The 62,614-nt window shown below is 44.0% G+C and overlaps 1 protein-coding gene and 1 non-coding gene across 3 annotated transcripts; one reads left to right on the top strand and one right to left on the bottom strand.

Moving 5' to 3' along the window:
- Positions 1 to 16,281: 16,281 nt before the first annotated feature.
- Positions 16,282 to 16,388, bottom strand: LOC136396449 (U6 spliceosomal RNA). Its single transcript, XR_010749736.1, has one exon. It is a non-coding gene; the product is annotated as a U6 spliceosomal RNA (small nuclear RNA).
- Positions 16,389 to 21,200: 4,812 nt separating this feature from the next.
- Positions 21,201 to 48,298, top strand: SCIMP (SLP adaptor and CSK interacting membrane protein). 2 transcript variants are annotated; one of them, XM_066366243.1, is made up of 5 exons: positions 21,201 to 21,284; positions 37,419 to 37,542; positions 40,102 to 40,165; positions 44,714 to 44,787; positions 46,582 to 48,298. In XM_066366243.1, the coding sequence occupies exons 1-5, from the start codon at positions 21,270 to 21,272 to the stop codon at positions 46,788 to 46,790; spliced, it is 486 nt and encodes a 161-aa protein (XP_066222340.1). In that variant the 5' UTR covers positions 21,201 to 21,269; the 3' UTR covers positions 46,791 to 48,298. The 2 variants fall into 2 exon arrangements, with proteins under 2 accessions (XP_066222340.1, XP_066222339.1); XM_066366242.1 differs by lacking the exon at positions 21,201 to 21,284 and having other exon boundaries at positions 37,374 to 37,542.
- Positions 48,299 to 62,614: the final 14,316 nt, after the last annotated feature.

The raw sequence follows: 62,614 nt of genomic DNA, 5'->3' as shown, positions 1-62,614 counted from the left end.
AATATTGATACAGATGATGTGTTTATTTATCTTATTTATTTATTTTGACAGAGACAGAGAGAAAGTCATAGAGAGGGACAGACAGACAGGAAGGAAGAGAGATGAGAAGCATCAATTCATTGTGGCACCTTAGTTGTTCATTGATTGCTTTCTCATATGTGCCTTGACCAGGGGGCTACAGCAGAGCAAGTGACCCCTTGCTCAAAGCCAGGAACCATGAGGTCATGTCTATGATCCCACGCTTAAACCAGCAGCCCCACACTCAAGCTGGTTAGCCCGCATTCAAGTTGGATGAGCCTGCACTCAAGCCACTGACCTCAGGGTTTCAAACCTGGGTCCTCCGTGTCCCAGTCCAAGACTCTATCCACTGCACCACTGCCTGGTCAGCCTCTAATTTATTTTTTTAGCCAAGTGTAACTCCTGTTTTTTGGCCCATAAGAATTCAAACATAAAACTAGGTGCATGCTATATCTTTTCCTCTTCCCTCACTTATTGAGTGCTTACTATGAGCCAAGTCTCAGCTCACTAATTTATAATGTATATCTCTTATATTCCTTACTCTGGTGATGATTATTATTTTTATTAATTTCACAGATGAGGAAACAAAGAATCAGACAGGTTGTGTGACTTGTTCAAGATCACACAACTAATATATGATAGAGTTGGGTCTCCACCACCAAAGCATATATTTGCAACCATTCTGCTATATTGTGGAATTTCTCTTTCAAAGTTTCCAACCATTTTGGGGGGAGGCTTCTGGATGGATCCTTTAAATGTTTACAGAGAGTCCTTAACTGTCTTAGGGCATCCACTGATTTCTTTCTTTTTGTGATGACCTTTGTGCCAAAAACCCAGATGCCCTGGTGCTGCTGACTCTCCATGGAGGGATGAAGCTGCCGTGATGAAGCCATCCTCACTGATGATGCAGAATTTGTACCACCAATTGCTCTGGTTGCTCCTCAGGGATTTTTTTGTTGTTACTGTTTTCAAGAGTGAGAATGAGAGAAAAGAAGGGAGAGAGATGAGAAGTATCAACCTAAAGTTGTGGTACCTTAGTTGTTCATTGATTGTTTTCTCATATCTGACTTGACATGGGGTGGGGGTTCCAGCTGAGCCAGTGACCCCTTGCTCAAGGCAGCAACCTTGGTCTCAGGCCAGCGACCATGGGGTCATGTCTGTGATCCCACGTTCAAGCCAGTGACCCTGTTCTCAAGCTGGTGAGCCTGTGGTCAAGCCGGATGAGCTCATGCTCAATCAGCAACCTCAGAGTTTTGATCCTGGGACCTCAGCGTCCCAGGTCGATGCTCTGTCCACTGAGCCACCACTGATCAAACAGGAGTCAAGTGATTTGTTCAGTGACTGGCCTGATTTAGGACCTTTTAAATCTCTCTCATTTGAGAAACAGAAAGGTCTTTGTTAGTGCATAAAAGGTTGAGGATAGAGATGAGGCCAGCTGGATGTGTATCATGAGTGGAAGGAATTGACTCAGAGGAATTTGGTTATCTTGTGTATTAGGAAAAATACATTTTTTTTAACATTTCAAAAGATGAGTCTCTTTTGGGGTTCTCTCATTCAAATAGGAAGATAACTCTGAAAGGAAACATATCCAAGCCTCCTGTATGATAGTGGCAGCATTCAAACTTGACCCTGAGCAATCTCTGCAACACTGATTGCTGGGGGGCATTATGGTGAAGCCATTTGTGGTGAAGCAAGTATAATTTTTATGGCTGAGCCCATCTGAGTTTGGTATATTTTATTCTTCTCTCATTCATTCATTCTTTCATTCATTTTATTCTGACTTTCAACAAATGCTTGTTGAACACATTGACAAAAGGTAAGCATTGGTGAGGTGATGAGAATATAAAGGTAGACAAGGTGGACGCAGTCCCCACACTCCTGGTCATTCCAGCAGAGAGTGAGGGTGCCTCGAGGAGGGACAGGCAGGATGGGGGAGCACAGGGCAGGGAGTTTGGGGCAAGGCTGGGAGAAAGTCACTTCTACAGTGAGGCCTCAAACATAATTTAAGACCAATAGTGTAGAGGAGTGTGGCCCTAACAAATGAAAAGCTTAATTTATTAATATGTAGGGCTCATTGAATAGAGTATATTAGTAGCCTCCCCTTACTGTATGCCATCCAGCGAAGGAAGTCTGAAATAGCCTTGATTCTGAAAGAAAAAAAAATCACTTGAGCCTGACCTGTGGTGGCGCAGTGGATAAAGCGTCAACCTGGAAATGCTGAGGTCGCCGGTTCGAAATCCTGGGCTTGCCTGGTCAAGGCACATATGGGAGTTGATGCTTCCAGCTCCTCCCCCCTTCTCTCTCTCTCCTCTCTCTCCCTCTCTGTCTCTCTCTCTCTCCCTCTCTCTGTCCTCTTGAAAAATGAATAAATAAAATAATAAAAATTAAAAAAAATCACTTGAGCTCAGGGTGGCCCTGTTATTACAGGAAAGTGTGAAGCCTCCCATGTGAGCCCTGTGTTGTCCCACTGATGTCATCAGCAGTGGCCCTGCTTTCCCCAGCCTGCCTGGTCATGTGCTGATGCTTTCACTGGGGCATTTGGGAATCAAAGAAGTAAATCTCATCTCTTTACTGATGTCTTCTTTCTTTAAAAAATCAGTTTTTATTATGAAAAATGAAATATATTAAAAAATATATGCAGAAAACGTGGTTGAGTATAGGTACAGGATGTGGATGTGTGTGTGCAGTTTATGCAGGAAGCATTAAAATGAGCTCGTGTGCTGTTATTCTAGCTTTGGAAATTGAACATAAGTTACCCTCACTGGGTGTCTTTTCATCCTGCCACTTCCACTTTGTCTCAGTCGTAACCACTGGTCTGAATTTTGTGTTCAGTGTTCTCTCTAGTTCACTCTCTTAGTATGATTTAAAAGGTCATATTTATGCTTGTGCTTGGAGATACTGCAATTTCAGACTATCACTGTGTACCAACAGCAAGCAGATAGGCCAGAAAGCTGTTTTTAAATAAATTGCTTGATTGTATTCTTTTAAGCAAGAGAATATGCTGGTGATATCAAAATGCTTCCAAAAATTTTCAAAACAAAAACATTCTTTTAATTTCAAGGAGAACCTTAACACGGTATGTTAAAAGGATGAGGTTTTCACAAACCAGGGTACTACAATGGACCCAGCAGTAACACAACTAGGAATTGCTTCTATAATAACAGTTACTTTTTCTTTCTTTCTTTCTTTCTTTCTTTCTTTCTTTCTTTCTTTCTTTCTTTCTTTCTTTCTTTCTTTTTTTTTTTTTAGTGAGAGAGAGGGACTGATGAGGACAGACAGACAGGAAGGGAGAGAGATGAGAAGCATCAACTCATAGTTGTGGCACCTTAGTTGTGCATTGATTGCTTTCTCATATGTACCCTGACTGGGGAGCTCCAGCCGAGCCACTGACCTTTTGCTCATGCCAGTGACCTTGGGCTTCAAGCCAGTGACCTTTGGCTCAAGCCATTGACCATGGAGTCATGTTTATGATCCCACACTCAAGCTAGTGACCCCATGCTTAAGGCAGATGAGCCTGTGCTCAAGCCAGCAACCTCAACGTTTCAAACCTGGGTCCTCAGTATCCCAGGCCAATGCACTATCCACTGCACCACCATCTGGTCAGGCATCTACCATGATAACAGTTTCTAGGCCCCTATGTAGGTCATGAGAGTGTTTATTTGCTCTAATAGTGCTACTGATATGTATTTCAAATGACTTTATGGTATAAGAGTTTGAGTTCACTTGGAGTACATGAGTACATCTTCTTAACATGTTCATTAGGAGGCATGACTTACATTATTGCAATAACTTCAAGTCACTTATCTATCCTAACACAGTTATAAAATCATAATCTAGAACATAAAAACACAACTAAACCACAGAAAAAGGAAAAGGACATAAATATGCTGTACTGTAGTAACAGAAAAAATGACCAAAAAATGTGTGTAAAAAAATTCCATACCTTGGCCCTGGCCAGTTGGCTCAGTGGTAGAGCGTCAGCCTGGCGTGCAGGAGTCCCGGGTTCGATTCCTGGCCTGGGCACACAGGAGAAGTGCCCATCTGCTTCTTCAACCCTCCCCCTCTCCTTCCTCTCTGTCTCTCTCTTCCCCTCCTGCAGCCAAGGCTCCACTGGAGCAAAGTTGGCCCAGGCACTGAGGATGGCTCTGTGGCCTCTGCCTCAGGTGCTAGAGTGGCTCTGGTCACAACAGAGTAACGCCCTGGATGGGCAGAGCATTGCCCCCTGGTGGGCGTGCTGGGTGGATCCTGGTCGGGCGCATGCGGGAGTCTGTCTGACTGCCTCCCCGTTTCTGGCTTCGGAAAAATACAAAAAAATTTAAAAAAAAATCTAAAAAAATTTCTTACCTTTATTCCTGTGATTGGCTTGCACACTGGAAGGGGCATTGCAAGGTGGGAGAGAGTGACCTACTGGGAGGAGGAAGCTGGAGAGGCAGGAGAACCTGCAGAAGAAGCCATGATAAGGGCCAAAAAGTCACCAAACAAAGCAACACAAACGGAACACTTGCGCTTTTAACAATCCAAAATGGCATAGGTAAGCATACTGGGGGATGCCAACTCCCTCACTCATATACTTTGTTACTGAGTATTCTTCCACCACACACAACCAAAACTAGTCTGCCCATGTAGTCCATAGGTACATTGCTAACAGCATAAGCCAAAACATTCATGTCTCAATTTTTAAAAATTTTATGGGAGTGAGCATCATGAACTTGAAGCATCATATATTGAAACTATCATAACCCGAGGACCCCTGTAGTTGCTTCTTGTATGTGCTTTCACTAGGCAAGCCTGGAGTTTCAAACTAGCAACCGCAGCATTCCAGGTTTACACTCTATCCACTGCACCACCATAGGTCAGGCTATGTATTTTTAGAGAGAGAGGAAGGGAGAGAGACAATCAGACAGACAGACAACCTATTTGCCACTTCACTTACTTATGCATTCATTGGTTGATTTCCTGCATGTGCCCTGACCAGGTATTGAACCCACAACCTTGGTGTATTGGGGTGATGCTCTAACCAACTGTTTCTTCCTGGCCAAGGAAGAAACCTTACTTATTAACTTTAAAGACGGGCTTCCCTTGCAGTGCTCATCACTGTGGAGAAAACTAGTTGGAATCACACAGAGTAAATAAGGGTTTCCAACCATAGCTGCTTCCTGGAGTAAGGGGATCAAATTGTCCAGACTTGTGCTCAGTCCTTCATTTTGAACTCAAGTGCCCTGGGGCTGCTTTTCTGCCTTCCCACAATAGCAAGAAACTCCTTTTGCTTGCTTCTTCTGTGAAAGAAAGGCTTGTTTTGAAGTTTGGACCACAAACAATAATCCATTGTTGCCTATAATAATAATCTACCCTCTTTAGCAGAAAAAAAAATCTGCTTGATGCAGTGTGGCTATCAGTTCATTTAAAAGAATAGCCAAAAGTGCCCACTGTGTCCTGAGAATAAACATTTGGAAGATTGTTGGTAGCGTTGGGGAAGCCCTCTTTGGCCTAAAAAGTCAGAGTTAAGACTTCAGGATGGAAAAATTCTGAATATGGCCCACAGTCCTGGGTGATAATACCCTTCTTTATTCTGCTCATCTGTGACATTCTAAGAATAACGGGGACACTGTAGATATAGATTCTCTCAAATGATTTCTTTTTTAAAATGTTCTATTTTGAAGACAGGTGTTTTTAATCTTTTCTGTATTTGCTCTCATTGTTTCCAAATTTAAGCCAAGTAAGTTTTTTTCTAACTTTCATTGTGTCTATGAAAGTATTGAAATGTAGAAAATAAAGGCTCTTAGCATGAGTAACTTATGGCAGAACTTACTTTCTAAAAACAAAGAGACTTTCAGCAGAACTTACTTTTTTTTTTTTCTAAAAGACTCCCTACCCCTGGCCTTGAGGCTGGGTTCTCAGGCTGTGGCCTTGGATAGTTCCGCATGGTTGCAGATGTTCCCAGAATGTTTCTCCCTGAATTAATCTTACAGATAAACATTGTAGGAGAGCTGTTTCACTGCTTTGTTTTACTGCTAGGTCTCCTCTCCTCCCCATTCCCCAATCAGTGTGTAATTTTGTCTTTAAAAGCTGACTTCAAACTGTGTTCAGGGTCGCATGATTTGAATGACTTAGGTCTCCGTGTGGTCGTCGGCTTTGAATAAAGACTCCTTAATTTGGCTACTTAATTGTGTGGCAAAACATCTGTTTCTCTCTGTTTCGATACATCAGTCTCTTTTTGAGTGAAAGTATTTTATTTTAGCAGCAATACTTAATAATTCCTGAAGTTGCCCCTGATTATAGATCTTGGGAAATAGAAGAGCTATTTTTATATTTCAAGTGGTAAACATTTTAAATACTACAGTGTGTCCGTAAAGTCATGGTGCACTTTTGACCGGTCACAGGAAAGCAACAAAAGACGATAGAAATGTGAAATCTGCACCAAATAAAAGGAAAACTCTCCTAGTTTCATACCTATTCAGTGCAGTTCAATATGGGCTCCATTTGTTGCCCTACACACATCCAAATGATAGTGAAGTTCTTGCCACACACGGGTAAGGACGTCTGGTGTAACAGAGTGAATAATGTCTGTGATTCTCTGTTTTAAGTGATTGATGTCGTGGCGCTTCGTTATAAACGCGCCGATATTCATGTTGCACTTTGGTCACAGATTTGAATTTAGCAAGCCACAGAACACACTGAACTTTCCTCTGTACTGTCCACATCTCGACTGGCATGGCCGTGGGCTGTTCCTCTGTATAAATGGTGTTATGTCATCATCTGCGCATGTGCACATGCTGGCACATCATCCTACAGAAACTGGGAGGGTTTTCCTTTTATTTGGTGCAGATTTCACATTTCTATCATCTTTTGTTGCTTTCCTGTGACCGGTCAAAAGTGCACCATGACTTTACGGACACACTGTATTTCCTGGGCTTAGGCTAACTGAAAAAAATCCAACAAGTGAATGAAAATGTGACCCATTGTGGTCAACTCTTTCTTGAGTATGCACGTATCTAGCACACTGGAATCTGATGTCAGTAAGATTTCACTAATGAAAGAAGAATATATTATGCAATTTTTGTTTTCCTTAAATCTTTTATAGGAAAAGGGTCAACTGAATAAGTATGGTTTTATTTATTTATTTATTTATTTATTTATTTATTTATTTGGTGACAGAGACAGAGAGAGAGACAGAGAGAGGGACAGAGAGGGACAGACAGACAGGAAGGAAGAGATGAGAAGCATCAATTCTTTGTTGCAGCTCCTTAGTTGTTCATTGATTGCTTTCTCATGTGTGCCTTGTCAGGAGGGCTATAGCAGAGGGAGTGACCCCTTGCTCAAGCCAGCAACCTTGGGCTCAAACCAGAGACCTTGGGGTCATGTCTATGATCCCACGCTCAAGCCAGCAATCCTGCAATCAAGCTGGTGAGCCTGCACTCAAGCGGAATAAGCTTGTGCTCAAGCTGAAATATAGAAAAGAAAGGCCCTTAGCATGAATAACTATTAGCAGAACTTACTTTCTCTAAAACAAAGAGACTTTTTGGCAGGACTCACTTTTCTAAAAAGACTCCCTATTCCTGGCCTTGAGGCTGGTCTCCCAGACTGTGGCCTTGGGCTAGCTTTGCAAGGTTGCAGGTGTTCTCAGAATGTTTCTCCCTGAATTAACCCTATAGATAAACATGGTAAGAAAGCTTGTTTCACTGCTTTGTCCTACTGCTATGCTTCCTCTCCTCCCCATTCCTCAATTAGTATGTAATTTTGCCTTTAAAAGCTAGCCCCAGACTGTATTCACGACCCCATGATTTGGAAGGCTTCGATTTCCATGCAGTCATGCAGCTGGCGTTAATAAAGACTCCTTAATCTGGCTTCTTGATTGTGTGGCAGGATGTCTGTTTCTCACAGTTCCAATACAACAGTGACCTCGGGGTTTCAAACCTGGGTTCTCTGTGTCCCAGTCCAACGCTCTATCCACTGCACCACAGCCTGGTCAGGCAGCAAGCATGGTTTTAAAATGACATGTTAGCTCACCTAGAATAGTTTTAATTGCTTTAAATATGGAAGGTAAGAAAATTTCAGTGTGCTAGCAACTGAAATGTTCTAGGTAAAGAAGTAAAACTATGGCCTCCATATCATTAAAATCAAACTATCATAGAAGATGTCCTTCAGTAGGTAAATGGATAAGCTGTAGTTCTAGTACATATTTCTTGCTACTAAAAAAAAGTTTCCTGACTAGGCAGTGGCACAGTGGATATAATGTCAACTTGGGATGCTGAGGATCCAAGTTCAAAACCCCAAGGTCTCTGGCTTGAAGGTGAGATCATAGATATGACCCCATGGTTACTGGCTTGAAGCCCAAGGTCACTAGCTTGAGCAAGGGGTCACTGGCTGGGCTGGAGCCCCCTACTCAAGGTACATATGAGAAAGCAATCAATAAATATCTAAAGCAGGGGTAGTCAACCTTTTTATACCTACTGCCCACTTTTGTATCTCTGTTAGTAGTAAAATTTTCTAACCGGTTCCACAGTAATGGTGAATTATAAAGTAGGGAAGTAACTTTACTTTATAAAATTTATAAAGCAGAGTTACAGCAAGTTAAAGCATATAATAATAATTACTTACCAAGTACTTTATGTCGGATTTTCGCTAAGTTTGGCAGAATAAATCTTTATAAAACAACTCACTATAGTTAAATCTATATATATATATTTTTAATTTCTGAAGCTGGAAATGGGGAGAGACAGTCAGACAGACTCCCACATGCGCCCGACCGGGATCCACCCAGCACGCCCACCAGGGGCAATGCTCTGCCCACCAGGGGGCGATGCTCTGCCCCTCCGGGGCGTCGCTCTGCCGCGACCAGAGCCACTCTAGCGCCTGGGGCAGAGGCCAAGGAGCCATCCCCAGTGCCCGGGCCATCTTTGCTCCAATGGAGCCTTGGCTGCGGGAGGGGAAGAGAGAGACAGAGAGGAAGGGGGGGTGGAGAAGCAAATGGGCGCTTCTCCTATGTGCCCTGGCCGGGAATCGAACCAGGGTCCCCCGCACGCCAGGCCGACGCTCTACCGCTGAGCCAACCGGCCAGGGCCTATCTTTTTATTTATACTTTCGTTGCTCCATTACCGCCCACCATGAAAGCCAGAACGCCCACTATTGGGTGGTAGGGACCAGGTTGACTACCACCGATCTAAAGTGCCGCAACCATGAGTTGATGCTTCTCCTCTCTATCTCAGCCTGTCTGTTCTTGTCTGTTCCTCTTTCTCTCAAAAATCAAAACAATCCCTAACCATCAGCAATGTATTCTGTTTGTAGGAAGTACCTGGCTGTAGAATATTCAGCCACAGATGTACAGCACACAATGGCAGCAGATGACTGTATGTATCTTGTATCTTTGTCCTCTTCTCTGATAAATATGAACCACAGTATTCATGCTAAATCCAACTGTTAAGCCTTCCTGTTCCTCTCTCTCCAGTAACTGCTGGTGTATCGGCCTTGGAGGTATACAGTCCAAAAGAAATCTACGTGGCAAATCTACGTGCTGACTAGTTCTATCTCACAGGGTTCTTTCCTGTGGTAGTATTATGCACAATCTGTTCTTCTGATTGTTTTCTTCCCAAATAGTAAGTTTGTCATCTATTACAGACTTCAAGGCCCTTCTCTTGCTTCAGACTCTCCAAGAAAACAATCAGTTCAGCTCCGCTTAATGTAGCTTACTTCCTTGTCTTTGTATGTTCCTTTCACCCTGCCACCCCAGCCACTGCATTTCCTGCACCATCCCATTCTACTTTGAAATTTATCTTTTCCACAGAGCAACCCCTCACTGACCTTGTTGACTCTGATCATGATTCATCCTGCATCTGTTCAGCTTCCATTTGGGCTATTTTTATTTGTATTTCTTTTAAGTATTTCTACACACACACAAGCACACACACACACACACACGTTCTGATTTAATTATGAGTTTCTTGTTTTATGTTGTCGTCTATTTGGTTCAGCAATATTCATTCGGAGTTCACTGTGCAGTTGGTTCTGGATGATCTTCAGAAATGTGGCCTGACCTGTGGTGGCGCAGTGGGATAAAGCATCGACCTGGAACACTCAGGTCGCTGGTTCAAAACCTTGGGCTTGCCTGGTCAAGGCACATATGGGAGTTGATGCTTCCTGCTCCTCCCCCCTTCTCTCTCTCTCCTCCCTCTCTAAAAATCAATAAATAAAATATTAAAAAAAAAAAAAAGAAATGTGAAAAACAATCTTGTTCTTACTCAGGGAGTAATTAGGAATAAGATTGGTATATTGATGACATCACACTGAGGCAAGTGGCAGAACAGAAATGCAGGACCAGAGTTAGTCAATAACTAGATAAAAGTGCTAGTTATGCTGGGTGCTTATTAAACATGGCCTGAGGATCCTGAGTCTCACTTTCTTCTTTGTGAATATCTAGCAGGTGAATATCACCTGGTAGGGTAGTGAGGAGTGTCATTTTCCATGTGTATTTCACATTTCTGCACATCTTGCCAGTAAAAGTACTGGATATCTTTCTTGTATAATAACACTAGCCTTGGAAAACAAAGACGGTGTCTCTGGAGTACAGGACAGGTTTGCTTACTATCTTGTATAGGAGAGCTCATGTCTCCCTGCAGGGCAAAGGTCATATGGACTTACTGCTCATTATAAAAGATTGGGGTTCCCTAAGCTTGGGGCTCCTTAGCTGTGATCAAAGGCTCTGGGTATACAGCATTCACCTAAACCCCTCTGAGTTGTCCTTGGGACGTGAGGAGCAAAGGAACACAGGTAACAAATGCTGCTTGCTATGTTGTAAATAATAAGGTCCTTTGTCTGCAAGTCTTCACAAAAGTGAAGACTTTACAGGAGTCTTGTGTCTTCTGCCAACATCTTTAAACCTGTAACAGATCTGTAAGAAGGGTAAAGAATGAACTTTCATACTTTTTTTTTTTAATTAAGTGAGAGGCAGGGAGGCAGAGACAGACTCCCACATGTGCTCCGACTGGGATTCACCCGGCAAGCCCCTACACAGCTCCGTTGATATTTTAGCACCTGAGGCCAAGGCCATACCCATCCTCAGAACGTGGGCCAACTTTGCTCAAAGCCATGGCTATGGGAGGGGAAGATAAAGATAGAGTGATAAGGGGGAGAGGAAGGGAGAAGCAGATGGTCGCTTCTCCTGTGTGCCCTGACTGGGAATCGAACCCAAGACTTTCACATGCTGGGCCAACACTCTACCACTGAGCAAACCGGCCAGGGCTGAGCCTTCATACTTCATAACAGCCACTGGGTTATATTAAGCACAGGGTATATATTTTTTAAATGGTTATTATTATTGTTGTTGATATTTTTCAGTGATCATTTAGGCATTGTGAAGTATAGATTATGAAGGATAGATATATCTTTTTTGTGACAGAGACAGAGAGAGGGACAGGTAGGGACAGACAGGAAGGGAAAGAGATGAGAAGCATTAATTCTTTGTTGTGGCACCTTAGTTGTTAATTGATTGCTTTTTCATATGTCCCTTGACCCGGGGGGCCACAGCAGACCGAGTGACCCCTTGCTCAAGCCAGCAACCTTGGGCTCAAGCTGGTGAGCCTTGCTCAAGCCAGATGAGCCTGCAAACAAGCTGGCGACCTCGGGGTTTTGAACCTGGGTCCTCTGCGTCCCAGTCCTACGCTCTATCCACTGCACCACTGCCTGATCAGGCATGAAGGCTAGATGATTGAGACCAGTTAACAGGCCATAGTCCAAGATGAGGAGAACTTAAAATCAGGGTTTTCAGTGGGAATTAAAGAGAGAAGAGGGAAATTTAGGAAGGCAAATTGAAAGGATTGGGAGATTAATTGGGTGGAAAGGAAGACAGAAGAATCAAGGATTAGTTCAAGATTTATGGTGTGGGAGCCTGGATGTATCCATCAGTCAAGATGAGATTCACAGGTAGAAGATGAAGTTCATAGAAGAGGGTGACAAACCTGGAGTGTGGGCGCAGCCGTGTATGGCATCTAGAGCTCGGGAATACTATGGGTAGAGAGAGAGTTTTGGGAGTCAACAAAATATAGATGGTCATTAAATGATAGGAATGAGGCAATCACATAGCAGTTTTCGGTGTACTCAAAGGGTTCCAGAGAAGTTCTATTTGAATTGCCAGTGGAACTCTAATGCTGAACCCCTAGCTGCACTCTCATCTCACCCACAAATACCTCACGAAGTCTCCAGCTGGGTTGCTTGGATTGAAGCCAGTATCAGGATAGATCCCCACCCACTAGGCCTCACCTCACTTCCAAGGTGCTGGGTTTGACAAAGTTACTTTGAGAAATGAGTTCCTTTGCTAAAATACGTTCTGAGGAGAGATTGAGAGTGGAAAAGAAAGGGGCTGAAGGCTGAACCTTCAAAGGCAGGTGAGAACTTTTTGGGTGGTCTGGACTTTGTTCCTGTGTTCCATGGGAAATCAATAAGAAAAATGGAGAAACCTATTGGATTAACAGATCTGTGATATCTAAGCTTTTCTCTGTAATTCACTCAGAAATTCAATGCTTCAAGGCTCAGTCATTCAATACTTCCATTGGCTTTGAAGGTGGTCCTGATTTGGACTCTGGGTCACTACCTATTATCAGTTGTGACCTTGGGCAAATGGCTTCTTTGAGGCTCCATTTTCTTATTTATAAAAAACATGGGTAGTAATCACTATATCACTGGGGTACTGAGAAGCAGAGAGATGACATACAAGTGTATTTTGTCACCTGAAACAGGACTGAACCTCTTCCTAACCCCTGTCTGGCTTAGATTCCATATGAAATTTGTAATGCAATGTGTTTCTTTCTATGTGAAGTCTTTGTAAAGAGCCTCTCACAGCACACCTGTCCTAGCACTTAGAACTTCTGCGTTTGGGAATAGCTCACGTGTCCTTTTTTGGTAACTGCAGTTTTTCTACTACTCCGAAGTGCAAGTGTTTTTTTGGGAATTACCCACCATCTAAGGACAGAATCAGCTGGGCTGGAGACTTCAACAAGAAAGATGTGTCTATCAACATAGAAAATATGCAGTTTCTCCACAATGGCACCTACATCTGTGATGTCAAAAACCCTCCTGACATTGTCTACCAGCCAGGACACATCTGGCTCTATGTTGTAGAGAAAAGTACTTCCGCAGGAATTTTGCAGAAATGGCTCAGAGCTTTTGGATGGAAAGGAAGACAGAAGAATCAAGGATTACTTCAAGATTTACGATGTGGGAGTCTGGAAGTAGCCATCAGTCAAGACGAGATTCACAGTCCCCTTTGTTGCTGGTCAAGGTAGAAAACAAGAGTGACATTTCACGGAGTGTGTGTGAAAGGAGCAGTTTGCCATGCAATTATGCACCCTGTTTCTGTGGACCTGGGGGACGAGGGCTGCTGCCTGCATCACCCACCCCCACATGAGAAATTATCACTGGGTGGGAACTAGCCTGTTGAGATTCTCTGGGGAAGCTGAAGTTATCAGAGTGTCTGAGGTGCAGCATGGCAGAGCCAGCCCCAAACCGAGCAGATGGAAATGGACTAACAAACTCTCTTGAGATGTGAACTCACACACGTGCTAATTTTTGGAAAGCAGCTGCTCCCTTGCCCCAGCTGCGCACATGAAGGCCCAATAAGATGCAACCAGGACCTGACTAGGTGGTGGCGCAGTGGACAGAGTGTCAGACTGGGATGCAAGGGACCCAGGTTCGAGACCCCGAGCTTGCCAGCTTGAGCGCGGGCTCATCTGGTTTGAGCAAAGCTCACCAGCTTGGACCCAAGGTCACTGGCTTGAGCAAGGGGTTACTTGGTCTACTGTAGCTCCACAGTCAAGGCACATATGAATAAGCAATCAATGAACAGCTAAGGTGTCGCAATGAAAAACTAATGATTGATGCTTCTCATCTCTCTCTGTTCCTGTTTGTCTATCCCTCTCTCTGACTCTCTCTCTGTCTCTGTAAAAAAAAAAAAAAAATGCAAACAAGAGTTTGCAGCAAAAAAACTAAAGGTTTATTTAAGAAAATGGTGCCAAACCCAAAGGCACAGGTGCACTAGTGTTCTAAAGCCTGGCTCTTCAATGGCTTCTAAAGGATGGGTTATATAGGGAACTAAGAGAGTTAAGGGTGTGGTTAGGGTCATGGTCTCTATTGATTGGTCGTTAAGGGTGTGGTTAGGGTCATGGTCTCTATTGATTGGCCGGTGCAGGGGTAGTTGATCTTGCACCTGGTCAGATGTGGCATCACTCTGTCTGGTTTTGCAAGGGTGTGGTCACTGGGGTTGTTTCACTTTTCTGGGTCTGGAGCAGACCTAGATATTATTTCTAGTTGACTGAAACTGTCTCCGTGGTCACCTGAGTTTGTTCCTGAGATTATTTGATGCTGGCCAGAACCTCATTGTCCTGAGGCCTTAATGATTAAGGGAGTGGATGTGAAAGGGAGAGTGCGGTGGGAGAGTCAGGGTGCTGGATGAGGCCAATTTGAATCAATAGTGAATAAAGACAAAAAGTCCATATTAAAGAAATAAAGTTTCTGCATGGTTACTGGTATTTAGTTCTTCTTGGTCTACAAACTGCTGTGCTCCCTATGCCCCTCCTCTCTCAGAAGCTCCATTAACCTGTCCTCTGTCTAGTTACTCAGCCTCAGCCTTGCCATTTCTTATGTAGAGAAAAACTTTAGTGGCAAACTATGCATTGAAGAAGACATTCCTCTGGGTTTTCTATTCCTAGTTCTCTGTAAAGTGTAGTTAACTGATAGCAACACAGAAATTTGTTTTCTTTTTCTTTTCCAAGTAAGTGGAGGGGAAATAGAGAAACTTCTGCATATGCTCTGACTGGGATCCACCCAGCAACCCCTGTCTGGGGCCGATGTTCTACCCATGTGGGGCCATGCTTCCAACAGAGATATTTTTAGCGCCTGAGGTGGAGCCATCCTCAGCGCCCAGGCCGATGTGCTTGAACCAACCAAGCCATGCTGAGGGAGGGGAAGAGATAGAGGGGGAGAGAGAGAGAAGGAGGAAGGGGAGAGGTGGAGAAGCAGATGGTCACTTCTCTTGTGTGTCCTGATCGGGGATTGAACCCAGGACATCCACATGCCAGGACGACACTCTACCACTGAGCCAACCAGCCAGGGCTGCAACACAGAAATAATTCTTGTCTAAAGATATGGAGCCTGACCTGTGGTGGTGCAGTAGATAAAGTGTCGACCTTGAATGCTGAGGTTTCCAGTTCGAAACCCCGGGCTTGCCTGGTTAAGGCACATATGGGAGTTGATGCTTCCTGCTTCTCCCCCCTTCTCTCTCTCTCTTTCTCCTCTCTCTAAAATGAATAACAATAAAAAAGAGATATGGAAATTCTATCCAACATGTAGAGGTTGAAATGACTTTCCTCCTAACTCACACACTTTGTGGAAAAACCGCTTACATTTGGGCATCCATTTCAACATTCCTGATCTATCAGTGTGTCTGTCCTTCGATCGTATTATAGCATTTGGCTGGCTCCCTCACGCATTAATGAGTAGGAGAAAAACCTTTAATAGGTACTCAGAGGTGGATTAAAGTCAGTTGAGGCCCCAGGCGCAGAAGAAAATATTGGGCCCCTTAAAAAAAAGGGAGAGACAGGGAAAATAAAAATACATGTTAACCATATTTTTAAATGAATAAAAAATATTATGTTCTATTAATGTTAAAATTGCACATATGAAACCAAATGTGGTATCATTAGAAAAAAGTGTAAAGTTGGGGTTTTGTGGGGCCTTTCAGAAGTCGGGGCCCAGGGCCTGTGCTCCGTGAGCCCACTATTAAATCTGCCTCTGCAGGTGCTCATTTTTATATCTGCATGAGATTCATGATTTTACCTGTCATTGAAAATTATCCTTTAACACTAAACCAGGTGGTCCACTGCTCCCATAAAAGCCCAGCTCTTCAGCACTGAGACGCGAAGGAGTCCATTTTCAGAGGGAACAACTGGGATGACTTGGTTCCCCTTTAGTAGTAAGCCTTTGGTGAAGACCTCACTTCTGTGTCCTGGTCCCCATGAGAGGGAGGAGGCTTGCTTTGAAGATTTCTATATTGCTTTGTTCTAGTGGCTCCGTATAGCTCGGGAGCCCAGCAGTCTATACACTTGTCAGGAGGTTAAGTGGCTTTTGAAGTTGCTGCCAGTGACTGGGGTTGGGGGTGGAGGGATTGGGGAGTTCGGTGTTTAATGAGTAGAAAGTTCCAGTTTGGGAAGATGAAAAAGTTCTAGAGACGGATAGTGGCGATTGTTGCACCACACTGTAAACCTTCTTTTTTTTTTTTTAAATATGGAATGCTTCATGAATTTGCATGTCATCCTTGCGCAGGGGCCATGCTAATCTTCTCTGTATCGCTCCAACTTTAGTATATGTGCTGCCGAAGGGAGCACTGTAAACCTTCTTATTGCCACTTGAATTGTACACTTAAAAATGGTTAAAATAAGTCAAACTTTATGTTATATACATTTTACCACAATAAAAACAGAGAGAGAGAGAGTTGCTAATTTGAATACTTTTTTGGGTAGGTCCTATGAGGAAACTGAAATTCACAGCTTCTCAGAAACTGAACATTTTTGTCTGTATCTTTTAAAAATAAACTTTTCTCCTCCTACCCCACCCCCTTAGTGCTCAACCAAACAACAGTGATTGTGACCCACCATCTAGAAGGCTCTAGGGAACAGAATGGAGGGGATAAAAAGAAGGAGCTAAGAGTGTGGGAAGACAGGCCTGTCAATGTGATACTTATTATTCTGAAAGAATTGTTTTGGCAGCAAATGACAGTTGCAGTCCTTGAGCTAGTTTAACCATAAAAAAGAAGGTTCATGGAGGATCCTGGAGGTGCTGGAAGAAGTATTAGTTTCCTAGTGCTGTACTATTATGTAGCAATTCCTGTAGCAAGTAACTACAAACTCAATGCCTTAAAACAACACAAATTTAATCTCTTATAGTTCTGGATATCAGCAGTCTAATAATGGATCCATGAGGCTGGTTCCTTCTGTAGGCTCTAGGGGGGAATTATTTCCTTGTCTTTTTCAGCTCCTAAGGCTACCAGCATCCCTTGGCTCATGGCCCCTTCCTCTGTCACCTCATCTTCTTGCTTCCATGCTCACACTACCTGCTACTGATGCTAATTCTCTTGCTTTTTCTTGAGAGGACCTTTGTGGTTACCATAAACTCACCTGGATTACCCAGGATAACCTTCCCATTTCAGGGTCCTTAACCACATCTGCAAAGTCCTTTTGCCCATATAAAGTATCATTCATGGATTCTGGGGATTAGGGACCCTTCTATGAAAGCATGCAGGTAAGGAAAGGACTATTAATGCTCCCCATACCCTCTCATAGGCACCTTCAATTCTAGGAATGGCAAGAAGTGGACCCTTATTTTTCTTTCTTTCTTTCTTTCTTTCTTTCTTTCTTTCTTTCTTTCTTTCTTTCTTTCTTTCTTTTTTCTTTCTTTCTATTTTTTTTTTTTAGATTTTTTATTTACAGATTTAAGAGAGAGAAAGCTACAGAAACATTGAACTGCTCCTGTGTGTGCCCTGATCCAGGATCAAACTAGCAACCTCTGAGCCTCAGGACCATACTCAAACCAACTGAATGTTCCAGCCACGGTGAAGTGGGCCCATTTCATACACAAAAGATGGCTGTCTCCTGCCCATCCGCACCCAAATATGTACACACAGACCTTACATGTGGGCCAGAAAGATCCCATCTCAGTGACTTTGGGGCAAGGACGAGAGGGAGAGGAACTAAAATGCCTACTTGACTGTTGTTGTTGGGGATGAATAGAGAAGCCACAGTGGGTTTTGTGATGACCTCCAGTTCCACCTGGGTGCTTTGGCCTCCCACACCCCTCTCAGAGTCTTTAATGAGTTCCTGTTGCCTGACGAGGCAGTAACACAGTGGATGGAGCATTGGACTGGAACAGAGAGGACCCAGGTTTGAAACCCCGAGGTCACCAACTTGAGTGGGTTCATCCGGCTTGAGCGGGGGGCTCACCAGCTTGAGTGCAGGGTTGCTGGCTTGAGTGTAGGATCATAGACATGACCCCATGCTCACTGGCTTGAGTCCAAGGTCACTGGCTTGAGCAAGGGGTCACTTGCTCTGCTGTAGCCCCCTGATCAAGACACATATGAGAAAGCAATCAATGAACAACTAAGGAGACTAAGGAGCCGCAATGAAGAATTGATACTTCTCATCTCTCTCCCTTCTTGCCTGTTTGTCCCTATCTGTTCCTCTCTCTGTCTCTCCCTCTGTCTCTATCACACACAAAAAAAGAGTTCCTGTCTTTGTGATTTATAAACACACCCAAACATCTTCAGACAATAAAAAGAAGACAACTCAAATCTCTAAAAATCCCACCATCTCAGAGATAACCGTTGTTAACATATTGATGTCCATCTTTCTTGACATAGATTTAAGTATACAACTTTACAGAATTGTTTTAACTGCTGCTTTATAATCTTCATTCACTCGATAATATGTTGTGATCACTTTTTTATGGCAATAAATGTACCTCTCTACTTCTAGTGGTTTTATAGTATTATATAGAATAACATACTTAATTAGCACACAATTAACTACCAAGTGGCTTTTAATTTTTAACTGTTATAAACAATACTACCATGAACCTCTCTGCCATTTGCCTAGGTACCTGAAATGTGTTTAACTGTGAGAAGTGAGATTGAAATCTAGCTAAGTAGCTTTTCAAAGTGACTAGACAGTACCATGAAATGAATAATTTGTGTTTTTCATGCTGCTTTGAAATGACATAATTATCATAACCTAAGTTCCCAAGTGTACTGGAGGCTATTTCTGGACTCTATTGTGATCACTATTGCACTTATGACTAGTAATCTACTCTTATCCCAACTGGGAAAGCACCAAAAATGACACTAGAGGGCGCCTTCTATTCTCTTTAACCACCTCCAGGCCTCTAGCTGCCAAACCTGCAGGCTGCATTTCAGTTGTGCAGAAAGGCCAAACAGCCCACCCTCACTTCCTGCCTTCCTCTTGTGGTGGAAAGACAATGGTGGAGCCAGGGGACGAGTGTAGGTGACAGGAAGTGGTGTGAGACCTGAAACTTTGATCTCAGACCTTCTCTGCCAACACATAACTCTCCCAGTGAGCTGGGACAGAACCATCAGCTGCTCTCAAAGCACTCTGCCTCGGTGAGCTCATACACATCCTCCAAGGCCCAGTCCTCCTACCTCTGTGCTCCCACGCACCAGCATTCATTGCTTTCAATAGCAATTATGTACCCTTCCCTATAACAGGTGCTCCACCAAGAACCACGATTGCTTAGCTCCAAGTAGAGATTTATGAGCAGAGGGGAGGGCCTGGCACAAAGTGAAGTGCATTGAACCTCGCCTACATTCTGTTATGCCTTCACCTGCATCCTACACCTTCAGAGACTTTCCTTAGGGCAGGTGCTAGGTCTGATTCATCTTTCTGGCCTTCACACTGCCCAGCACAGGATCTGGCAAAGTAGGACCACAAGTTTGCTAGAATGAAGCATAGGTAACTCACTTCTCTCTATGGACGTCTTTTTTCAGCCAACACATATCTATTAGCCATATTCTGTTGTTCCTGGACTGTGCTGTGTGCCATTGTTGGGAGGGTAGTTGAGGAGATGCCCTGTCCCAGCTTAGGAAAGCAGACGATAACAGATGAGAGAGTCCATGGCACCATCGGTGGAGCTACTTAATGTTTATCAATTGAACTCTTTTACAAAGGAGAAAACTGAGGCTCAGATGGGGAAGGTTTCATGTAAGAAGTTGTTGTCTAATTAAGCTCGAATTCTGATCTCCCAACATCCCAGGCCTGGACCTGCTGCACCACGTGCATTGTGGGAAGCAGCACATCTATCAAGTTGGCGGTATCGCGGCTCCCTAGGGCTATCTGGAAGTGTTAATGAAATCATTTCTTGGTTGAATCAATGGAACACAGACTAAGGAGTCACTGGCTTAGTAGCAGAGGAAAAGCGCTACCCGCAGGAGCATTTATTCACTTCTCGAAAGATCATTTAAAATTTGCTTTTAGGAGGGTTTCTGAGCAGCTACACATTCTATTGACCCTAATAAGAAAGAGCACAGACTGCAAATAGACAGACCTGGGTTTAAAGTCTTTCCCTAGCTGTGCAGAGTTGATTCAGGATATAACCTCCCAGAGCCTCAAAGTTCTCACCTGTAAGATGGAGATGATAATCTTCCAGGTAAGTGAAGGAATGGAAGAACCTGGTCCCCAGTGGGCCTGTGTCTCAGGTTGATTGACAGTGGTTATGGTGTTTAACAGTTCTGTGATGTGCTGCCTGCTTGTTCATCTCCTCCCACCGACGTCCTACTGGTAGCTTGGCCATGGTGGCAGTAGTTACATCATGGAACTTAGCAAACACTACAAATCAGGAATATTTTTTAACAACCGAGAACCGGTTGTTAAATATCGGCCAGACATCCCATGGTATCATCATTATTACAGAGAATAAGTAGGCCCAATGTACACAATCAGGCTACTTTTACTGACATGACAGCTCATTCCCGGCAGAGTGGTCAGTTCAACAAAATGGTTGAGTGGTTTCATTTTGGTTGATTGGCCCCCATTTTGAGGCTGTGAGCCTTGCTAGGAACTCTGTCTTGTAGAATTGTGGGGAAAACCCAATTTGGTCCAATTTTCTTGATGCCGCCTCTTACACACCCTTGGAAACAGGAGTCTTTTCTTCACCTCTCCCAGCAAATTCAGGGTCAGCAGTTCTAGGGTTTCCTGGGGTTTGCAAACTACTCTTCTTGTGGGGTTGGCCTGTTGGTCACATATGAGCTGGTTTCTTACGCAATCTGTCTATTAGTGAAAATCAGGGGCTTCTCTTCTGGAGCTCCGGGAATGCTTAGGGCAGGCTCTTCTGTGGGGACACCTCTGCCCTCCCCCTCCCCCCAAACACACACTGAGTCTCCACCCGGGGTCTGACCCCTCCCCACTAGGATGAGCCCCTGCTGGGCCCTGTGGGAGCATGCGGGGGGGGGGGGGGGGGCAGCAAGAAGACTCTGGCTCCTAGAAAGCCTCAGGAGTCAGATTCCCTGGAAGAGGGACTGGTGGCCCAGTGACGCTGCCTGGGCCTCTCTCCAGGGGCTGAGCAGAAAGGGGAAGTGTGGTCAGGCTAGTACTCGCTGCGCTGGCGTGGGTAGAAGGCCTGTAGGCAAGGAACGCCTCTCATCAGCTGTTCCTGAGCCACAGCACTCAGGACACTGCTGTCCCCTCAGCTGATCACATCTAGACATGCCTGCAGCCCAGGTAAGCGTCTGAGCGTGTGTCAGTGTGAGGGCCATCTGGGCTTGGGCTGGGGGCCTGTAGCTGGAGTCGTGGTACAACCACTGGGCTGGGTTGGAGAAACCCTGGTCTTGAAGACTCCATAGTGTTGATCACCGGCTGAAGTGACCTCAGAATCACTGCACTGCTCTGAGCCTCCATTTCCTCATATGTGTGTTGGGTGATGAAGAAGCCTGTGTCTCAGGTTGATTGACAGTGGCTAGGTATGAAACGTGAGTGCCGCAGAGAGATTGCTATCTCTCTGGATTCGCATGTTTTGGTAACTGAAGACCCTAATGGGTCTGTGCTGGAGGCAGGGGTGTGTGGAGGGGTAGACTGTGTGAGCCTTGGGCTGCATCTTGGAGCTGTCAGATGAAAATCCTGAAACACCACCAGCCTAGGAATCTCTGTTCCTGCGCCTCTGGCGGGCAGGGATGTGTTTATAAGGCATCTATCTGCCTTCCAGAGGCCTCAGGATCGAGGTGTGTTGGGTTGGGCCAGATCTCCATTTTGTCATCTGCTCTTGCCCTCTGGAAATTTACTGTGGGGCAGACCTGCGTTCGGCTCCGTCACCACTTCTACCCTCTCACGCATCACTTGTCCCGAAAGCCACTCTCTTTCCTAGCCCCTTTCCATGTAGCAACCTCTGAAGGAGCATCCAACGTGGAAATTGCTGAGCCCGGAGAAGACAAAAACTGCAAGCTTCTTTTTATTTATTTATTTATTTATTTATTTATTTATTTATTTATTTATTTATTTATTTTTTCTGAAGCTGGAAACGGGGAGAGACAGACAGACTCCCGCATGCGCCCGACCGGGATCCACCCGGCACGCCCACCAGGGGCGAAGCTCTGCCCACCAGGGGACGATGCTCTGCCCTCCGGGGCGTTGCTCTGCCACGACCAGAGCCACTCTAGCGCCTGGGGCAGAGGCCAAGGAGCCAGCACCAGCACCTGGGCCAACTTTGCTCCAATGGAGCCTCGGCTGCGGGAGGGGAAGAGAGAGACAGAGATGAAGGAGGGGGGTGGGTGGAGAAGCAAATGGGCGCTTCTCCTGTGTGCCCTGGCCGGGAATTGAACCAGGGTCCCCCGCACACCAGGCCGACGCTCTACCGCTGAGCCAACCGGCCAGGGCCAATTTATTTATTTTTTAAGGATCTTTTCCCCGCTCTGAAAATTGGGCAAGTACAGAGAAATAGGGAAACAATGACCCCAATCTCCACTACCTCATAACAACCTTTGGAAAGAGTTTGGCTTTTGCCTTCTAACTTTTTCCTAGGTAGAGGTATTTTGAAAAGTTATCATTGTCTTATTTTGATGTAAATACGTTCTAGAAATAGAAACACGAATGTCACTGCTGTAACCAAGGCGCAAGCATCTCTGTCTGGATCGACTTCACCAACCTATAACAGCAACATTATTGCTAGGGAGCCACTGAGTGACAGGTTTTGTGTTCTTATTTAGAAACAAACAGATAAGAAAAGTAAGCAACAGCAAGAGACAATTTGGTTGGACCCAAAGAAGGACTTTTAGGTTTTGGAAATCCTGGGATAAATGGACTAGGAAGTTTGAATAATCTGCCAGTCTAGAAGGCGCTGCTAAGGGAGACCACATCCCACCAGCATCTCAGAGATACTAAGAAAGTGACCTGTTTGGGAGCAGGGAGCAGAAGCTCTTTTAAGATGGTGGTATCTCCATTTTTTAAAATGTGGGTTTTTTTATGCTTCACAGCAAGGCTTGGTGATACAGATAGAAGGAAAGACCCTACTCTCACACAGTAAAATATCAAAATCATTTTTTCTGTGTTTCCTCCTAGTCATCCCAGCCACCTACTCAGGCAACGGTATGTGACGATGTGGCTGAGTACAGACACAATGCTGCATTCTGCTCTTTCATTTTGTGCAGCTTCCCAGTAGTGCTCTCCTGATGTTTTCTTCCCTTTGCTTGATTGCTGCACCCTATCCTGCCCTTCTGGAACTTTATTCTCTAACCTACCAGTGTTTGACTGCTGGGTAGCTCCCTGATTATCTATACTGAGTTGCACATATTTACGCACTTAGGTTTTACTTTCTTTGGATTACTTCTTAGGTTAGGTTTCTAGAAATGATATTATGGAATCACAGGACGGCTCCATTTTTTAAAGGTATTACCATTTGCTTTCCAAAAAAATTTAAGTCAATATATACGGCCCATAGTCACGCTGGAGGACCCATTTCACCACAACTTTGCCAGAATAGAATTTTATCATTCCTTTTAGATTTTGCTAGCAAATAGGTATAGTTTCTAACCATGGGCAGACAAAGATGCCAGGGGAACAATAAACTGTTTATATAATGGTTGAGCATGTACGAACAGGTCCTATAATGAAATCAGTCAAACAACATGATTAATCTGGGAGTAATGGTGTGATAAACTATCATACTGAGCATGAGGTGAATTCAGGTAAGAAATGCTCATGCTGACTTCCAAGTATTAGATGAAATACTATCTCTAGTCTCCTAGAACCTTGAGATCTAGGTTGAGAGCAGCTCAAACCCTCATTCAGTGCCCTGCTGAAGTCCAAAGCCCTCCCCAAGACTTCTGTGGGGTCCCATGGCTAGCATTGACTCCAAGTCCTATGGGTGAGCCTCTGTTCCAAACAGCACTGACCAAGGGGTAAAACTCAGCCCTTTCTCGGTTCCCTACGCTCAAAACAAAATTGTTCACCAAAGCGTGGCAGATGCAACAAACTTTACTAAAGATTGCATAGGGGGCCACCAGAGGTTTCTAAAGCAGCAAGGGGAACAACAGCCCTGTTCTTAAAATGTCGTGGCCGCTCTATCCCTGAGCACCTTCCATCAGTTGCTTCTCCCACCTTTGTAACATGAGGCTGGCTCCCCCACCTTCTCCCTCAGAAATCCACATCCCCCACCCACCCAACACACAGAGGCGTTCGATCTTCTTCAGTTCCTACCAGCAAGCTTCATTCCTTGCCCAGCCAGTTCCATACACTAAAGGCGGCTCATTCTATTTTTAACTTTTATTTTTTTTAATGTAACAGAAATAAAATGCACAGATCTTAAATGTACAGTTCAATACATTGCCCAAAACCAGATGTAGAATATTTCCATCAGCGCTTTCCAATCAGGCCCTTTCCTCCAACATTGCTATCACTATTCTGGTTTCTATTGCAATCAAATAGTTCAGTCTGCTCTCAAACTTCTTATAAAGAGAAGCATACAAGTTATGCTTTTTTGCTTCTTTCACTTACTGTTTCCAGGATTCATATACATTGTTGTGTGCATTGGGAATTCATTTTTTAAAATTTCTAGGTAGCATTTCATTGTATGAATATACCAGCTTATTTATCCATTCTTTGGTTGAATTCCATTCTGTGTTACAGTTTCGCATTTTTTGAGTAAGCACAATGTGCCCAGATGGTTGATATTAAGAATAAGAGTGTGTTTTCTCTGGCCAGTTAGCTTGGTTGGTTAGAGCATCATCTCTAAGAGGTTGCTGGTTCAATCCCCAGTCAGGGCACATATAGGAACAGCTCCACATTCGTGTCTCTCCCTCTTTCTCTCTTGCTAAAATCAATTTTAAAACATTAAAAGAATAAGAGTGCAAGCAGGGCAGAGAGGGAAAAATTTCAATGGGGGAGTGATAAAAAGATAAAAGAAAGTTCAAATTTTACTAATACATTTTACTTAACCCAATATATTTAAAATATTACCATTTCAATATGTTATCCATGTAAATATTGGTTAATGAGATATTTTTTTGTTCTTCTTTTTACATGAAGTCTTTGAAATCTTGTGTGCTTTTCACACATATCTGAGCTCCAATTTGCTGCCTAGCTCAGTAAGTGCTCAGTAAGATAGCCTCATGGGGCTGGTGGCTGCTGTCTTAGGCAGTGCAGCCTTGGGTAAGGAGATTAGCGTCTAAAGCCACGTGGTCTCGAAAAGCAAGAAGATGGGTTAGAGTTCAGATTTCCGCAGCTTCCTGCTGAACCATTTGCAAGTGTCTCTCCTTCTACAGATATTTTTTTCAGATTTCTTTTTTTTTTCAGATTTCTTCCAATGTTAACTTTCTGAAACTCTAATTCCCCTGCCCATGCATTCTACCCACACCTTTTAAGACTCATGACTATTTCAGGCATGGCACAGTGGATAGAGCGTCGAACTGGGACACAGAGGGCCCAGGTTTGAAACTCCGAGGTCACCAGCGTGAATGCAGGCTCAGCTGGTCTGAGCAAGGCTCGCCAGCGTGGGCCCAAGGTCGCTGCCTTGAGCAAGGGGTCACTCAGTCTGCTGTGGCCTCCTGGTCAAGGCACATATGAGAAGGCAATCTATGAACAACTAAGGTGCTACACGAAGAAATGATGCTTCTCATCTCTCTCTCTTTCTGTCTGTCTGTCCCTATCTGTCCTTCTCTCTGTTTCTCTCTGTCTCTGTCACACACACACACACAAAAAACCCTCATGGCTATTTCAGATCATTGATTCTTCTAAAGAAAAACTCGAGTTTTTCAACATACAGGACAGGACCATCAGTGGGTTGTGAAATAAATTTGGGGGGCTTACACTTGGTACTTTTTTAAAAATGAAATTGGCTAGGACAGGTGAGAAAATGTTGGCATGCATCACATGTCATAAAGACATTTTATGAAATTTGTTTTATTTATGTGAATATACAAGTAGCTGTCTCATGAGAAGCTGTATTTCTTACTCTGAGGTTCTTGGTTAAAAGTGGGTGCTAAATAAACCCACAGTCTCTGGAATCCCCAGTGATGGGTAGTGAGTAGGATTTCTGTCACTGACTTCCCAGAAGTGCCTTTTGGGGAAGTGAGACTTGGGGCTGGGATGGCTGTTGCTTTGCGCTGCTCTCCCACTGTCACCACTCAGAATTGCAACAGACTCACTGACAAGATGCCTTAGGTTCCTGAGAAATGGGGAGAAATGAAAGAGATGGGGAGAAATGAGAGAGAAGCTGGAACTCCACCCGCCAATGTTTGCATGGCCTGTGCTTCCCAGTCAGCTGTTCAATGCCAGCAACAAAGGGCGGGGTATGGAGGGCAGGGAGCCTGCCTTCGGTCGTGTGTCCCGGCGAGTTGGCTTTGGAATTCAAATGCACAGCACTTGGATCCAAACTGCTAATGTTAGGTTGCCAAAGGAGGAATACGCAAGGCCTTATGATTTTTTTTTTTTTTTTTTTTTTGTAACAGAGACAAAGAGAGGGACAGATAGGGACAGACAGACGGGAGAAAGATGAGCAGCATCAATTCTTTGTTACGGCTCCTTAGTCTCCTTAGTTGTTCATTGATTGCTTTCTCACATGTGCCTTGACTGTGGACCTTCAGCTGACCGAGTGACCCCTTGCTCTAGCCAGCGACCTTGGGCTCAGGCCAGTGACCCCGCACTCAAGCTGGTGAGCCCATGCTTAAGCTGGATGAGACCACGCTCAAGCTGGTGACTTCGGGGTTTTGAACCTGGGTCCTCTGTGTCCCAGTTCAACGCTCTATCCACACTGAGCCACCCCCTGGTCAGGCCTTGATGAATTTTTAAGAAGTTTATTTATGCATCTGCTAACAGATGGGCTGAGGTCCTAGTGGCACCGGCCCTGAGAGGTTAACAAGCCTCAGCGCATACAGGACTGAGTTTGGCTCTGTTTCTCACCCCAGGGGGTAAAACTCTGTTACCTGTGGTGGTTAAACAGTGGAGGGGTTGGTGGTTAACGACCAAGCAACGGAATGTTCAGATACATGAGGGGAGATGATCTGCTGGCAGGATGTCCGAGGATCGGGGGAGGTAAGATATAAATCAGGATTGCTCAGGTGGAGAGTTACAAGAACTGCCCCGGTGCCAGATCACCTAAAGTTTGGGCGGGGGTCCTGGACCTGAACCTAACACTGACTACTACTAACCTGCATTGTTATGGGTGGGAGGTTCCCCCAAGCGTCAGGGGAAAGAGGTCTGGGCGTCATTCATTCATGTGGTCACAGATATGTATGGAGCACCTCCTGTGTTCCAGGTGATGTTCTAGGTTCTGGAAACAGTAATAAAGAGTGAGGCAAGGCCCTTGCTCTCAAGTTTACAGGCCAGTGTGGGAGACAGACAGTGAACAAATAAACCAAGAGACAGCCGTCACAGTAAGAGTATGTGGGCTCAGTTGGAGGCACAAGTGTCTTTTGTGTACTGATGATAACATACTGGGAGAAAGGGTGGGTGTCTGCCTCCACCCCCACCCCAGCAGTTTGCCCATGGACTCTGCCTCCTACTTCAGAAAGAATGGGCACTTTGGGGTGCGACCTCTTAACTTCCGCCCCCATACCCCAGGCTGGTCCGTTTGGCAGCATGCCCTGTCCCAATCCTGCTCCCTTTTAAAAGCTCATTCTTCCGCCTGGGCCAGCGAAGGTATCTCCTCTGCTCCTCAGATCTCGATCCTGCTGCTCTCTTATATACCTGTATTTTGTTCTTGTTCTCTCTCGTGGCACCTTCACAGTTTATAAACACCGAAGTCTCTCATATTTTAAACGTACAACATTTCCTCAACCTCAGTTTCCTCCCCATTCTTGAAATCCAGGCTTCTCTTGCCTTCTGGGCTTTCATCAGGAGGAGCTCCCTTTAGCCTGGTAGCCATTGTGGAGATCCTGATGAAGGAGATTCAGAGTCTGTCCTGAGGGCAGGCTGACTGAGGAGAAAGGGAGAGAGAGAACAAGAGGCTCTGTGAAGTCTGGAGAGGATGACAAGGAGGGAGAATGATGCCTCGACAACAGGGTCTTCCTAGGTCTTCTTGTTCCTGCAAGAACTTCATTCCTACATCATCTCAGTAATGATTCTATCCTAAGGACACTGGATATAATTCCAGGATCTCCCTGCTCCTGCCAGTGCCCCAGGGAACAAATGCGGGGATCTAACAAAGTCATTCACACTCTAGTAAAAATCAGTTTTTCTTCCTCAGAGTCTGGCACACCCAGGCAAATGAGGGGAAGAGGAGAGAGGGGGATGCATGGAACTTGGCTCTGGAAAGAAGTGACTTATAATGATGAAATTTCAAACACTGTGTGACAAGCAGACAGTAAACATATTTGGGTTCCAAGAGTCTTTTTTAGTGCCTATCACCCCACCCAGCTGCTGCCCCTACTGCTCCCAACTGTCGCGGTGAACAAGCCTGCAGCTTCCTTGCCTGCCCCAGCGGGGGCTCTGCAGACTGGCCAGATGCAGTGTTCCTCCCGAGGCCTGAGAACCAGTGGCAGTTGTTAAAAATGCTGATACCTGCCTCACCAGATGGTGGCTCAGTGGATAGAGCATTGGCTTGGGACACTGAGGACCTAAGTTTGAAACTGTGAGGTCACCAGCTTGAGCTCACTAGCTTGAGCACGGGGCCACCAGCTTGAGTGTGGGATCACAGACGTGACCCCATGGTTACTGGCTTGAGCCCAAAGGTTGCTGGCTTAAAGCCCAAGGTCACTGGTTTGAGCTCAAGGTCGCTGGCTTGAGTAAGGGGTCACTGGCTTGGCTGGAGCTCTCTCCCCTGCCCCCACCAAGGCACATATGAGAAAGCAATCAATGAACAACTAAGAGTTGATGCTTCTCATTTCTCTCCCTTCCTGCCTGTCTGTCTCTCTTACAAAAATAAAAGAAATGCTGCTACCTCACACCAGACATACATATTAGAATTGGGAGTGGTGTAGAGACATATGACCCTGGTGTCTGCCTTTTAATACTTATTTCAAAGCCTTGGCTTGGTGGTCACCTGCTAAGGCCTTAGAGTCAGAAAGACCTAGGTTTGGCTTTTGATTTTTCTACTTGATAGCTCTGCAACTTTGGGCAAGTTATTGAACTCTTGTAAGCCTCTATTCTCTTACCTATAAAATGGAATAGTAATTATGACCAGCTTTACAAAGCCTTTGGGAGGATTAAATGAAATGGTGCATGTATAGAGTACTTAGAACTCATGGTAAGTCAGCACACAGTGCATGTTACTTCTGTAAAATGCATTTTCATATTGAGGTTCCTATTATATGAAACAAGCCACAGCTAAAGGTGAGGTCTTGCCAATATTGGAAGTTCTTTAATGAGGGTTCTGCTTTCAGTTCTGTAATGAAAAAGAAACTTCTATCAGTGTGGTGTCAGCCTGGCAGGAAAGAGAGCATGAACTCTGGCATCAGACAGGGCTAAGACATCGTCCGAGTCACCAGCTGTGTTGCCTTGAGCAAATTGCTTCACCTCTCTGAGTTCTATTTCTTCCACTGTAAAATGACAGTAATCGCCCTGGCCGGTTGGCTCAGCAGTAGAGCGTCGGCCTAGCGTGCGGAGGACCCGGGTTCGATTCCCGGCCAGGGCACATAGGAGAAGCGCCCATTTGCTTCTCCACCCCTCCGCCGCGCTTTCCTCTCTGTCTCTCTCTTCCCCTCCCGCAGCCAAGGCTCCATTGGAGCAAAGATGGCCCGGGTGCTGGGGATGGCTCTGTGGCCTCTGCCTCAGGCGCTAGAGTGGCTCTGGTCGCAATATGGCGATGCCCAGGATGGGCAGAGCATCAACCCCTGGGGGGCAGAGCACCGCCCCTGGTGGGCATGCCGGGTGGATCCCGGTCGGGCACATGCGGGAGTCTGTCTGACTGTCTCTCCCTGTTTCCAGCTTCAGAAAAATGAAGAAAAAAAAAAATGACAGTAATCATAGACCACTCCCACTATATAATAAGGTTATACTAAAGACTAAGTGGTAACACATATGTTACTGGTTCTCAACCTTGGCTTCTTATCAGAATCGATTGGAGAACTTCATTAAAACAAACAAAATCTCAATGGCCAGGCCCCCGCCCCGAATTAATTTAATCTGAGTCTCTGATGTGCTGCAGATAGCAGCAGTTTTTCAAGCTCCCCAAAAGATTCCAAGGTCCTGGCTGGGCTAGGAATAACACGTTATTCTTCAAGGTCTTGGCCAGGGCCTAACATACTCAAGGAACCTGATAACTAGTAACTAAAGCATGCTGTCATAGTTCCTCTTCCTTCTTCCATTCACCATGTCCATTAAATGCTGAGCAGTTGACAGAAGCTGAGGCAAGGCACTGCAGCTCTCGGCCTCCTCCCGACAGCTGGGACCCTTACACCTGTGCATGTGGACTTACCCCGGCATCCCTACTCCACCCCATGCTCTGGGACCTGCTAACCTACAGTTCAGAGCTGGACCTGCTCTGGTCTCACACTGGATCTTACCTTCTTCTAGCCAGTACTCTACAGTGGGCCTCCACTCTGGCTCATAAGCTCTGCATTATCTCCGAGTCTGAGTCCTGCCTTGAGAACCTTCCTATGTCAGAGAGATGCACCATTGCTAGCTTTGAAGCTGGAGGAAAGGCCAGGAGCCAAGGAATGTGAATGGCCTCTGGCAGCTGAGAAGAACGCGGGAATTGCGTTTCCAGTAGAGGGAGCTCAGAGCTGTCCACACTTGGATTTTAGCCCAATGACATCATGTTAGGCTTCTGACCTCCAGAACTGTAAGATAATACACTTGTGTTGTTGTTGTTTTTTGTTTTGTTGTTTTTTGTTTGTTTTTTTTTTTGCATTTTTCTGAAGCTGGAAACAGGGAGAGACAGTCAGACAGACTCCTGCATGCGCCCGACCGGGATCCACCCGGCACGCCCACCAGGGGCAACGCTCTGCCCACCAGGGGGCGATGCTCTGCCCATCCTGGGTGTCGCCATGTTGCGACCAGAGCCACTCTAGCGCCTGAGGCAGAGGCCACAGAGCCATCCCCAGCGCCCGGGCCGTCTTTGCTCCAATGGAGCCTTGGCTGCGGGAGGGGAAGAGAGAGACAGAGAGGAAGGAGGGGGTGGGGGTGGAGAAGCAAATGGGCGCTTCTCCTGTGTGCCCTGGCCGGGAATCGAACCCGGGTCCTCCGCACGCTAGGCCGATGCTCTACCGCTGAGCCAACCGGCCAGGGCTACACTTGTGTTGTTTTAAGGCACCGTGTTTGTGGTCATATGTTAGAGCAGCCATAAGAAACAAATACAATTTGCTTCTCACTGCTGCTGCCTGGGCTCCCACCTTATTCCGGTGGGGAGTGTCCTCTGTCAGTGACATTTCAGTCCAATTCCAAAACTTTTAAGTCACTTTTGATTATTAAGCAGACTCATTTTAGTTTCTAAAACTGAGTTGTGCTATATTTCTTAAAGCTTTTTTTTTTTTTGTATTTTTCTGAAGCTGGAAACGGGGAGAGACAGTCAGACAGACTCCCGCATGCGCCTGACCGGGATCCACCCGGCACGCCCACCAGGGGCGACGCTCTGCCCACCAGGGGGCGATGCTCTGCCCCTCCGGGGCGTCGCTCTGCCGCGACCAGAGCCACTCTAGTGCCTGGGGCAGAGGCCAAGGAGCCATCCCCAGCGCCCGGGCCATCTTTGCTCCAATGGAGCCTTGGCTGCAGGAGGGGAAGAGAGAGACAGAGAGGAAGGAGGGGGTGGGGGTGGAGAAGCAAATGGGCGCTTCTCCTATGTGCCCTGGCCGGGAATCGAACCCGGGTCCCCCACACGCCAGGCCGACGCTCTACCGCTGAGCCAACCGGCCAGGGCCTATTTCTTAAAGCTTTTATTTATTGATTTTGAGAGAGCGAGAAAGAGGGGGCAGGGGAGAAGGAATGGGAAGCATCAACTTGTAGTTGCTTCTCGCATGTCCCTTGACTGGGTAAGCTGAGGGCCTTGAACCAGCGACCTCACCGTTCCAGGTCGATGCTTGATCCACTGCACCACCACAGATCAGGCAGTCGTGCTACTTTTAAAACTTCAATCTTTGACTCTCTAGTGAAGGGAGTTGAAAGGAAGGTGGGGCTGCCTCAGCGACCTCTGCTTCCTTCCCCTGCATTTTCTTCTCTGGTATTGGATAAAGGAGGAAAGACAGGGACAGGCAGTCTCCCATCAGTGGACCATTCCTGCTGAGCTAGTCTGTGGTGTTGAGTGAAGACTGGCCCTTGGCCCTTGAGAGGTTCCCCGTGTACCTTGGGAGACCCAGTTGCATCGCTGAGCTGACTGCCAGCATTCTCGCGCAAGAACACATCTTTGCCCCATGCTTCAGTAGCGCTCAGCCCTCCTGCACTCCACAATCTTATCTCCTCCAGGCCTGCTGACATGGGTACAATTCAGCTTGCATACCTTCCCAGGGCCTGAACTTGATCATGCAGCCATTGCATGCTGCCTACTGGCTGTACTCCCTGCCATCACTCCCCATCACTCACCGCTCTGGTGGTACCCTGGCCATGAAACTATTCTGGTGGCCCAGAGAACATCCTACTGGGAATGGGAGGTGATTCTCTTTGGGCCTGTCTCTCAGCTGCACTTTCCTGAAGAGCCAAGCTCTGCTTGATTCTATTGAAAGGCACCTCCCAGCAGTCCGTGCTGAAGAGGACTGTTTCTCTGGTCTTAGAGGGCAGCTTATTCTCAACTGCGGATTCTGATCATTCATTCTTGGGAATCCTCTGGCTCCTCACACCACATATAAGTACCACAACGACGCTCCTTTCAAAGTAAGATAGCCTGAATTCCGTTTGGTTTTTTGTGAATGACTTGGGATCATCATGACTAATGGCAACAGAGGAAGGCTCTGTAACATAGGAAACTTCTGCCCCCCTTCCTACCTGGGTGACCTTGGGCAGGTCTTTTCACCTCAGTTTCAGCTTTGGTGGGGTAGAAAGGAGGGTGGCGGTGAGAATGAGATCATCTGACAAATGAGAAGGCACTTTTGGACTACTCGGTACACTGAACACGCTCAAAACATCTGATGGAAAATCATATCCACTTGACCTGTGAGAATAAAACTGGAAATGACCCATAGTTTCACTTTATGACATAATTTCTTTAAACTTGAAATCTGAGTTACGGCTTTTCATGGAATTTGCACTATGTGGTTGATTGACTCTTTTTTCAATTTTATTAAACTAAATACACTGTACAAATAAAGAAGCGAGTAATCCAGAGGGTTTATAGTGGAAAGTTACAACCCCCTGTCTTCCCGCTTCCTTTCTTCCTTCTGGTCATGCTCCACAGATGCAATAGTTTATTTTCTCCATTGATTGAGAAAGAGAGAGAAATGAAAGGAGATGGGGGAATGGAGATAGAGGGAGAGAGAGAGAGACAGAGAGAGAAGCATCAACTTGTCATCCCACCTAGTTGTTCTACTTAATTGCGTCTTCATTGATTGCTTCTGATACATGCCCTAACCAGGAATCAAACCCACAAACATGGTGCACCAAGACGGCACTTAATCCACTGAGCCACCAGGCCAGGGTCAAATGCAACAGCTTTTAATTCTTGTGTCCTCGTATCCACTTCTATTGCTCTAAAGAGGATGTTTATGTTGCTTTGTGGAGAAATCCCTCAAGAGTAAAACAAAGAAAAAGAGGGAAAATGAGACAAAGAGACACAGATTTGAATAAGAGAAAAGAGAAGGAGAAAATGAAGGGAAGAAATTCTATTTATCTATCTGTCTATCCTACTTATCTGTCTATCTGCTTCCCCAGAGCTAAGAATGTGAGAGTCCAAAAAGAATTTTTTTTAAGTACGAATTAAAAGGACTTTGGAAAAAAAGGTGAGATTTGCCTGGCCTGTAATGATGCAGTGGCTAGAGCACTGACCTGGTGCACTGAGGTTGCCAGTTCAAAACCCCAGGCTTGCCCACTCAAGGAACATACCAGAAGCAACTGCTACGAGTTGATGCTTCCCTCTCCTCCCTCCTCTCTCTCTCTCTCTCTGTCTTCTTTTTAAAATAAATAAAATCTTTTTTAAAAAAGTGAGATTCCAATTTTGGATTGTTGAACAAAGAAGCTGTCCTCTGATAAGTGGTGGCTTCTTAAGCCCAGTGCCTTTTGGGCTTTACAAAACCAACTTCCACAACCCCCATCGAATGTCAAGTTTCTAGTCTTCATTGTTTCTTTTACCCATTTGTTCTCCCTCTATTACTTTCTTGTGTGTATCCTGAAATGGTGATCTACAACAAAACCTCGGCCTAGTGCTGCCTAGGGAGATACCGCCCAAGTGAGTCCCTAGTCACCGGCCTTTTGCTCTCTTAAGAGTAAATCCCCAGCATATTACAACATGGATAAATGACAAAAGCAATGTTGAGCAAAAAAAGCAAGCTGCAGGCCCTGGCCAGTTGGCTCAGTGGTAGAGCATTGGCCTAGCGTGCAGGAGTCCCAGGTTCGATTCCCGGCCAGGGCACACAGGAGAGGCGCTCATCTGCTTCTCCGCCCCTCCCCCTCTCCTTCCTCTCTGTCTCTCTCTTCCCCTCCTGCAGCCAAGGCTCCATTGGAGCAAAGTTGGCCTGGGCGCTGAGGATGGCTCTATGGCCTCTGCCTCAGGCGCTAGAATGGCTCTGGTTGCGGCAGAGCAATGCCCCAGATGGGCAGAGCATCACCCCCTGGTGGACATGCCGAGTGGATCCCGGTTGGGCACATGCGGGAATCTGTCTGACTGCCTCCCCATTTCCAACTTCAGAAAAATACAAAAAAAAAAAAAAAAAAAAAAAAAAAAAGCAAGCTGCAAAATGATGAGTATAGAGCAGCACTGGTTATACACGATTGGTTTTGCCACACATAACTTTATGAATAAACAAAGAGCATTATAATTGATTAAGCCAAACCTTCACTAAAGGAACAAAATTTGGAACTGAAAATCCAAATTGTAATATAGCAACTTAATAAATAAGGACATCGTACCAGTAACGCACATTTTAAAATAGTAAGCCAAGTTAGAAGGTTATTGTAGTGGTAACGGCATTAGCAGCAGCCTAATTTTGCCCCTGCTCCTCTGCCACCTGCTTGGGTCCTTGTTGACATTGTTAAATCTATCTTTTTTTTTTTAAATTTATTTATTCATTTTTAGAGAGGAGAGAGAGAGAAAGTGGGGAGGAGCAGGAAGCATCAACTCCCATACGTGCCTTGACCAGGCAAGCCCAGGGTTTTGAACCGGCAACCTGGCAACCTCAGCATTCCAAGTCGACGCTTTATCCACTGCGCCACCACAGGTCAGGCGACATTGTTAATATTACTCAGAAGCATGAATCAGAAATGGCACTATATCAATATGCCTGGTGAGTTTCCATTGGCTAAATGGTGACACAGGAAACTGATTCTCATGTGACCGGGATACACCAGGATCTCTCCCAGGCCTCAAGGATTATTGTTACTTTAATATCCAAATAAACTGGCAGAATGCCCATTCCATGGATGAGGAGAGCCCAGCCCCTCCCCAAGATCTTCCTGAATTCCTGGAGGCGACTCCTGAGTCATCCTGCAGCCCTCTCCCCACTGTCACTTGGAGCCTGGCCACTGCTCTTCTCTCTACTTGCCCCTATGTCACCCCCAGAATGGAAACCACTACACACATGTCCAGGTTCTGTTCATACAAGCTTTATAAAAAGTTTTTTTATTGATTGATTTGAGAGAGAGACAGAAACATCGATTTGTTGTTCTACTTATTTATGCATTCCTTGGCTGATTCTTGTATGTGCCCTGATCAGGGATGGAACCTGCAACCTTGGCACATTAGGACAATGCTCTAATGAACTAAGTTACCCAGTCAATGCCATACAAGCCTTTGTTATGCAATTTAATTGAAGATTTGATGGGAACAAATTATAATAATTTAAGAATAAATATTATGTCTGACCAGGTGGTGGCGCAGTCCATAGAACATTGGACTGGGATGCAGAGGACCAGGTTTGAAACCCTGAGGTTGCCAGCTTGAGCGTGGGCTCATCTGGCTTGAGAGTGGGCTCACCAGCTTGAGCGCAGGGACGATGGCTTGAGCGCAGGGTCGCTGTCTTGAGCATGGGATCATAAATATGACCCCATGGTCTCTAGCTTGGGCCCAAATGTCACTGGCTTGAAGCCCAAGGTCACTGGCTTCAGTCCAAGGTTGCTGGTTTGAGCAAGGGATCACTCGCTCTGCTGTAGCCCCCCCCCCCTTCCCCGTCAAGGCACATATGAGAAAACAATCAACAAACAACTAAGGAGACTAAGGAGCCACAATGAAGAATTGATGCTTCTCATCTCTCTCCCTTCCTGTCTGTCTGTCCCAATCTTTCCCTCTCTCTGTCTCTGTCACACACACACAAAAAGAGTGAATATTAGATATAACTGTCCTATAAAGGCACTGGCCATGTTCCACTGTGGAAACTTTTTTTTTTTTTTTAATGAGAGAGACAGACAGTGACACAGAGAGACAGAGTGGGATCAAGCCAGTGACCTAAGGGTTTCAAACCTGGGTCCTCTGGGTCCCAGGCCGATGTGCCACTGTGGAAACTTTCTAATCATGCTCCAAGTTTCTGCTCTCTATCCACCCAACTTTATTAGATATAACTGACATATAACACTGTGTAGGTTTAAGCTATACAGTGTTGCAATACAGTTATATATTGCAAAATGGTTACCACCATAATGTTAGCTAATACTTTCATCAATCATATCACATAGTTACTGTATAATTTATTTTTTGTGGGGAGAATATTTAAGATCTACTCTTCTCAATCTCTCCCTCTGCTGCTACCTTCTTCCCAGACTTTCCTCCTCTCTGGTCCACTAGCCTCAGCTCCCAAATCCCTGTTACTTTCTTCGTGCACTAATTCTAGTCGGCATCTTCTTCACCTTCTCCGTCCTGACCAAACTTCACTTAGAAACACCCATCAAGGTATTTTTCTAGCCCCCACATAAAAAAAAAAACCCTCAAAATTCTACCTCCATGTTATGAATTAAATCTACATTGTCTGATATAAAAACAACTGCAGTCAATTATTGCTTTAAATGTCATTTCCCCCTCCTACTGCATGTTTGACAGTGTAAGAAAGAGCAGTGATTATGTCTTCCATTTCTAGAGTACCTACCTAGTCAGTTTATATCTTATTCTGCTCCTCACAAATCCCTGTGAAGTCACAGGTGGTGTCACTCCTATATTGCAGACGAGGACACTGAGGCTCAGAGAAGGTTAAGTGACTTGCCTCGGGTCTCCCAGCTGCTCATCGGCAGGATTTGACCATGAACCACTGCCTGCCTGATCCCTAAGCAGGCATATTCTCATACAGTATGGTAGGTAACTGCCCCTGCCACCCCAGGATGCCTTTCACTCACGCCTCATTTCTCTATCTCCATTCTCCTCAGGAATCCACTGCAATGGATTGGTGGAGGGACAATTTCTGGATCATCTTAGCTGTGGCCATCACTATAATCTCTGTGACCATGGGCCTCATACTGTACTGTGTCTGTAGGCGGCTGCTCAGACAAGGTAATAATCATGTCACCCGGGCATGTGGAGGGGTGGTTATCAGTGCACTAGGGCTCCTTTAGGGCAAGATTAGTGCTGAACTTTGGATTAAGCACCATGCACTCTGGGTTTCAGTTTGAGCACTGCCACTAACTTGTATCCCTGGGCCTCATCTGCATGGTGAAGGGAGGGAGGTTAACTAATGTCCAAGAACTCTTCCAGCCCTAATGGCTGGGTGAAAGCTGAATCTGTTTCAAGGCACACTATGCCCAGGGTTTTCTCTCTTTATTGTGACTGCTGATCAGAGCATCTTATCTTTGAAACTTGAAATAGAGCACAAGTCTAAGTAACGTAAAAAACTGTCTTGAGACCCTGGCTGGCTGGCTCGGTGGTAGAGCATTGGTCCAGCATGTGGATGCCCTGGGTTCAATTCCCGGTCAGGGCACACAGGAGAAGCGACCATGTGCTTCTCTCCCACCTTCTTCTCTCTCTCTTCCCCTCCCGTAGCCAGTGACTCCGTTGGTTCCAGTGTGGCCCGGGCCCTGAGCATAGCTCTGTTGGTCAGAGCATCAGTCTCAGACAGGTGGATCCAGGCCCAAGTACATGCAGGAGTCTATCTATCTCCCCTCCTCTCACTTAAAAAAAAGTAGAAAAAGAAAAATAGATTAAATTTATGATCACCCTGTTTGTCCACTGTGATTGCCCCCTGTGAGATCATACTCTGAATTTTGGTATTATCCCCCTTGTCCAGAGGTTCTTGGCATCCTCAGACATAAATAAGCATCTGCCTGGAGATTAACACTAACTTTAGATTATCTACTAGTGGATTTTCAGTTTTGATATTCATCTGCAGAAACATGAAATCTTTGATTCAGTGGTATGTTTTCTTGAGATCTTATTCCTTTACATAAGGACCTAACCCTGGAGTACACTTGGGGACGGTAAGTACACTGAAAGGTACTGGTACTGCCACTTTCCTCTGGAGCACCCTGAGCAGGCATCCCTCCAGAATCAAGGCACTGTCCACCGGCTGCATCTGGACACAGCCTCGGAATCCTGCTTAACCCAGTGCTGGAAAGTCAGGGCTTCAGAAGAAGTGAAATCTTTTTGTCATTCTTCTCAATCCCTTTTTAGAAATAAGAAAATTAAGATTCAGTGGGAGGTGGAGCCTTGGTTGAGGTCTCATAGGAGTTAGTGACGAAGCTGGGAGTAGAACTTGTGTCCAGTGAGCTCCCTGTTTACTATTCTTTCCTCTTACCCTTTGATGGTGACTTTTTTGTATGTGTGACAGAGACAGAGATAGGGACAGTTGGGACAGACAGACAGGAAGGGAGAGAGATGAGAAGCATTAATTCTTTGTTGCAGCACCAAAGTTTTCATTGATTGCTTTCTCATATGTGCCTTAACCAGGGGGTTTCAGAAGAACAAGTGACCCCTTGCTCAAGCCAGTGTCCTTGGGCTCAAGCCAGTGAGCATGGGGTCATGTCTATGATCCCACACTCAAGCTGGTGAGCCTGTGCTCAAGCCAGATGAGCTCACACTCAAGCCGGTGACCTCGGGGTTTTGAACTTGGGTCCTCCACCTCCCAGTCTAACACTCTATCCACTGCGCCACCACCTGGACAGGCAGTAATTATTATTATTATTATTATTATTTTATTTTTTAATACGAATGGTATATTCTGGCCCCTCTAGTCCTCTATCCATTTGCTTCCTTAAAACATCTCATTTTCAGCTAAAGAGAAAAGTATAACCTGAACAAAAACTTTATCTATTTTTTTATTTTGACCCACTCTTATTAACAAGCAGTTTATAATTAATAACTTATATGCTCAGCATGTCACAATTTACAAACTGCTTTTCCCATTCTTTTTTTTTTTTTTTTTTTTTTGTATTTTTCTGAAGTGGGAAATGGAGGCAGTCAGACAGACTCCTGCATACGCCCGACCGGGATCCACCCAGCATGCCCACCAGGAGGCGATTCTCTGCCCATCTGGGGCATTGCTCTGTTGCAACCAGAGCCATTCTAGCACCTGAGGCAGAGGTCACAGAGCCATCCTCAGCGCCCGGGCCATCTTTGCTCCAATGGAGCCTTGGTTGCGGGAGGGGAAGAGAGAGACAGAGAGGAAGGAGAGGGGGAGGGGTGGAGAAGCAGATGGGCGCCTCTCCTGTGTGCCCTGGCCGGGAATAGAACCTGGGACCCCTGCACACCAGGCCGACGCTCTACCACTGAGCCAACCGGCCAGGGCCGCTTTTCCCATTCTTTATCTCATTTCCTCTCAAGCACGCTTGCTATTTGGCCAATATTTCTGAAGGCTGACTACATGCCAGGCAAGTACTAAGCAATGAGGAAATAAATGCAGTCCGCGTGTCCCAGCCTTCCCTGCATTAGCGAAAGGCTCAGCCAGCCTGGGTTCAATTCCAGCGCTACCAACTTTTTGTCCTGTGTCCCTAAATCTGTTTCTTCTTTATGGTTTTTCCAAATATTCTGAACTCACCTGGTTTCTGAGGATTTTTAAAATTTAAAATCACAACTTTTGCTAATTCTTTTTAAGTTAATATGTTTATTTTTTCCCCTCAGGCAAGAAATTGGAAATTACTAAGTCCTTGAAACAAAGGCAAAAAGATGGAGAAATGATGTATGAGTAAGTGGGGGAAGTCCTTCTGCTTTTTAATTTTGGGAACAGTCTGTTCACTTCTACTCTGGGGCCTACGATGCTGTGCGACTATGTTAAACGCCTACTTTTCCTGTACAGCCAGTGAAACGTCATGTTGACCATTCTCCCACTTTAAAGGGAGTAGTCTCAGGGTTTTGAGGGCGCAGGGCACCATCTATCTCTCTGCTCTCCAAGTTGTCTACTTTGATAGAGGTCATAGGTTGGGCTCTGTGTTCTAGGTCTACCACTCAGGGTTAGTTCTGCTTTTCTTTTCTTGAAATGAATTACAAGTACAGTATAGTCCTCTAAAAGATATGGTGCTAAAAAAATTTAATTAAAAAAAAAGCTATTATGTTGAACAAAAATACACCATCTGCTTACTTTTGTATTTTGTGATATCTTTTAGGGCTTTATGATTGTTATTCATATTGGGGGTCCCCAAGACCACCCTTAGTCTGGATGATTCACTAGAAGGATTCAAGGGACTCAGAACAGTTGTAATATTCATGCTTATGGACTATTATAGTGAATGGATGCGGATTAAAATCAGCAAAGGAAAAAGACATGTTCATACAAGCTTTATAAAAAGTTTTTTTATTGATAGATTTGAGAGAGAGACAGAAACATTGATTTGTTGTTCTACTTATTTATGCATTCCTTGGCTGATTCTTGTATGTGCCTGGATCGGGGATGGAACCCGCAACCTTGGCACATTGGGGTAATGCTCTAATCAACTAAGTTAGGGTAGAGTCTAGGAGAGACCAGATGCAAGCTTCCAGTTGTCCCCTCCCTGTGAAATCACATGGACAGTGCTTCATTCTCCTAGCAATGAACTGTGAGAAGCACTTCCAACCAGAGAAGCTCACCTGAGCCCTGATTTTTAGGGCTTTTATTGGTGATAAGTCACATAGGCGTGGAGTGCCTGCATAACTAATTTAGCACTCAGTCACTCTAGAAGCCAAACTGATACAGCATGACCGGAGGCCATAGGCAAACACCAACAGTCGGACACCATCAGTCAGTCTCCTTGTTAGCATAAACTATCTGGTTGGCCCAAGGCCCCAAGTACACAAAGTTACTCTTATCATGCAGGATATCTCAAGAGCTTAGAGGTTATCTTCCAGGAGTTTGTCTAGTGTACATGCCTTTGTTTGGAATGTACACACCACCCGAAACAAAATGCATGCTTTTCTAAAATGAATTTTGTTGGGGCTTCTAGGGATCCAGAAAATAATAGGCCTCTTCCTGACCAAATCTGACCCACTGAGAAGTAAGACAAATGTGTCAAGCAGCTAGGTAACCAAAATATTGCCTTTATTAAGAACAAAACTGGCATTGTAGAAGGTGGCTGTTTGCCATGGGCAAGAGCGTTTTCTAATTCAAAACCAGGTGAACATTCCTGCACATTCACAGGTAGCTCTGGATAATCTCAGAATGTAGGGCAGCCCCATTCTCTGAATGCCAAAGACCAGAGCAGAATATACACCTTCTGCATTCAGGCCTGCTCTGCAGGAGAAAGTGGGAGGAGCTTGATTTTCCCCAAATTTAAGGTGAGATAAAATTTCCCTCTTCTAGGTAGAGCCATGGAGGGGTGGAGCTAAAGGTCGCTGATGGAGCTCTTGCCACATATTCCTTTCTCCATTCACCCCAACAACCTTCATTCCCAGGGGGACTGAACCACATATAGGAGACCAAAACTTGCCTCAGAAGAATCTAGTACTAGTTTGAAAATCAGAGTATACAGAGGGGAATGGAGATCTAGGTAAGGAGGCTTGCTTGGAATCTATCTTTTTGTTGAAATCTCTTAACGAAATATAATATGAATACAGAAAAGTGCACATGGTAAGACTACAACTCAATGAATTTCCACAAACTGAACAGACCCAGGTAGCTGGCACCCAAACCAAAAAACCAAAATTACCAGCACCTCAACATCTTATAGTCCTTTCCAGCCATTCCGTCCTAAGCATAACCATTATCTGAAATAGAATAGGTTTGGAGTTTTTCTTCTTATTTTTACGCTTTATATAAGTAGAGTTATGCAGTATGTATTATTTGGTGTTTGGCTTCTTTTGCTCAGCATTTTTATGACATTCATTGTGTGTGGTTATAGCCTATTCATTCTCATTGCTATAAAGCAGTGGTAGTCAACCTGTTCCCTACCGCCCACTAGTGGACGTTCTAGCTTTCATGGTGGACAGTAGCAGAGCAACCAAAGTATAAATAAAAAGATAGATTTAACTATAGTAAGTTGTTTTATAAATATTTATTCTGCCAAACTTAGCGAAAATCCGACATAAAGTACTTGGTAAGTAATTATTATTATATGCTTTAACTTGCTGTAACTCTGCTTTATAATTTTTTTTTTCTTTTTTGTATTTCTCTGAAGTTGGAAACGGGGAGGCAGTCAGACAGACTCCCGCATGCGCCCGACTGGGATCCACCTGGCACGCCCACCAGGGGGCGATGCTCTGCCCATCTTGGGGTGTTGCTCTGCCGCAATCAGAGCCATTCTAGCACCTGAGGCAGAGGCCACAGAGCCATCCTCAGCACCCGGGCAAAAGCTGCTCCAATGGAGCCTTGGCTGAGGGAGGAGAAGAGAGAGACAGAGAGGAAGGAGAGGGGGAGGGGTGGAGAAGCAGATGGGCGCTTCTCCTGTGTGCCCTGGCCGGGAATTGAACCTGGGACTCCTGCATGCCAGGCCGATGCTCTACCACTGAGCCAACTGGCCAGGGCCTGCTTTATAAATTTTATAAAGTAAAGTTACTTCCCCACTTTATAAATCACCGTTACTGTGGAACTGGTGGGCGTTTAGAAATTTTACTACTAACAGAGTTCCAAAAGTGGGCGGTACGTATAAAAGGGTTGACTACTCCTGCTATAAAGTATTCCACTGTGAGAGGGAATCATGATGAATTTCTCCATTCTACTGTTGATGGGCATTTGGATAGTGACTAGTTTGGGGATGTTATGATTAGTGCTACTATGAATATTCTAGGACATGTCTTTAGATGAACATATGCAAGCCCTTCGGTAGCATCCAGTAGTGGAAGTGCTGTCACACAATGTATGCACAGTTAGCTTTAGAAGTATATCCATGTTGCAAATCAAAATACAGCTGGTCAGTGGTGGGATTCAGCCAGTTCGCACTAGTTCAGCAGAACCAATACCTAATTTTTTTGTTGAATTTGGTGAACCGATTGTTAAAATGGCACTTGTAATCAGGGTTCTCTCTAAGGTGGGCACCTGGGCAGCTGCCCAATGTGGAAATCACAAATTTACATTCCTTACACTTTTTTTTTTTTGTATTTTTCTGAAGTTGGAAACGGGGAGGCAGTCAGACAGACTCCCGCATGTGCCCGACCAGGATCCACCTGGCATGCCCACCAGGGGGCGATGCTCTACCCATCTGGGGCGTTGCTCTGTTGCAACCAGAGCCATTCAAGCGCCTGAGGCAGAGGCCATAGAGCCATCCCCAGCGCCCGGGCCAACTTTGCTCCAATGGAGCCTTGGCTGCGGGAGGGGAAGAGAGAGACAGAGAGGAAGGAGAGGGGGAGGGTGGAGAAGCAGATGGGTGCTTCTCCTGTGTGCCCTGGCCGGGAATTGAACCCGAGACTCCTGCACGCCAGGCTGACACTCTACCACTGAGTCAACCGGCCAGGGTCCTTACACTTTTTTTTTTTTTTTTTTTAATTTTATTTATTTATTTATTCATTTTAGAGAGGAGAGGGAGAGACAGAGAGAGAGAGAGAGAGAGAGAAGGGGGGAGGAGCTGGAAGCATCAACTCCCATATGTGCTTTGACCAGGCAAGCCCAGAGTTTTGAACCGGCAACCTCAGCATTTCCAGGTTGATGCTTTATCCACTGCGCCACCACAGGTCAGGCCCTTACACTTTTTAAAATGTTCATCTGTGCAATGGTGTATACTAAGTGCCATAGTAATGTTCATTCCATCCATAGGTAAAAAAAAATTGCAAGTGAGGATGCCAATTAAGAAGCAATATGGAAATATTTTAAATAACAGTTTTATTGTTTTTTGTCAGGTATTATTTAATATTTTAAAACTCTTTCTTATAACACAATATAATTTTGTGTACCTCTTTTATTGTTCTTATTTCAGTATTGAATGCATGAAAAATAAACTACCTTTTGGTATATCGTTTTTTTATACTTAAAACAGTCATTAGGGCAGAGAACTAGTTGTTAAACTATTTGAATCCCACCACTGCAACTGATGCTTACCTCTCTCTCTTAACCAGCTCAGGTGAGCACAGGAAGGGATGCTCCAAACCCTAAGGCACAATGTCAACTCCCTTCTCTCAAATCCAGCTGCGCTCTGGGCTAGAGGAAGTGGTTTCTTTAGAGTGCCAGTTACAAACAGGGTGCAAGATCTAGAAAGGGAAGGTAATGCTTCCAAAGTTTAGAGTCCAAAATCTGAATGTTCAACCCTGTTCACTTTCCTTGATGTTTTCCTTTAAATCAAGAACAGCAGGCGTGGCCAAAACCAAACACCAACTTCTCCTTCTTTCTCTCTAGGAATATTCTCAATGAAACACCAGTTCAACTGCCCCCTCTGCCACCCAGGGGTTTGCTTTCTCAACAAGATGCCTGTGAGTATATCTTGCTGTTAATAGTCTTACTCAGAGTAAGATAACAAATGTATCTAGATGTGTTAGTTGGCTCAGGCTTCCCATAACAAAATACTATAGACAGGATGGCTTAAATGACTGAAGTTTATTTTCTCAGTCCCAGAGGCTAGAATCCAAGATCAAGGTGCCGGCTGATTTGGTTTCTGCTGAGGACTGTCTTCCTGGCTTGCAGACAGTTGCCTTTTTGCTGTGTCCTCACTAGGTTGGGGAGAGCTTTCTGGTGTTTCTATAAGGGCACTAATCCTACTGGACCTGAGCTGTATACAGTCTTATGACCTCATTTAACATTAATTACTTCCTTAGAGGCCCTATCTTTAAATACAGTCATACAGTGTGGGGTATTAGGGCTTCAACATACAAATTTTGTGGGACACAGTCAGTCTATAACACTAGAATTTGCAGATGGCAGCAACCCATTTAAAAGATGAATAAGTTAAAAGGGTTAGAATAAGTTATCAATGCTCCCAATATTCAATTTATAAAATCATATTCAAATCCCAGCTTGGAACATTGAGTAAGAAGGAACTTGGAGTTGTTGCAGGGCCTCTCACACTTCTATCAGAAAAACTCTGCTGGTCTCCTTAAGTGAAATGTACTCCCATAAGCTCTTCACACAGTTGGGTTTGCCTCATCCTTCAAGTGTCAGCTCAAATATCACCACCTCAAAGAGGCCATTCTTAATCACCCTATCTAGAGAAATCCTACTAATTTTCTTTATGAATGTAATATAAATTATCAAAATTGTCTTATTTAGTTATTGTTCATTTGCTTATTTATCAATCTCCTCCACTAGAATATAAACTGGAAATAAGAACTTTTCTTGTCTTATTCACCACTGCTTACCCACCACTAAGAAGCACCTGGAGCTTAGTAGGTAATTAATAAAGATGTTTTGATTGATAGGTAATATTAGCTACCATTTATTGAGCATGCACTGTGTGTTGGACCCCATGCAAGGTACTTTATGAGTAATATTTCATTTAATCTTGTAAACAAGGCTATGAGGCAGGTACATTATTACTACCCTCTGACTGATGAGGACACTTAGGCACAGAGAAGTTAAGTGACTTATCCATGGTCACATAGCTCGTGACTGCTGGAGCCTGAATATAAGCTCAGGTCTGTCTAACCACAGAGCTCTGCAGAATATGGAATGATGGCAGTTTTTCAGGTTCTCTTAGGAAAAGATGAGATCGCGGTACAAGTAGTTCCAGTCCCCATGAAAAGTGGAGTTGAGCTGTTTGTCATCCTTTCCCTAGCCACTTTAGTCCTTTTGTTGTGTACCCATGCTCCACTAATTCCACCTTTTGAAAACACCACTGTCCCCTTCTTCCTTAGCAGAGAGATTCATACACGAGCAATCAGTGATAGTTCTGGAAACAGTGTAAGTCATTTTGCAGGATATGCCAAAAAGGAAACATGGTTTGTACCACTTCCTTATAAAAATTAAGATCTGTAGACACAACACTACTCCCTTGACCATTTTTGGTCTAAGTTTCTGTTTTATGGTTTCCACTGACTGTAGGCAGAAGGACATGGCAATCAAGATGTCTGAGTAATACTTGCCATTTTCTCACATGAGTGATCCAGAGACTGTGTCATGTTGGTTCTTCAGTTTCCTTTGTAAAATGGGGATCTGGTCCACCAAGAAAGGAAAAGATCACAGAAACCTATGAAAACCATGCTGGGCCACTTGGTCAAAAATGTGTAAATACATAAGAGCTTTGCATGTAAGGACCTTTCTGTATATTCTAGCCCCACAGGAAACCCCAAATGAGCCACCAGCGACATACACATCGGTAAATAAAGTTAAAAATAAGAAGACAGTTTCCATCCCAAGCTATATCGAGCCTGAATGTGACTATGATGACGTTGAAATCCCTGCAGATATGGAAAACCATCATTTTGCAACAACCATTTCTTCTTTTTGGCAAGCTGAAGAGGGTTCACACAGCTTATTTTAAAACCACCAGGAATGGTTTGAACTTCTTTGTGTCTGCCCCGAAAGCTGTGGTGACATTAGGAGGCTCTGTAAGATAAGCCCTGCCTGAACCTTAGGTGAAGAAGCGTCAGCGATCAAATGACCGCAGCCAGAAAAAGATGTGGTTGCTCAGCCCTGAAGACAGAGAGGAGTCAAGTTTTGAGCTTCTGCTGAGCGAGTGTCCACCGGAAGGACCACTGGGCTTCATGGCTCCCACCCGGAGAAACCGCTCTGTTCTCAGCACTCTTCCCTCTTTCCTTCCCTTCTCTGTATGGTTCTAAGTGATCTTAAAGTTTGGTGTCTATGCACAGCTGCCTAGGCTCCCATCCCCAGCACCACCACTATAGAGCACAAGGTCTTCTCGCCACCAGCCCCACCCACCTCCTGCGTGGAGTGTCTGCAGGTGATAGTTGCAGCTGAGCGCCCTTGTGTGCAAGTCACCACATCAACCTTATGAGTTCTTCAAGGGTGGAGAGAGCTTTCTGTTCTTGTGAACCCTCCCCGCCTACACATAGCTCAAATCCCAGTATGTCTTGATGATGTCAGCCAGACTGACCAGAGAGTTTCAAGTTCTCACCTAGGTTTTTTTCCTGTGCTTCCTAGTCGCACCAAAACAATCAACAAATTACAGGCGTCACAGGTTGACGGTTGACGTGTCCTTTTGCAATATGTGTGTTGGGCTACAGGAAGAGTAGTTTTTCCCAAGAAAAATTATGGGAAACAGGTAAGAAAGGGGTAATTAAATGGCAGGCTCGAAAGGAGAGCTAAGGGGGTTTAACACCCTCCTCTATAACTTTTATTACTGCTTCCTCCCCTTATAAAGTTCTGTGCAAACAGCTCCAAGCCCGTTCCCTCTAGATCACTGTCCCTGAGCATCTGGGAAGCAGAACTTACAGTGTGATATGCTGCAACTAATGAGCTGCCAAGGGACTGGGCCGCTGCCCTGCTGAACAAGTCCCCTAGTGTGGTCACTGAGCCTTGAGTCAGCTTTGTAGGCTCCTGAACATCATCAGTTCTTTCAAGTTGATACACGAGAGCTCTAGAACTTGACATTTTCTGACCAGACTCACAAGATGCTGATTTCTAAGCCATCCCTGGGAAACGCCGGTAATGAGCAGGCTTACAGGGCGAGCAGATGTATGGTGAAAAGGCCTGGGAATGACTGTTGGACTGAGCTCCTTCTCCAGAGATGTAAAATATGTTCCTGACATATCAAGCTTCCTCGTCAACCAGTGTTGGACCTGAGGAGGCACATCCTCCTCCCAGGCTCTCTCTAGACTCCAAGGAGACTTCCAGCTTCCTGTTGATACCTCCTGGTTTTAGGCCAGCAGTTCTCTCACTATGGCCTTATAGAACTCTCATGTTCAATGCACCAAAAAGAGGTCTCTTATAAAAACAATAAGTTAAGAGATTGAAGTGTTCTACATATATGCTCTCCCCTTATAAATTTTCTGTAAGCCATTCACATCTATGACAAAAATTAAAGGCAAATGCCAGATAAATGTTAACTCCTTCATAGTGTCTGTGACATCACTCTCCTGGCTCTCCTCCTGCCTGTGTGGCCTATCTCAGTCTTGTTCGTGAACACTCATGAGTGATCTCACTGATGCCCACAGTCAGTACCCTGTCTATTTTGACAGTTTCCAAATTGCAGACTCCAGCTGAGCTCTCTTTCCTCAATTTTAGACCGAACAGCTTCCAGGATATCTCCATATGACTCTCCCCCAGTCCCCTCAAGTTCAACATATTCTGCAAAGAACTAATTACCTTCCCCACTCTGAGTCCCCTGTGCTCTGCCATCTTCTCCTTCATTGCTGAAGTCAGAAGCTAACATACTATCTGCAGTCCTTCTTTCCAATGTCCCCCGCCTCCTGTTGACTGTACCTCTCAAAGAGCTCTCCAATCAATCGCCATTCCTAGGTGAGTTGTAACCATCAGTGGCCAAGAGACCCCAATAGCCTCCCAATTGGTCTCCCGCCTAATGCGTCCCACCCTCCGATCCCCTGTCAACATGGCAGCTTGTGATTTTCTAAAGTGAACATATGACTACGTAATTCCTTTGCTTAAATCTCTTCTTTACTCACGATCCTCAGAAAAAGCCCAAACTCCTTCATATGGGTTACAAGATTTCTCAGGATCTGGTCGCCCCATTATCTCTTGCCAACCCTTTCCTTTCTCAGCCCTTTGCAACTTCTACTCCATCCAAATCTTTGTTCTGGCCATTTGAAATGACCTTGTCTGTGGCCTTTCTTGCCCTTGTGGCTGTGCACATGTCCTCTGTCTGGAAAATTCCTCCCCACCTTCTGATCCTTCCCATCGCTGCTGAGATCTTCTCTTCCTCACTCTGAATCTGGGTCTGGCACCGTTGGATGCTCTCCTCTCATTGCATCAGCATGCTGTAATTATCTGTCTACCCGTCTTTCTCCTCCACAGGACTGAGAGTAACATGAGGACAGAGACTTCATCTCTCTTTGCCCATCTTGTTCTCTCTGTTCCTACTCAATGTCCAGGCACTTTGTAGATGCTCAGTAAAAGATGTTGAATAAATCATCAGTTGAATGAATGAATAAACTCCTCTGGGATCTCACCAGTCCCTCTACGTGGCCCTCTGAAAACACTTCTCCCTCTGGATTATAATTGGCTGGTTACATTTCTGTTCTCCATTTTTTTTTTTTTGTATTTTCTGAAGTGAGAAGCAGGAAGTAGCAGATAGACAGATTTCTGCATGCGCCCACCCAGGATCCACCCGGCATGCCCACCAGGGGGCAATGGTTGACCCATCTGGGGCGTTGCTCCACTGCAATTGGAGCCATTCTAGCACCTGAGGCGGAGGCCATAGAGCCATCCTCAGCACCAGAGCCAACTTTGCTCCCATGGAGCTTTGGCTGCAGAAGGGGTAGAGAGAGATAGAGCAAAAGGAGAGGAAGAAGAGGGGGAAAGGTAGAGAAGCAGATGGGTGCTCCTCCTGTGTGCCCTGGCCGGGAATCAAACCCGGTACTTCCACATGCAGGGCCAACTCTCAACCGCCGAGCCAACTGGCCACGGCTCCATTCTCCTTTTTAATCTAGGGCTTCTATGAGATGGAACTTTCACTGCTATATCCCCAGTTTCCAGCACAAACCCTGACACATAGTAGGCACTCAGTAAATATTTATTGGATGTTGAACATTATGGAAATTCTATCAATCAATTGGACAAAAACAAATAAACATCTGTAATTTGGTTGAGATTTTATATTGGACACCTGCAACAAAGCCAATTTTTTTTTTTGTCAACAAAGTTGTTACTAGTTTGGATGATAGAATTAAATATATCAAGATTTCACAGGACCTTCTGTGTACCCTAACCTCACAGGAAACCCAAGTCAGTCACCAGCTACATACTCACAGATAAAGTTAGAAATAGGCAGTTTTTGCATCCCAAGCTCTACGAAGCCTAAAGATGACTATGATGATATTGAAATCACTACAAATATTGAGAACCATCCTTTTAAAAAAACTTCTGGCCTGCCACCCTGTTTTGAGAACTGATGGTTTACTCATACAACAAATCAGTGAACTATAGTTTTTTGTTCTATTTGTTCATTTTAGGTGAGAAGAGAGGACATAGTGAGGCAGACTTTTGCATGTGCCACAACTGGAATACATCTGGCAACCCCATCTTGAGCCAATGCCCAATTACTGAGCTATTTTTAGCACCTGAGGCTGGTACATTCAGACCAGCCTAGCTATCCTCAGTGCCTGGGGCCACACTCAAACCAATCTGGCCACTGGCTGCAGGAGAGGAAGAGAGAGAGAAGGAAGAGGGGGAGGGGGAGGAAAGGAAAAGCAGATGATCACTTCTCCTGTGTGCCCATACTGGGAATCAAACCCAGGATATCTATACACTGGGTTGATGCTCTATCCACTGAGCCACTGGCCAGGGCCTATAGTTTTCTTTTAAAAAATTAACAGTCTGGGCCCTGGCCAGATGGCTCAGCGGTAGAGCGTCGGCCTGGCGTGCGGGGGACCCTGGTTCGATTCCCGGCCAGGGCACATAGGAGAAGCGCCCATTTGCTTCTCCACCTCCCCTCCTTCCTCTCTGTCTCTCTCTTCCCCTCCCGCAGCCAAGGCTCCATTGGAGCAAAGATGGCCCAGGCGCTGGGGATGGCTCCTTGGCCTCTGCCCCAGGCACTAGAGTGGCTCTGGTCGCGGCAGAGCAACGCCCCCTAGTGGGCAGAGCGTCGCCCCCTGGTGGGCAGAGCATATCGCCTGGTGGGCGTGCCGGGTGGATCCCGGTTGGGTGCATGCTGGAGTCTGTCTGACAGTCTCTCCCCGTTTCTAGCTTCAGAAAAATACAAAAAAAAAATTAACAGTCTGGCCATGGTGGGATAGCTTAATTAGAGCATTGTCCCGAAGCACAGAGGTTGCTGGTTTGATACTGAGTCAGGGCACATATAGGAACAGAGTGATGTCCTTGTCTCTTTCCCTCCCTATCTTTCTACAATTAATAAATTAAAAAAAATTTTTTTAGCCTGACCAGGCGGTGGCGCAGTGGATAGAGCATTGGACTGGGACGCGGAGGACCCAGATTCAAGACCCCAAGGTCACCAGCTTGAGTGCAGGCTCATCTGGTTTGAGCAAAGCTCACCAGCTTGGACCCAAGGTCGCTGGCTTGAGCAAGGGGTTACTCGGTCTGCTGTAGCCTCACGGTCAAGGCACATGTGAGAAAGCAATCAATGAACAACTAAGGTGTTGCAATGAAAAACTAATGATTGATGCTTCTCATCTCTCTTTGTTCATGTCTGTCTGTACCTATCTATCCCTCTCTCTGACTCTCTCTCTCTCTGTAAAAATAAATAAATAAATAAATAAATAAAAAATTTTTAAGTTAATAGTCTGACCTTCGTGGTACAAATAAGATTGTTATTAGAGAATGCTCTAGTATTACCAGCAACAAGTTTTAAAAATCAAGTGTATCAAATGGTGCTAAGGTTTTGTATGTTTTCTTCCTTCTGCTGGGAACACCCTTTCTCTCCTTCTCTGATGGATAAACTGCAACTCTCCCCTTAGCACCTAGTGGGAGCACGCCGCTTTCTCTGAGAGGTCTTTCCTCACTGGGTCAGGTGCACCCTTCTTCAGCATTCCTCCTGCACTTGTCACAATACATAATTATCCCCACTTTGTGGTAACATACCTCTTCTTCCCATTAGTTATTGGGCTCCTGAAAGTTAGGATTATGTCTTAGGGTGACTCTACACTCAGATTTACCTTGGACAGTTTTGGCTTTTGTTTAATGTCTCAGTATAATTATTAAGAGCATCCCTTTTTACTCTCAAATGTGTTCTGGTTTGGATAATGAATTGTACGTTCACCCTACTTCTTCATGATCAGGTCAGTGTCTACAAATAGTGTTAAAAAATATTTTCCAATGAATGCATGAATAAGTAATCCTCCCTAGGTCTCATTTCCTTCCATCAAATAAATAACTGCATTACATGATTTCTAAGTTCTTTATTGCTTGAAGTGGTTCAAATAAAGCCAGTACTCCAAAAGGCTAAAACCAACTATTTTGGTTTATCTTCCCCTTGAAAGGACCCTCCATATGGAATTCCACACTTAAACATATTCAAGCCCAGATTAACAACTTTAGACACTATGACCAGATGGGATCCTGGTTATTGATACAAATAACTTCTCTACTGAAGACTCAGTTCCCTCAACCTCACTAGGGGCTGGATAACCTCCTAACAACAGATAAAAAATAAGTTCCATTTGCTCTTGTGATGCATATTGTATCAATAGTGTTATTGCTGCTGAGATATGCTCCCTGATTTGTGGTGTGCTTCAGTTTCCCACCTGTCCTATCCACTTTCCTGAGTTCAGACACCATGCTCTACCATGGCCAAGCGAAGGCATGAAATCGCACCCAGATATATACATTTGGTTGCCGAAAGCCCTCCACCATAAATAACAGCTAACGGACGGTGGTCACATTTCATTTTACTAGAGCATATGCAAAACCTTTGTAAGAAACAGCCAATTTATATTGTTGCGTCTTGGCCCTTCAACTGTAAAAGTCAGTTACTTTATATTTACCCACATCTTAGCGCCAAAATTTAGTGCAGTTAAAATTTTAGATCAGCTACCCTTGAATAATTTAAATATTCTACAATCAGAAAACAATACTAAATAACCTTAGTCACTTATAAAGTAACCTATAAACTAACAGCCTTCACTTTTTTTTTTATTGAGTGGCAAGAGGCAGAGACAGACCCCTCTGCATGTGCCTCGACAGGGATCCACCCTGCAAGCCCCTACTAGGCGATGCTCTGTCCAGCTGGGCAGCTGCTCTGTTGCTCAGTGACCAAGCTATTTTAGCACCTAAGGCCAAGGCCATGGAGCCATCCTCAGTGCCCAGAGCTAACTTTGCTTGAACCATTTCAGCCATGGCTGCAGGAGGGGAAGAGAGAGGAGGGGAGGGGTAGAGAAGCAGATGGTCACTTCTCCTGTGTTCCCTGACTCGGAATCAAACCCAGGACTTCCACATGCCAGGCCAACGCTCTACCACTGAGCCAACTGACCAGGACCTGCATTTTTAAAAAATGTTTATTTTATTGATTTTAGAGAGATGAAGGGAGAGAGCAGGAGAGAGACAGGAACAACTATTCCTGTATGTGCCCTGACTAGCCTTTTTTTTTAACATTAGATGTTTTAGCATTTTCTTACAAATTGAGTGTCAATGGAACATGCCTTAGGTTTTAACAAATATTCAGAAGGCAGTATTTAAGAACAACGAAATTCCCCTAATGGTAAAAAAAAAAAAAGTTTATTTGCATAACTTGTACACTTCTATTCCCCATGAGGCACCAAACAAAAATAAACTTTCCGATACATTTAATGTTGTCACTCTACGATGCTATTTTCAGTGACTAAGACAAACTTCCTCTAAATACATGAAAAATAAAGATGTATTACCCTGTATTCCTTACTATTGTTTAGAAAAGATATTGAATCAGTATTTCTTAGATCAAATCTCTGTTGTGTCACTGGACTAGTTTAATAATAATTCCACAATGGCCCTCGACGGTTGGCTCAGTGGTAGAGCGTTGGCCCAGCATGTGGAAGTTCTGTTTTCGATTCCCAGTCAGGGCACACAGGAGAAGCGACCATCTGCTTCTCCACCCCTCCCCCTCTCACTTCTCTCTCTCTCTCTCTCTCTCTCTCTTTTCTCCTCCTGCAACCATGGCTCCATTGGAGCAAGTTGGCCCCTGGTGGCGAGGATGGCTCCATGGCTTCCTGCCTCAGGCACTAGGAAAAACTTGGTTGCTGAGCAACAGAGCAATGAAGGAATTTTAATTGTGCACTGACATAAACTCGGAGCAGGAGTTATTGGAGGGCATGAGAAGCTGAAGGAGTCTAAAAAATAACAAGACATTGGCCTGTGTTGTTCTGCACGCAGACACACAGGAACCTTGGAGGCACGCCACAAGATACAGATGTCTTGTTTATGATTAGGACTACCTAAAGCATTTGTCCTGTCCTTCACCTAGTGCTCTGGGAGAAATGGAGAAGTGCATGATTTAAAGATTATAGTTGGTATTTAGAAAAGAAAAATAACATAGTTAGACTGGTACACTCCCAATGTATGTTAACCAATAAATACGCAGAGTGAACGATGTTTGAGTCTGAGTCCGCCTTACGAGTTTCAGTCCTCTGCTTTCTTTCATCTGTCTGTGACTTTTTCTGTGTGTCTGCATTAATAAGAAACAACATTTGGCACCCAACCTGGGGCACGAAGAAGAAGATGGCAGGGAGTGTTCGCTCTCCAGAGACAGACCAAAGGGGAAAAAAGTCCGCTCGGTATTAAGCGAAACCTTCGGGATATTTTAAGCAGAGTCATGGGGAATTCCCCATCAGAAGAAATGCAGTATGTGCAGGTTTTGCAAGTTTTGCTGAAAGGGTCAGGGGTGACAGTTAAGGATAAAACATTTAAGGACTTATTTAAACATATTTGCAAACACTGCTACTGGTTTCATCTTCAAGGAAAAGCAGCATTAAGCTTAAAAACTAGAAGGCATTGTTATTGGTTTACTTCCACAGGAAAAAATTTACTTAATTTATGACAGCCAAGATTAGTAATGAAGTCTCTCCGGAGAGCTTACCAGAGTGGAGAAATCATTCCTTTAAAAGCCTGGTCCGATGGTAGTGGGTTATCAGAGCTTATTAACTTAGTTTGCCACGCAGCTAGAATTGGGGTGGAGGAGAGGTCTCAGCATGGTCAACCTGAACTGCCAGTTGCTGCAGCTATAGAATTTGAGAATGGATAGGAGACTCAGGTATTAGGAAAGTTACAGCTTTTCCTGTTATGGTCTGATTTTCTTTAATGTTTTAGCTACAATCATCTGAACTATCATTTTGTTTCTTTCTTATTCTTCGCCTGGAAATTTAGACAGGGGACACCTGACAGATCTGATTACAAAATCTGCCAGCAGTCTGAGTTTTTTTTCTTGGAGAGATCTTGGTTAGTCTCATCCATGCTTAGTCTCTGTCAGAAAATGCCCTGACTGTGATCAGGCAGGCATCTTTCTAGTCTGATTGTGCCCTGAAATCCCAGGTTTCTCTCTGGTTTGTCTGATTGTAGTTTCTGTTTAGTCTTGTTTGGTGTGGTCTAAAAAGGTGATGTTTTTTAAGGCCTGAATTAAGTTCTTGCATGCAAAAATTAGAAATGCCAGCTCTTATATTGAAAAAATAGTTTCATCCCTACATTTTTTGCTTTAAAATTGGAACTTGCAAAGAGTGCTCATTTAAATTTAAATTGAATAAAATGTGGATCCTTAAGACTTGCTAATTTGGTTAGTGCATTGTAAGATATATCCAGAGTCAAAAGTCAAACAGTGCCTGACCAGGCGGTGGTGCAGTGGATAGAGCATCAGACTGGGATGCAGAAGACCCAGGTTCGAGACCCCGAGGTCACCAGCTTGAGCAAGGGCTCATCTGGTTTGAGCAAAAGCTCATCAGCTTGAGCCCAGCGTCGCTGGCTCCAGCAAGGAGTTACTTGGTCTGCTGAAGGCCCGCAATCAAGGCACATTAAAAAAAAAGAAAAAGAGTCAAATAGTAATTCAAGTATTAGAATTAATCAAAATTATGTGTTACACTTGTGTTTTGGTGTTGTAAATTGTCTTGTTTGTGTGTAAAGATGTACTCAGATCTGTGAAACAAAAGAACTAAGCAAAATTACGCAGAGCCCTAATAAGTCATTTCAAGAATTTTTCTCAAGCTGCTTCAGGCAGTTGGCTGCTTGTCAGACTACATCCTGCAAAAGGAGAAACTTTTTGAATTACAGTCTAAAGTTTCTGACATGGAGATTCGACATAGTACTAACCCTTTCAAAACTTACCAAAATAATTGGCCTCCACCTCATCCTTCTGTTGTTGGGAGATGTTAGCTTGGACTGTTCTTTCAAGAGTGGAATATTTACAATTTATGACTTGTTGCAAGGATCAGGCTCGTATTCAAGCTAATCAGAATGCTAATGCTAACTAACCCTCCTGTCAATATTACACAAGATGAGCTTTTTGGACAGGGACAGTTTGCTGATTTACATCAGTAATGTAGGCAAAATAGGGGAGCCTCTTTATATATTCCTACTATATCTCCTCAAGCTAAAAATATTATGGCCAATATGCACCATTCTTTTCTTAAAGGATTAGGAAAAGAAGAACAGCATTCTGTGGAACCTATAAGTATAACAGTCAAAAATGACTGAAGAGGATTAGGCTATTCAAATTTAGAATAGCAGCCACTCAGACAAGCCAATAAAATGGATAGATGAAAAGCCAATTTGGGTTGAGCAGTGGCCACTTTCAAAAGAGAAGCTCGATGCTCTACAATTGCTAGTAAAAGAACAACTAGAAGCAGGTCATATTGAAGAATCTCAAAGTCCCTGGAATTCTCCAGTTTTTGTTATAAAAAAGAAATCAGGTAAATAGAAAATGCTAACAGATTTGAGGAAAATAAATTCTGTTATTCAACCTATAGGAGCTTTACAACCTGGTCTGCCACAACCCAGTATGATTCCCCAACAATGAGAATAAATTTTAATAGACTTGAAAGATTGTTTTTTCACAATTCCATTACAACCAAAAGAGAAAAATTTGCCTTTATAGTACCTACATTAAATAATACAGCACCTGCTAAAAGGTATCAATAGAGAGTGCTTACACAAGGGATGTTAAATAGTCCTACTATGTGTCAGTACTTTGTAAATCAACATCTAGAAAAAAAATCAGGCAACAATATCCTGACAGTATGATAATCCATTATATAGATGATATATTGATAGCTCATAAAAATAAGGAAAAATTACAAAACATATTTAGAGATTTAAAAATTCAGTTGAACAATTATAGACTTCAAATAGCTGAAGAAAAAATACAACAACAAAGTCCATTTAAATATTTAGGACAAATTTTAGAAAATCAGAGAATACTTCCACAGAAAGTTCAGATGTGGCATGATCATTTAAAGACTTTAAATGACTTTCAAATATTATTAGGTGATATTAACTGGTTACGTCCATCTTTAGGTATCCCTACATGTGCATTAAAATTTTTATTTAATATATTACAAGGAGATCCTGATTTAAATAGTCCTCATCATCTAACTGACTTAGCTAAAAAGGAGTTACAGTATATTGAGGAAATAATGAGAACCACCTATTTAAATAGAATAAATTCCACAGAACTTATTTCTCTTATTGTTTTCCCTTCAGATCATTCCCCATCAGGAATAATGTGGCAGGAGAATAAAATCTTAGAGTGCCAGTTTTTGCCTCATAAAACTCAAAAGAAATTATATACTTATCTTGAAAAAATTTACTCTCTTATATTTAAAGGTAGATTGTGATTAAGACAATTTATTACTAAAGACCCAGATATAATTATTGTGCCATTAACTACTAACCAGATACAGGAATGTTGGAAAATAAATACTGAATGGCAAATAGCATTAGCTGATTTTTTGGAAATATAACTAATCAATTTCCAAATGAAGAAAGGATACAATTTCTGAAAAGAATGCAATTTATTATACCTAAAATTGTTGTTAGTAACCCGTTAGTTAAAGCTGAAACCTTCTATACTGATGCTAACAAAACTGGCATGGCTAGATATATTAGACCTCTACAAAAAGTTGTACAGATGCCATACCAGTCAGTACAAAAGGCTGAAATTGTTGATGTAATTATGTTATTACATGATATAGCAGAGCCATCCAATATTGTAACTGATTCTCAATATGTTGAATAAACTGTCAAATTAATTGAAACAGTATATATCCCTAATGATGATACTGAGTTACACAAATTGTTTCAAGAATTACAACAACTAATATGGCATTGTATTGAGCCAGTGTATATTACCCATATTAGGGCCCATACTAAATTGCCTGAACCAATAGCAGAAGCTAATCACCGAATAGATCAGCTATTAATAGCTTCTGTAGATCTAGCAAAAAAAATTTCATGAAGAAACTCATGTAAATAAGTAGGGACTAATAAAAAAATTTTACATATCTAATAAAGAAGCTTCTGACATTATACATTCTTGCACTCACTGCTTGCTTTTTTTTTTTTTTTTTTTTGAGACAGAGAGGGAGTCGGAAAGTGGGATAGATAGGGACAGACAGACAGGAACGGAGAGAGATGAGAAGCATTAATCATTAGTTTTTCATTGTGACACCTTAGTTGTTCATTGATTGCTTTCTCATATGTGCCTTGACCGTGGGGCTACAGCAGAGAATTCTAGACGCTAGAGTTAACCCTAGAGGAGGCAAAACTAATCAGTTATAGAAAATAGATGTCACACATGTACCTAGCTTTGGTAAACAATCTGATGTTCATTGTTCCATAGATACTTTCTCATTTTTCCGATGGGCTACTCCCTTAAATAGAGAAAAGGCTGATTGTGTACAACATCTTCTTGAAGTATTTAACATCATGGGTATTCCTAAAACTATAAAAACAGACAACGGGGCCCTGGCCGGTTGGCTCAGTGGTAGAGTGTCGGCCTGGCGTGCAGGAGTCCCAGATTCTATTCCCGGCCAGGGCACACAGGAGAAGCACCCATCTGCTTCTCCACCCCTTCCCCTCTCCTTCCTCTCTGTCTCTCTCTTCCCTTCCCGCAGCCAAGGCTCCATTGGAGCAAAGTTGGCCCAGGCACTGAGGAGAGCTCTATGGCCTCTGCCTCAGGCGCTTGAATGGCTCTGGTTGCAACAGAGCGACACCCCAGATGGGCAGAGCATTGCCCCCTGGTGGGCGTGCCAGGTGGATCCTGGTTGGGTGCATGCGGGAGTCTGTCTGACTGCCTCCCCATTTCCAGCTTCAGAAAAATACAAAAAAAACACAAAAAAACAGACAACGGTCCTGCATATCTACCCACTAAATTTAAACAATTTTTGCAAATATGGAATATTAAACATATTACTGAAATTCCCTATAACCCTTAAGGCCAAGCTATTGTAGAAAGGAGTAACCATACCTTAAAAGAAATGCTTATTAAACAAAAGAGGGGAGTTGATAAGGGTTTGAATAGAATACGAAGTGTTAGTGCATAAAGCTCTTTTTACTCTGAATTTCTTAAATGTTGCTGGAGATGGATTTGACTGCAGCTGAGAGACATTGGGGTAAAGTAGAAAGGGAAAATTTACAACAACCTATATACTATAAAAATGAAACAAATCAATGAAATCCAGGTGTAGTTAAGTATTGGGGAAGAGGGTTTGCTTGTGTCATTATACAACAAGGAGAACAAATATGGATTCCTATCAGAAAAATCAAGATCGTAGAATAAGATCCCAATTCACACTTTATGTCCAGATATCGGAGATAAAAGGTCTTCATCTGGGACCTCGCAGTTTCGAGTTCCATTAATTAAAACCCAAAAAGCTCATATTCCCACTTGGGGACAAATTAAAAAGTTTACGATGGAAGGAAAAAAGTTGGTGCATCAACAAAGACAAGAAAAGAATGCTGCAATGCTGTTTGTGGCCATGTTGGCCCTATTAACATGTCCAGTAAGTACTACAGAAAATTATAGTTATTGGGTCTACATACCCAATTCCCGTTTTAATCACATCATTCACTGGGATGATGGCATAGTTCCTATTTTTGTAAATGATTCTAATTGGCTGCCTGGACCATATGACAATAGAGGACCTATAATTCCAGCTGAGGAAGGAAGTAAAATGTCTAGTTATACTGTAGGCACTGAAGGGATTCCTATATGTATTGGGAAAGGAGATCAGTGTTTAAAAATAGAGGCACAAGCTTGGTTGTCCATAGTGAAAGACAATAATAAAAGAGAAGGATTTAAACGTTTATTTATCCTTCCAGGATATAGATTTAAAGGAAACTCTAGTAATAATAGTACTGAAAAGCCACCTGATTTACCCTCTTGTCAGACTACAATAGTAGATCATTTAAGTGAATGGGTTCACTGGGAAAATTGTAGAGAAGAAACAATTCGGGTTTTGCTTAATAGTTCCTATGGAAGTGTCATTGATTGGAGCCCTCATGGTTCTGCCCAAACTAAGGGACAAGGCTCTGATTTGAGGTGGCATAGAGAAAACAACACTATTAGTACTCATGGAAATAATACTATTGTATGGCATCATGGAGGAATGTTTCCTCAAACTCCTCATCTAGCATATGGTCCTCCTCAAAAACACCTGTAGAAATTAGTCACGGCTTTAAAACATATGGCCATTTGGAAAGGAAATATATGAAGAAATGTATCTAATAACTACCTAGTTAAAAATGACAAAAAATGAGACTCATTATGTCTCTGCCTGTGTTCAGTTACCGTATTTACTCATGACAGGACCTGTTATTCGGAACCCATCAAATTATACTAATGCTTGTGATAATTGCTCTTTTTATACTTGTCTTAACTCTTCTGTTAATTTTAATAGTAGTAGAGATTCTTTATACATTTTGAGAGCCCACACAGGAGTCTGGCTTCCTGTACAGATGCATCAACCTTGGCAAGATTCTCCATCAATGATGTTGTTACAGCATTTGATAAAAACTCTTAAAAGAACCAGAAAATTTATTGGACTTCTTGTCACTATCATCATGAGACTTTATTGCTATTACCACTACTGCTGCCATGGCAGGAACAGCCTAGCATCAAAGCATACAAACTGTAGATTTTGTTCAAAAATGCATGAAAATTCTGAGCAATTGTGGAACTCTCAAAGACAAATTGACACTGTATTAAATAGTAAAATTAATTAGGCCCTGGCCAGTTGGCTCAGTGGTAGAGCGTCGGCCTGGCGTGCAGGATTCCCGGTTCAATTCCCGGCCAGGGCACACAGGAGAAGCGCCCATCTGCTTCTCCACCCCTCCCCCTCTCCTTCCTCTCTGTCTCTCTCTTCCCCTCCCGCAGCCAGAGCTCCATTGGAGCAAGGTTGGCCCGGGCGCTGAGGATGGCCCTATGGCCTCTGCCTCAGGTGCTGGAATGGCTCTGGTTGCAGCAGAGCAACGCCCAGATGGGCAGAGCATTGCCCCCTGGTGGGCATGCTGGGTGGATCCCGGTAGGGCACATGTGGGAGTCTGTCTGACTGCTTCCTCGTTTCCAACTTCAGAAAAATACAAAAAAAAAAAAAAAAGTAAAATTAATTATTTAGAACAAGCTGTTATAATGTTAGGTGATCAAATTGTTAGTCTGCAAAGACAAATCAAATTGAGATGTGACTGGAATATTACTACTTTTTGTGTAACTCCTATTCCTTGGAATAATACTCATTTTCCGTGGGAGAATGTGCGTAAACATTTGTTAAACCATAGGAACATTACTGCAGAAATAATAGAATTACAAAAGCATATTGATGTAACTTATAAAGATCAATTGAAATTGTTAAATAGAGAAAAATTAATTGATTCTATTACTGAGAGAATTGCTAATCTAAATCCGTTAAAGAATTTTCAAATATTTAGTGGTATTTCTGAAAGCACTGTACTTATCTTACTTATTATTGTATTCTTCTTATAGTTAGCCCGAAGAAAAGGAAACGACCATCAAGATAGAATAGAAAGAAGTTCTGCCATATTCTCAGTTATGATACAAAAGGTTATTTAAAGAAAAAAGGAGGAAATGAAGGAATTTTAATTGTGCACTGACATAAACTCGGAGCAGGAGTTATTGGAGGGTGTGAGAAGCTGAAGGAGTCTGAAAAATAACAAGACATTGGCCTGTGTTGTTCTGCACGCAGACACACAGGAATCTTGGAGGCACGCCACAAGATACAGATGTCTTGTTTATGATTAGAACTACCTAAAGCATTTGTCCTGTCCTTCACTTAGTGTTCTGGGAGAAATGGAGAAGTGAATGATTTAAAGATTATAGTTGGTATTTAGAAAAGAAAAATAACATACAGCTACTGCTCAACTTACGACCAAGATTGGTTCCGACAGACTGGTCGTAACATGATTTGGTCGTAAGTTGACTAGGCTATATGTACAGTACTGTGAAATGATGTTATAAAAATCTTTAAGTCATATTTTATCATAATTTTCTTTCATTATTGTTATATATCATAATTTTCTTTGTTCATTTTATGCCATTTGTATCATCTCTACACCATTTTGTTTCTTATTTTTACATTCGTCAGGTTTAAGTAAAACACTGCATTACCAGTACAACTAGTTTAATATTTGCAAAGACAATTTCCTCTTGGTAGACATCTTGGGACGGGTTTGATGAAAAATATCCAAGACACAAAACACAAATTGCTGTACCGAGTCTGGGGTAACAGTTGAAATGGTGCA

Source organism: Saccopteryx leptura, chromosome 2 (assembly GCF_036850995.1).
Source record: "Saccopteryx leptura isolate mSacLep1 chromosome 2, mSacLep1_pri_phased_curated, whole genome shotgun sequence".
In the NCBI taxonomy this organism is placed as follows: domain Eukaryota; kingdom Metazoa; phylum Chordata; class Mammalia; order Chiroptera; family Emballonuridae; genus Saccopteryx; species Saccopteryx leptura.
This window is presented reverse-complemented; position numbering and strand designations above follow the sequence as displayed.

What these genes read in the sequence shown, in the direction of transcription:
- SCIMP (XM_066366242.1), top strand. Translation starts at nt 37,374, where the DNA reads ATGCCTTTCACTCACGCCTCATTTCTCTATCTCCATTCTCCTCAGGAA. An exon ending in TAGGCGGCTGCTCAGACAAG is followed by an intron (nt 37,543 to 40,101) that starts GTAATAATCATG and finishes TTTTCCCCTCAG; the next exon opens with GCAAGAAATTGGAAATTACT. An exon ending in GCTTTCTCAACAAGATGCCT is followed by an intron (nt 44,788 to 46,581) that starts GTGAGTATATCT and finishes TGTATATTCTAG; the next exon opens with CCCCACAGGAAACCCCAAAT.